Below are 66,000 nucleotides of genomic sequence, written 5' to 3'. Positions count from 1 at the left end.
TGATAAGAGTTAAAATTCACCAGTAAAAAAATTCATATTTCTTATTAATTTTGTTTTGAATTTTTTTTATGAAATACTTATAAATTTTGTTATGAAAAAAAATTTACAGGAAATTGTTGTCAAATTTTTTGCAAAATATTTTGTATAAAATACTTTTCTCTACAAATTTTGTAAAAAATACTTACGAATTTTATAATTTTGTAGGAAATAATTATCCACAAAGGAGTTACCTGCCAATTAAAATTCTTAGAAAAAATAGCAGAAAAAAGTATTTTCTTGCAAATTTTTTTAAAAATTTTGCAAGAAAATTCCTATGTAATATGAAAATTTTTAGTAGTGGTAGTTTATTAGTATATATACGTGACAGTCCTTTGGTACAATCATTGTCTATAAATAAATTGTTTCCAAGAAAGTGTCCATATAGTCCAAGAAAACATGACTAAATTACACATTTTCTATCATGCTATTCAACAAAATATAAATAAAAAAACTACACATTTTTGTCATACTAATTTAGAAAAATTTGTTTATAAGACGGTTGCTTGAGTAATTTACTATAAAGATTACAGTTAAAGATTAAAGTATCAACGTAAATAATCATTAAAAAAATTATAAAAAAATTGTTGGTGGGTTAAATGGGTCAACTCACCTTCAACCCGGCTCGAACCCATTTAACCCGTGGGTTAAATGAGTCGGGTTGAGTTCAACTCACTTTTGAAAAAACTAAATTTTTCTCAACCCAACCTGGCTCAAATCCGTGGTGAACCAGGTTGACTCACGGGTTAAAACTCACTTTGACATTTCTACTTTGTATATCCATCATTCATGACCTTAAAAAATATACCAATTTAGTTTGGTTCAAATTATAAACTATTCATTTTGCATTGAAGATAAATTTTTTTTCATCTTGTATATAAGTTTTCAAAATTGTATAATGTTTTTATATAAAATAAATAAAAATTTAACAAAACATCTCATAATTCTTTTCAAAAAATTTAAAATATGGAGAATGAGTAAACAAAGTTTATACTTCCTAATATATTGTTACAAACAACCACCATATATTTCGGATAGAGAAGTTTTTTTAGATCCGTTTGATTAGCCGTGAAAAAAATTGTCAAAACAACCAAACAATATAATTTTAACTAATTTGTGACTAAAGTTGTATCAGTTCGTCAAATTTTTAATATTTAAAAACTAATGACTATAATATAAATAATAGAACAGGGACAATTTGGGCATACCAAGTTTAGTATGCATTCAATGTGCGTAAACTAACTCCCTACAATGCCATACACATGAACATTCTTTAAAATCCAATTCTAACTCTGTGTTTGTTTTATAAGTTAAAAAATAAGAAGATAGGAATAATAATTGTTAAAGCATGAAAGTGGTGGTGGAGAATTTGACAGGAACACTTTCCTACGTTGAAGTGAAGAATGATGCAACAGTAGAAGATTTAAAGAAGGAAATTGAGGCTCAGCAAAAACTACCTTGTGATCGTTTGTTACTTGTTCTTCATGCTGATAATGAATCTCTTATAATGGGTAAGGAAGAAGAAAAGTTGTCTCTATTTGATTGTGGAATTCATGATGGATCTCATATCTACCTCTTCTTCTCTTCGGTTGATGACGAATCTACCGATAATTTTAGATTTACTTGTTCAGATCTTTAGAGTTAAACCAAATTAACATGAATATCTCTCATAGATAGTACCGATGGAAGTTTCTATTTTCTAAGTAACATTGTTCAAGGTGATTACCTCGAACAATATTACCTTACTAAAGATAAGGTATTTTTATCTAATACATTATATTTCGGTTGCTTTAAATTTAAATTAGAAAGATAATAAAAATAACAACTAATAATTAAAAGAATAAAAAAAAATCAAATGATACGATTCTGAATAGAAAATATGCAAATATTTAGAGATTTAAATCGATTAAAAATCCAAAATTGAAAATTTTAAATAAAATAGAGAAAAATTAGATAAGGAAATAAGAATTGAGAAATTTGAAATTCTTGATAAGATTGCACGACTTAGGGAAGACATTAACAAAGATAACTTATAGTTATTATAGTTATTTTTGATAAAAGTGTTTTTCCTATTATGAATTTTCAAAGGATTATAAATACAAAATAAGTTAGCATTTTTGGGTTCAAATCCCCACTACAATCATAGTGTTAATATTTATATTTTAATACTTGAGTCATGTAATATATGTAACCAATTTTGTGTCATCAAGGTGTGAGATCTTCAAGTGGGTCTCTAAAGATGAGTTACTTTGTGTTGCAATGTCTCTTTGAACCTTCTAGTCTTTCCTCTCATCATCATGGGTCACCTAAGGGGCTTTTTTCCTGTGCCTCTAAGTATTTATTATGGACCTCCAAAATTTTTAAAAATTTTAAAAATATCCTTTGACTATTTGAGCGAAGTCATATAGATCACACCTTCAAAATTGTTTTCGGATGTCGACTACCAGTGAAGAATACTTTCGGTGAAGAATACTTCCAGAAGTCAAAATACATAACCGGAAGTTGACTTGTGGAAAACAAAATATAATCGGAAGTCAAAATATATAACTGGAAGTCGACTTCCAATAAAGAATACTTCCGGTGAAGAATACTTCTGGAAGTCAAAATACATAATCGGAAGTTGACTTCCGGAAATCAAAATATAAGCGAAAGTCGACTTTCGGAAGTCAAAATATATAACTGGAAATTGACTTCCGCAAGTTAAAATATATAACCAGAAGTCGACTTCCGGAAATCAAAATATAAGCAAAAGTCGACTTCCGGAAGTCAAAATATATAACTGGAAGTCAACTTCCGGAAGTTAAAATATATAACCAGAAGTCGACTTCCGGAAGTCAAAATATATTACCGAAAGTCAACTTTCGGAAGTCGAAATATATTACGAAAGTCAACTTCCGAAAGTCAAAATATATCACTAGAAATCGACTTTCGGAAGTCAAAATATACTATCGTCGACTTCCAGCAGTCAAAATATATTACCGGAAGTCGACTTCCAATAGTGAAAAACACGTGGCAATTATTATTCATGACTTAATGATTTAAAAGGTGTTAGCAAAAAATGATCAAATTGAACAAAATTGACGAAAATTGGAATTTATTTCAGGACAAAATCAAAATTAGGACTGATTTGACAAAACTTGACGAAAATTGGAACCAAAAAGGTAGTTAAACCATATTTTATCTATTTGCACCTAATTTAAATGATTTTTTCTAAATACTTTAAATATAAACTTAAATAGTCTTCTGGTCCCTATTTTCGTTGTGTTTTTCAATTTGGTCCTTATCTTTGTTTTGCATTCAATTAGGTTATTTTGTATTCAATTAAGTCCTAATTTTCGTCAATTTAATCCTTTCTACAAATGGTGTTTAAAAAGTTAACGCGTGTGAAAAGTGTATGCCATGTGTCAATTTTTTTTCTAATTATAAAAACTTGTCCACATGTCAAGTAAACATCATGACACGTGTCAATGTCAGTGTCATGTGTCAATTTGTAGTTGAGTTATTGTTTGTTGTTCAATTTAGTCCATATAGTTGTTATTTTTGTTCAATTCAATCCTTATATTCGTTATTTTTTTACAATTTAGCCATAATTTTGGTCAAAATGGAGCAATTTGTCTCTTTCAAATTGATACCAAATTTAATTTTTTTTAAATATTATACTAATATTTTTTTTAAAATATAATTTTTTTACTAATTGTTTTTGAAATTTGATTATAAATTAATTATAAATGAAATATAATTCTTAAAGTCAATTCTTAAATATAATTTAAAATATTATTAGAATATAATTATTAAATATTTCCTTCTAATACTTATATTCTAAAATATTAGTATTTATAAAATTGACATTTAAAATATTATAAATAATTTATAAAAATATACTAATATTTCTAAAATTGATATTTAAATATTAAATATTTTAGAATTTAATATCTAAAACACAATAAAAATATTAAATGTTTTACATTTGAATGTCAATTTTAAAAATGTTCGTATATATTCTTAAAACATTTAATTATTATATGATAATAATATTTTAAATGAATATATTTTATTTAACCATTGAATTGAAGAATTATATTTAATTTGTATCTAAATTTAATAATTTATAATTAAATTTAAAAAATAATTAATAAAAATGTCAATTTTATAAAAAATATTATTATAATATTTATAAAAATTAAATTTGGTCTTAACTTGGAAGGAAGAAAATACCTTTATTTTAATAAACAAATGGAACTAAATTGAATAAAATAATGAATATAGGAACTAAATTGAACAAAGAGAAATAACACAACCACAACTGAACATGTGACACTGACATTGACACATGACACGATGTTGACTTGACACGTGAACAATTTTTTTTAAAATTAAAAAAGTCAAGAGTTGACACATGGCATGTTTTTTTTTTATCAGCTGACACATGACATGTATTGTTTACATATGTTAACTATCTAAACATCGTTAGAAAAAAAGACCAAATTGATGAAAATTATGACATAATTGAACCCAAAATGAAAATGAGGATTAAATTGAATACAACGAAAATATGAACTAAAAGAGTATTTAAGTCTTAAATAGTCTTAAGTGCTTGGCAGTAGAGGTTTCTTCCTATGTAGAGTTTTCTTGTGGTTCAAGCTTTTATTTTAGTGTTTCAACCTTGAGGTTTTCTTCCTAAGAAGGTTTTCTTTGGGCTTAGCTCTTCAGATTTAATCTATTTAGGTTTCATTCACCAAAGGGTTTCCTCCTAGGTTTAGTGCCTTTCTTTGATGCTCAGTTATGTAAAACATATTTGAATTTTTATTAATCATCTTCCAACGCTCAACCTCAATCATGGAGCTCAATTGTACAACTCTTTTATTCTTGCAAAAAGTGTTGCATTTTAATAAAAAATATACATTAGTTTCATACTTAACCAATTCTCCAAATAACATTTTGCATTCTAAGCTTAAACTTATTTACTCGAATATATATATATATATATATATATATATATATATATATATATATATATATATATATATATAATTCATGCAATTTAAGTGTCAAAAATATGTAATTGAGACACTTATCAACCATTAACTAGATTTGTGACCTCATGTAAAATACTAAACTCTTGTATTATTTTTCGTATTTTTCTTATGGTTAAATAAGCTTTGCAATCATTATATTAAGATTTTGTTAGGAGGATATATCAGTTAGATTTGATACCAATGTGTCATGAATCAATTTATATAAGAGATTATAAGTCATTTTTTCTATAACACTTTTCACTCTTGGAATGTACCCTCATCATTGTTCCACCGCTTCCTCCTTTATGTTCGACTTTTTGAGAAGAATATATCGGGGAGATTTGACACCAATGTGTCATGAGCCTACTCATATAAGAGGTTGCAACATTACCTTTAATCCAAATTCTTATTATAATGAATTTATGTTACTCAACTTATTCCTTTCTACTCAATGTGAAACTCAAACTTACACTTACATTCCTAACACTCTTGACGAACTTTGACCCTTTTCTCTACGACACCACATTTGTGCACCTCCTCCACACCCTCGCCCTCCTCCTCACCAACTCTCCCCTACTCGTCAACCTTGCCTTTGTCCTCTCATTTTTGTTTATGCTGCGTTATAGACTTCTATAATTGAGGCCAAGTTCCTTTTTATCTTTGGTAATCTTTCAGCCCTCTTTTGCCTCTTTCCAGTCACCCTTGCCTGCCAACATTGCCTTTATCACCACCTTCTACTCTCATAACCTCTAGTACCTAAATATTTTCTTTGATGGCTATCATCGTCTTCTTGATGTCAAGAGCATCATTAAGGAATTTATATAGTACGATTTCAACGATTGTGTCATTTTAATATTTTTTATTTGTTATGCTTGTCATAGATACTTAGTATGTAATAAATACTTATGATGTCACATTGTTACTCTGTCAATAACATAAAAATAAATTTAATATAAAAAACCATGTTAAATTATTTTAAATAAATTGGATTCATATTAAAAAATTTAAAAGCTGTGAAACTACATTAAAAAAAATACCCAAGAAACCAAAAGATCGATTAACATTTTCTTATACATTTCTCATTGCTTCCCTCTTTTTTCTAAACACAAACACTATTACACGACGTCACAAAATGTCTTGAAACCTAAGATGAGTCCAAATTTTCTACTGTTTTTTTAGTATTGTCTTCTACTAGATATTAAAAATACACTATACTGATATTTTAAATATTTTTCTAATATATTTTAAAATGTTGTAATTAGTGGTAATCAGTGTATTATGCAAGAACAATAGAGAAACAACACAGAAAAAATCAGCAGAAAATCCAAATTCGATCTAAAATCAAGTTAGAGAGCATGAATACAACTCTTCCTTATTTCACAATATTTTAATATATTAATAATAAATTACAATACGATTTTTTTTAATTCCTTAAGACCGGTTAGTATTTATTTTCTTTAAAGCGGAAAGAGAGTGTCCTTTTTTTTTGTTTTTTTCATGTCCTTTTTGTGAACTTATTACTGAACAATCAAAGAATACGAATATCAAATACAATGGTTGAGCTGTACAATAAGTTATTGAGAGGTGTGTTTAAAAGTGTAAGGTGTCAATCTGGAAAAAGAAGAGAAGCCATATGAAAGGATTTGAGTATTAATATAGAAATTAATTAATTGAGCTTATATATGTTTATTTAGCATAACTTGTAGATCAACAATGCAAGTAAGAAAAAAAAAAATCATTTGCATGGTATGGTCAAAACATGCATGTGACATGATCCACATGATTTGATGAATCTTTAGAAAAGAAAATATATCACATGAATAACTTTCTTTATTTATATGGTGGTGGTAATTGATAAAATAAACCATATGTTGACAATTATATAAAATTGTCTTTTCTTTCGACTTAAATTCAAAGCGAACGTTTCGGATATAATATAATAATATTCAACCATATATCGGAAGCTAGCAAACAAAATTACTATGCTGGACCAATTGTTTTTCTTTACCTAATACCATTGTACGTCGATTTAACAATAAATAAAAGGAATTTTATATAATTTATAATATATATATATATATATATATATATATATTAAATCGAATAAAAAAAAAGTAATTAAAGGCTAATGAATATGTTTAGAAATTTTTTATATATAATCTGTTTATTTTAAGTGAATAATGTTTTTAATAAATAAAATATAATTATTCATTACTAAAAATTTTTATATTACGTGGGATTTTTTTTTGCAAATTTGCTAAAAAAGTTTGTAAAAATTTTTTTATGCTATTTTCTTTTAAATTTTAATTGGCAGATAATTTCTTCGTGAGTAATTATTTTTTACAAAATTATAAAATTCGCAAGTATTTCTTACAAAATTGTTGCAAGAAGTGTTTTATTTAAAATATTTTGCAAAAAAATTGGCAGCAATTTCGTTTTTTTTATAACAAAATTTATAAGTATTTCCTAAAAAAAATTTCAAAACAAAATTGACAAGAAATATGAGTTTTTTTAGTAGTGATTTAATTAATAAATTATTATTTTAAAATTAATTTTTTTCAAAAATAATTATTTAAAGTTTACCAAAAACTTGTCCAATTCGAAACACTTATTTTCAATGACGGAATTCTTAGGTAATCTTTGAATTAGGGAGTAGTGTGAGGGAGAATAAATGAATGGATATGAGGGGATGAAGAGAGGATTGGGGTGATGTTTGAATTAAGAGATTTAAAGGGATGAATGTAGGAGAAGTTTGTGAATAATGTGATGTATGTGCTAAATTAAAAAAAGAAAATTAATTGATAAAAATAAATATTACTCATTTATCACTTATAGAAATATGAATAAATTTAAACTTAAGTAATGAGAATTATATTAAAATTAAATTAAATTTCTTAATTGTACTGAAAAAACATTTAAAATGGAAAGATATAAAAATAAAATTAATAAAAAAATTGGAAAAAATTTAAAATCATTTTCTAAAATAATTTATTTTATATTATTATTATTATATTATATGTAGTAAACAATAAGAATGATATATATATATATATATATATATATATATATATATATATATAAGAATTGAATAAATTCTTGTAAAAGAAATAAAGGATGATTAATGTCTGCACTTGTGCGTGGATGCACTTTCCTTTCATAAATTGTTCTTTCACATACTTTCAAATCTATGGAAACAAACAACATATATACTTTCACACAAACATTAACAGCACATCCATCGATACAAAGACAAGGAGCAGTTGGATGCCACGGTACTCCAAACTTTTTCAATTTCTTTTTAATTTTTTCATTTTTTTAAATTATATGTTTTTAAAATCTTTTAAATTATATAATTTTTAAATATTTTAAATTATATGTATCTTTTAAATTAGGTAATAATATATTAAAAAATTAATAAAAATTAAATTAAGTTTTTTTTATAAAGTAAAATATTTAACGTTAATAAATAGTAAAATATAAAATTAAATATAATAAAAAAAATTATTAAGATAATTTTTATTTTTTTTCTATTATCTTTGAGTTTTTTATATATTATATTCATCTCTACCCCTTATTTAATTTTTTTTGTTATCAAAGAAAAAAATAAATTAAACAGAAACTTATTATTTTGTATCTTTTCTTCCATTTTTAAGAAAAAAAAAATTTCTCTTGTTTTAGTAATAAAATACTTGTTTAATATTTAATACTATTTTTTATATCATGACATTTTGTATATTATTTTTTATGAATATAGAAGAGTAAGTAATGTATTGTGTGATTTTTTTATAGACAATTTTTTAGTGGACTGATTATCATAGTTTTTTTAGTAGTTATGTCTCTCAATTTTTTATTAGATTATGATAAATTATTTTTTAGTTTTAAATTTGATTTTTAAATAGGTATATTGATGAAAAAAAAAGAATAAATTCATTTTTTAAAATTAATAAAATAAAAGTGAAGATCAAAACAAGACAATTCTTATCACATAAATGAAATGTTTGTCATGACTTTTAAATCGACATGTGCAAATTAGTAAAATAGAAAATAAATATTTTGTAGATAATATGGTTATTTATATTGAACAAAAAATTGCTTAAAAATTTAGTTATGATTGAATTATTTGATAAGTTCAAAGATATGAAAAAATGATGGACAATCCTTTATATATGTGTAGTTTCTTTTATAGTTATAATTATATTAAATTATGTATTCATTTTTATTAAATGAGTGAGAGTAAAGTTAAATATATAAATTTTAAATATATTATTTTAGCTCTTCCACACATTTTGGTCAAGATCCGTCACTCCTTATTTTGAAAATAAAAACCTAATTTGGTAACCTAAATTTTCTCTTTTCTATTTATTTTTTAAAATTCCATGTTTGATGCACTCCATAAGTCAAGGCTATTCTTTATGGATGAAAATTAGTTATTGGTTAATATGAATTACGAGCTAATGCAGGAATTATGGTAGATGCAATGCAAGAGATGGGGTTTTAATTATAAACTTTATTTACCTATTTGACTTAAAATATACACTTCTTTCTTTTGACACAGTATTGAGAGAGATTATTTATTAGGGTTTAATTTGAGCACTCCTTACTTATCAAGTTGACATTCTACCTACCCTGTTGTGGGGCAAATTTAGAACACGTCCGGTTAAACATTGGGACAAATTTAAAATTGGTTCTTCAATTTGGGGTCAAAGTATACATTCATATTCTCTTCGAGTGTACGTCGTCACTAGTAAAGTTACATTTTATTTAATTACTTTAGTACCATATGAAAATAATTGGCTAATTTTAAGATATAGTTTATGTATATATATATATATATATATATATATATATATATATATATATATATATATAAAATACAAACAAGGAACGAAAGAGGAAGATTAGTTTTAACCACTAAAAGTGTCGGTGGATTGGATTGGAGTAAGCAAAATTAGCTCTATTGAACTTGTCTTTTTCATCAATTTTATTATGTATTACGAAATTTAATTTTTATTCTAAAGATTACAAACTAAATAATAATTATTCACCTGATTTTTTTTTTTCAAAACCATGCTATAAAAAAAGTGTAAGTTGAGTTGAATGAGTTAATTGTGTGAAAATAAAAATTATTAGTATAAAATGTTTAATAACAATTTATTATTAGTATGTTAGTTAAGTAATATATTATGACTTTTTTTTTTTTAATAATGAGTATAATAAGTAACGACATTTTTTGTTTTGTTTTTAGTTCTGTAACAATAAAGAAAACCATCAATTTAATTATTTTTATTTTAATTCTATTGATAATTAAGATAGTGGAACGATTAATCTTGAATAACAAGCAATTAATTTTGAAGTAAATTATTAAAGATTTTAAATTTACAAAAAAAAATATTAATTAAATTTTAATTTTAATTTTTTTCAATAAATACATGTATAATTAGTAAAGAATAAACACATTTAATTATCTCAATATTCGCGAAATTTACACAAAAAGTAATGGAATGAAAATTTTATACTCTTGTTAATGAATGAAAGTGTAAATGTTTGGTCTTTAAATACCTAATTGTATACTTTTCTTAATATTGAATTATTATCATGATCAATATGGGAAATATGTATATATATATATATATATATATATATATATATATATATATATATATATATATATATATATATATATATATATATATTACTGACATTTGTAGAAATATATGTACTATGCGTATACGTGCCTTTTTTTTATTGTAGCAAAATTTTTATTAAACTAAATAATAATTTTTAATTATTAAAATAAAAATATCAATAAAAAAATAAAATGATTTGTGTGAAATGATAATTGTAAAAATAAATATTTTTTATAATTTTATTATAGGTAATATTTTTAGTGTTAAACTGATTTTTTATCATAAGTAATTATTTGAATGTAAAAAAATAATTTTAAAAAGGTAAAACTAATAATTTTTTATTATGAATAATTACTTAAATTATAAAAAGTAATTACTAAAAGTTAAAATTGAAAATAATTTGTGTAAAACAAAGGGCGAATACTAAACAAATTTGTGTACACCAAAATAGTATAGATAAAAAAAATAATTTTTCTACACAAATTATCAAAAATTGAGATTTTTCATCTAATTCAAAACCTATTAATCAAAAAGACTAAAAAACCAAAGTAAGCATAGTATGTCTAAGTATTTCAAACAATTTTAAGTACTAAAATGTCTGTTTTAATACAAAGTACCAAATACTGAAAAAAGAAAAGAAAAAACTAAAACTGAGCTTTGAAATAGTGAATCAAATTTTGAAACAACTAAATTATTTAAAATATATTAATATTTAATCATCATAAAAATTAAATTATCTAAAATTTATTAATAAAATTTATTGAAAAAAAATATATAACAAATGTTCTTATAAAAAAATTATAATAGAATGCATTCTTATAAATATTTAATAAATTTTTATTTCAATAGATTCGTGCATTGCACGGGTCAAAATCATAGTATATTAATATTTAATTATCATAAAAAGTAAATTATTTAAAATATATTAACATTTAATAATGATAAAAAGTGTTAATTTATATATTTATAGTTATTTTTCAATAATATTTTCCTTGTTCTCACAAATGATAGATGGACTTTGAGGTGTCAATACACAATATCAATTAGAAAAAAACCGATATAGATAAAGAAGGTATAGAAAGTTTCCACTTTCTATGTGGATTAAGCTACAACCGACATAAAAAGTTTCATTTTCATTTCATGCTCACCGTTGCTACCATCCACTCCCTATTCTGCTTCCTCTACCTCTTTGTTCACATCCCTAAGATCTGCATTCTCACCGCCCCTTTTTTGTCTCAAATACCACTTTTGTCGCGACATATATAAAAAAGTTATATAAAGTTTCCACTTTCTTTGTCGTTTATGGTACAACCAACATAAAAAGTTCTACTTTCATTTCATTCCCAAATTCTCCATGAATTCTTAATTCCACCATAGGCGACATACTTTACCTCGACTTAGCTTCATATTTATTGTTGCTACCATCCACTCCCTACTATGCTTCCTCTGCCTCTTCGTTCACATCCGTGAGGTTTGCGTTCTCAGCACCCTTTCTTCACCTCCAATACCACTCTTGTCGTGCACTTATTCGCCAAGGAGGTTTGAGACTCCGGTGTCGGCATAGCAAACACAATAAACACATTGTGAGATTGTCCCAATAAACACAATAACAAATTAGGTTTCAAGGTTGATTGGAGCGAGAGCGACCTCTACGAGAACGAAAGGAGCCACAAGCGAAAGGGAGAAGATAGGAGTGACAACCAAGTGTAGCAAAAGGGTGAATTATAACAAATAATAAAAAATAAAAAAATAAAGGAATATGCTTCATTTCTTTAAAACAATTGAAGCTTATTCGACTATAGGCTTCACTTCCTTGGGTAACTGAAGCATATTGAACTAAAGCCTATTGTGGTTTCTAAAAATAAATATTTTCATTTAGTAACTCCCATGCTATATTAAAGAACTTAAAAAATTAAACCAAAATTTAATACCACCAGATGAACCAAAAATAAGCTACATATGTAAAAATGATTCACGGTGAAAAAACACCTAAGCATGAAAGCTCTTTAAATGGTGAACAAACAAACAAATACAATAAACCTGAATAATGAACATAAAAACCTCTTTAAACATAGCGATGAGAAGTTGCGAATGAAGGAAGCAAACGAGAGTGAGAAATCAAGAAAAGAATGCAAAAATAAAAACCGAAAGAGAAGAGAAAACTTGGGAACAAAGGGTTATGAGCAATGAGAGTCTAAAAATGTTGTGGCATAAAAGTAATTTTTCTAAAAATTTAACCCTAGGTAGAATAATATGTTTTGGTTCTACAAATATTTTTAAAAATGCCACTAGTGACATTTTTGACATTATATGTGCAAAAACTATAGGCTTCGTCCGAAGCTTATAATTGTGCAAATAATTTCATAAATGCCAAAATATTTTGAAAAACTTCGTTTTTTATGAAACTAAACCTATTTGACGATTTTGAATGCATTGTCTACACTAATGGATAAAAATTAAATCAAATAAAATTATTAAAATAAATAGTTTATATATATATATATATATATATATAAATTTAGTCAAAAGACTAATATACATAATTTTTTTTGTTTAATTATGTCTTTGGTCCCCATTTTGGAGTCAAAATCTCAAAATGGTACCCAAATTTTTAAAAATCTCAAATTAGTCTCCTTTTTTGTTAAAACGTCTCAAGTTTGCCATTTCTTTTAAGTTTGGCTAGACGGTGTTAAATGTGGTGACACGTGTCAGTTCCTCGATTTTTTCAATTTTTTTTCAATTTTTTTAAAAAAATATAAAAAATGCCATGTGTAAAAAAAACATTCAATTAAAAAATATTTATTTTTAGGAATTAAAATATTTATTCATTGCCTTGTAAATCTTCTTAAATGATCTTAATTTGTGTTTTTAAGAGTAGTTTGTTCTATACCTTGTCATGTGTCACAGTAGGGATCGAACACGTGGCAACAAATTTTTTTTCAAAAATAAAAAAAAATTAAAATTAAAAGAGAAAAGAGAGTGATACATGGCATGTCTTTAACGATGTTAATAATTTATTTTTTATTTAAAGGGACCTACTTTATTCTCTTTTATAAAAGTTGGAACGCAATTGACACATTCAAACGAGAATGAGTAAGATTGACTAATTAAACCTCAAATTATTTATTTTAATTAATTTTAATCACGACACATTATCAAACTAGTTGATATCTAAATAAACATAAACAATTGCTTTCATTGGTTGCTTCCTCCTGGATGATACCGTTGAGAGTTTGAAAATTTCCAAGTCACTATTCTCAAAAGGATATATATTTTACTCACTTTTAGCTTTGGATCCTAATATGTAGGTAAACGAATTTTTATATAAGTGTGTGGTTTAGATTAATGGTTTAATCATGTTGCTATTTAATTTTCTATTGTATAAAAAATAATTAATACAAAATAAAAATACATCCATTTTAAGAAATTTAATCAAAATGTTTATTGAAAAAACTCAAAACTCGCAAGTTCTTTCTAAGACTACTTTAAACAGCCTTTTAATAAATAGATGATATATATAATGTTTTGAAATTCGAATTCCCTAATCATAAAGGAAGGTAACTCTCCTATAGTTATCCATATCCATTAGGGTTGCGTGAGTTGCTCAGTGCTTATTAAAACACATTAACTTAATTAAGCTATAATGTGTTGATTTTGGTCATGTCCACGCTGCGATATTCTCTGCACAACATTAGCCATAACAATCTCCTTTTACATATACTTTTGACTTTAAATTTTAAAATTTATCATTCTAATGCTTAGTTGCTTATGGACATGGTCAACTTAGTCTCCACCTGTTTCATAACATGACATCCCAGCAAAGCAATATCAAGTTTTCAACGTTTCATAACATGCACCCATTTTTTATTTTTTTTCCATGCATATATATAAATTAAGTATATATTATTTCATTCAATTTATTTTGAAGAAGCTTTCGTTATTTTTACCAATTACAAAAGCACTGATTATCTCTTCAACACAATGTTTTTATACATATTTTTCCCACTATGCATAGTCTGTTTATAACCTATAGATTTTTTTAAGATACAAGCACTTCTTAAGTGTTTGAAAGAACTTATGACATGACTATAATCGTTTTTTTTTTTGGTGTATTCATTAAGTTTACTTAATAAAATATATTACGGTTTATTTAGATGAAAACAGTTTAACTTTATAGTTTCATCTCTCTCGTTGTAAAAACCATTCATGTATAAGTGCTTATAGAAAAGCAAAAAAAAATTATTTTTTCCTCCATAAGTTAAAACCAGTGTATTAGGCTAATTTTGAAAGTTTTATACGAAATACATTAAAAAAAAATTAACTGCACATGTTATTATTTATATTTATAAAAGGGATGACTTTAATTTATGTTTCTTTTACAGGTATTCATAAAAAAGTTGGTGGAAATTACAGATATTGAATAAACCCTAAATTATGTTATTGTATCACCCAAACAAACCCTTACTCTATCTTTGTTTGCCAAAAGAAAGGACGATTGTTTGTCTCTATCTTTGTCGTTTTCGAGTGTTTTATTTATATTATAACGATAATGATTGTAGAAACCATGCAAGTATTCTTCACCCACTCTATAATTCATGTGCCACGTTCTCATTTCTTATATATCCTAAGAATTTGTCCAAAGATGGCTGCCACAAGCTACCCAATTTACTTTGAATCATGGACAGCTCAAGTTTGCTACAGGATAATAATGCATGTAGCCTCACACATATATGCTAACCAAGTCAACTTTTTCATTCTTAATTTCCTCCATAAAACCAGCATTCTAAACAGTAATTTTATTTGCTGTTAGCAAGTTCACATCACTTTCTTGTACATATATGCGTTAACCACCCCAAGAATCTGCTTAAGATGTTACCACTATATATAAACTAAAGATATTCGTGTATATGATATGAAAAGTTTAAAAAAGAGACATACCCAACTAACTAATTATTTAGCGTTGTGTTTTTATATAATTTCTCTCTTTCTTTCTCCCATTAATTATATATATTATCTCATATTTTTATCTTCTTATCTCTCTCTTTATTGTTAGAAGATAGACTGTATATGAATTCATTGCTTAAACATGTCCTTTTTTATTAGAGTGCTAACATTATTAAATGGAAGGATGTGGTATAAAGTAACATGTACGTAACATGCTGCATGGACCATCCGAATTTGCCTTAATATATTGTAACAAGGTGAGTACTATAAATAACTAGAAACTTTCTGAGTTCAACCAGGGACATGAAGTTATTGCTTCTTGCAAGAAGTACCTGAGTTTTTATACAGTTTCTCTGGTAATTAAGGTCTCAACCAAGTAAGTGGAAAATGGGAAGCCAGAGTTTCAAGGCTTTGATTATTTGTCTCATAGCAGTAATCGGGTCAACTCAAGCTCAATTGCAACTTGGTTTCTATGCCAAAAGTTGTCCAAATGCTGAGAAGATCATTTTGAAATATGTTGCTGAGCACATCCGAAATGTTCCATCTCTGGCAGCTGCTCTCATAAGACTTCACTTCCATGATTGTTTTGTCAATGTATGCACATGTCTTTGTTTCATTTTCTGGTTAGCTTGAAACTTTGAGGTCGAACTTTATCTATCGACAATGCTAGTTGTTAGTATTTGTTGGTTGGAAAAATTGAACTCAAAGACTTCTTTGTTCTTCCTTTCAAACCAACTTTATATTTCTAAATTGTCGTGAAAAATTGAATGCACAATATCTCTTACCCTCAAGTTGAAGGTGATCTTAAGAAACATGTTTTATCTGTTAACTAATTTCAGGGTTGTGACGGATCAGTGCTTGTGAACTCAACACCAAACAATCAAGCTGAAAAGGACTCTATTCCAAATCTTACACTCCGAGGCTTTAGCTTCATTGACGCAATAAAGAGCCTTGTTGAAGCTGAATGCCCTGGAGTTGTCTCTTGTGCTGATATTTTGGCTTTGACTGCTAGAGATTCTATTCATGCCATTGTAAGTATACTAAACGTTTTCATCCTCCTCTCCAAGGAAACAAACATGGGCTCTTACAATAACATAATTTTGTCTCCTTGTGGAAAAAAAAAACATATTGCATTACTTGTATTGGAAATGTGCCTACATTCTTCACTAATAATTTGAGCATTATTGGTGTTGTTGCTTCTAATTATTTGTATTAGTTCACAATATTAAAGTAGATAAACGCTCAAATATACTTTTGTTTCTATAAATATAGTAGTTTTCGCTTTTAATATTTGTAACTATTTTTTTTTAGTCAATAGAACAGAAATAATAAGCAAAAATCAGGATAGTTCTTTAAACCAAGATAAATTATAACATTCTTTTAAACATCAAATTTCTCTTTTAGCAATATTTCTATTTTTTTTAATATTAAATATGGTATAATGTAGTCGTCTTACAGTATTTGAACTTAACCTATATTTTAAATACCATCATTTAACAATTCTCTCTATTGATATAATAATAACTAATATGACTAAGCGTTAAAATTTAAATATTTTATTATTTTTACATTAATAAAAATAGCTGTGTTGTATTTTCATAATGATACATTTTTACACATTTTTTACATCTATTATTTTTCCTTCTTTTACGGATATGAAAATTAACTTTGTTAATGATCAAAATACTAAAAGTGAATTGTCAACAAGTGATGTCACTCTGTGTTCTAAATTCTTGGGGCTTTCTCATAGAATGGAAATGACGAATTTGTTTGCTATGCCATGCTTGACATGGGTTTGCAGGGAGGACCCTTCTGGAATGTTCCAACAGGTCGAAGGGATGGACTCATCTCTAGGGCAGCAGATCCTTTAGCTAGTCTCCCTGCTCCATTTCACAACCTCACTGTACAGCTAACACTCTTTGACAACGTTGGACTTGATGCAAACGACCTTGTAGTGCTTTCTGGTATGTCCAATACTAAGTTATAAACACATCAAGTGAGTCTAAGTCTTAGGTTGAATAAAAATGAGAAAGTTAAACACCATATAAGAATGAAGATCTATAAATCTATTGTCTTAAGATTTTGGATTAAAATGGTATCAATTTTTATATGTAAATCATGTCTTATTGGGATTGTATCCTCCTAGTGATCTTTTCCGTCGAAGACTCGACACCCATATTTAACTTTTGTTTGATATTTAAGGTTTTGTGTTTCTAACGACCAAATATTTAACTTCATCAGGTGCTCACACGATCGGTGTTGCTCACTGCACATCAATTTCAACTCGTTTATACAATTTCACCGGCAAGGGTGACACTGACCCAACTCTAGACAGTGACTATGCAACAAATCTGAAGACATTGAAGTGCAAGAACATCAATGATAACACCACACTTCTTGAGATGGACCCTGGAAGTCGTGATACGTTTGATCTTGGCTATTACAAACAAGTGGTTAAGAGAAGAGGTTTGTTCCATTCAGATGCTGCATTGCTCAGTAGCTCTACCACAACCTCCATTATCACTAAGCAGCTTCAATCAACTCAAGGATTCTTTGCAGAATTTGCCAAGTCCATGGAGAAAATGGGACGAATTAATCTTAAACTTGGAACCCAAGGAGAGATAAGGAAACATTGTGCACGAGTTAATAACTAAGAAACATTGTGCAATTTCTATGTCTTCTTTTCAACATTATTTGTTTTTGGTCTATTTTATGTTTTACGCCAATGGTATGTTAATATATAAGATATCATATGGTCTAGTTGTTTTTCCGAGTGATGTGAGAAGGGTTGGAGAGTGATTCCTAGGTTTAGAGATTCCTAGGTTTGAAGGGAAGTAATGCTTGTGTTCGTCTAATAAGTAGTAAAGAGAGAGAGAATTTGTTGTAATTACACAATTGCTCAATAAAATCTCCCCTTCCAATGTTGAAAATGTATTATTCAATAAATTTTTCAAGATTCTCAATATAACTTAAATAAAGACAATAATAATTTAGTGTAGATCATTAATTAAATAAAGTATCATTATCTTTTTATTTAGAAAAATCAATGATTCATATCGATCCACATCATCAAAAAATAAATAATGAGTCAAAAAGTGAGAGTTGAAATATAATTTTTATTTAAATTTAATAAGTGGATGTACTCCTTTAAATAAGCAAAATTAACTCAGTAATGACTTCTTGTAATTACAATGAAATGCAAACAAATGTCACTATGTGATATATGTTTGTGACATCCACAATTGTTTAACACATTTGAAACTTTTAAGTTAACACTTTAGACATTAATTATTAAAAGATAATATTTATCTTTTAGAAAAGTTTCCATAAAATTATATAATTTAAGATATTAACAAATTGTATGTTATAATTTGGCATAATTATTTATTTCTCTAATTTGTTTTATTATTTTGATACTTCTTAAGATATTCAATTAGGTTTTCATATTTAAAAATAAAACCATTCCATCAAGTGGGAAACAAGAACGTTAATTTAAGATTGTACGTGACAATACGCGACAAGCATTATAACATTGGACAAGTTCGGTTGTTTTCTCTCAAGTTGCATAATTAAGGATTTATTGTATTCCCAAACGTCACATGGATGATATTTTATTTTACACCAGCCGAAGATATTTGCTCCTTTTTTTTTTGTCAGTTTAGGAAGGTTCCTACTCTTCAAACAATATTAATGTAATAAAAATCAAGAGAGTTTCAAATGCCTATTATAATAGGTATAAATCTCGATTAGAATAATTTTTTATAACTTTGATATCATATATATTAAGATAGTAATGTGATAGTAATGGGATCACGGTTGATATGATATGTTTAAATTTTTATTACGATAAATTCTTATATATAGCTTTGATGTCATACTAAGGTAGTAGATTTAAACTTAATTTATTCTATAAAATCGGTTCAATTGAGAATTGTCTTGTATTATAATTTGATCCGACGTAATATTTTAAATAAATAATAATTTTGACATGTGAAAATAAATTTTGAGATTGTCAAACTACACCTACACCCCATATGTGATGCATAATCTTTCAATGTAAGTACATCAGAGTATTGAAGATAAAAATACTGAGTGCAATTTATTTTACTCACTTGTAGGTTGATGATGGAGATATTTTTATTTATAATGTTGAAATTAACTTTTTCTTACTATGTGGATTTTAACTTAATTATTTCTAATTTGAAGTTTTGTGAACTTCTATTCACAACTAAAAAGAGAAGATTAGGTTAATGTTACAAACTTGGGGCATATAATCCTAGTTGTTATGGAATTTTGCATAAATAAAAGTTAAACTATGAAGGTGAAGAGACAGAAAAAATTGATAAAGACATGAGAAAAAAAGTGTTACGAAGAAAATCAATGTCTTAAATATAAAAAATTATCTTATCAATAGAAAAATAAAATAAAAACAATTAACACAAAAATAATATGAAAACTCTAAAATATAAAAATAACCAACACTATAATATAACATAAAAATTTCAAAACCGAAGAAAAATCATTCCCGTTGTTTAATGACAATTAGAGAAAAATATTATGTCAGAACTTTTACAATACATAGACAATTCTCCTATCATAGACAATACATAGGAGTTCTATGTTATTTGATCAAAGTAGACTCACACTTTTCAAAATAAGAATTTAACCAAAATCTCACAAAAATACACAAAAATACATTACAAGGGTATATGAAAAGTAAATACAAACTTTAAAATATCTTTGACTTGGGATGGAAGAACACCATAAACCTTAAGATAAAGAAATTATATAACCATAAACCTTATGTAAGACTTTTCAAATTTTATTATTCTTAAATACTCAACATAAACATGAAAACAATACTCAATTTATCCAACAAATATAAATTTAATGAGGGATTTTGGAATGGAAAATTTTGAATGTCACCGAAAAAAAATTTCCCATGAATCTCAATCTAGTAAACATACATTGGAGGCAAAGAAAACACTTTTAAGGTGGTCAAACAATATAATCAACATAATAATATAACATGAAATTTTAAAATCAAAGAGAAATTATCATTGTTGTCTAATTATAACTAGAGAATAATATTATGTCAAAAATTTTATAATATGCCATTTGACCAAAGTACACTCATATTTTTCAAAACAAAAATTTAACCAAAACCTCACAAAAATACATTACAAGAGTATATAAAAAGTAAATACAAACTTAAAATATCTTTAACTTGGGATGAAATAACACCATTAACATTAAGATAAGAAAATTATATAAACATAAGATTTTCCAAAGTGTATTATTCTTAAGTACTCAACGTAGACATAAAAAAAAAGGACTCGATTTGTTCAAAATGCGCGATTTTGGAATGAACAATTTTGAATGTCACGGGAAAAAAAAATCCGTGAATCTCAATCTAGTAAATGAATGTTGAAGCAAAGAAAACACTTTTGGTCAAACAAATATAATCAACGCCGTAGATATGTCGCACATCAGTGTCCGTATAAATAATTAGAATCTATAAATAGATTTTTGGTGGCAGAAAAAGAAAATTATTTTTCCGTTGGACCAGGTTTTGACCAAAGTAAAATAAAGATTTTCTATGTTATACCTATTCAAGAAAAGTCTTTAATAATAACTAAAAAAGTCGCTATTGAAAATTAACTGATTGCAAAATAGTGTGTTTTTGGAGAAATATAAATCCTTTTTCATTTACTTAAAATCTGTAACGTATGCTAATTATGTTATTTGTCTACTTTAAGGATGATTAATTACTTTCTTTATCAAAATAATCTATCATGTTGCTATCAGTGTTTAATGAATAAAAATAAATCCAACCTTTATAATTACATCTCTTTTCAAATTTACCTTTATAAAAAGTTTTCATAAACGTATTTCTAATTTATTTATTAATTTTTAATTTAAAAATGTAATTTTAGTTTTTCTAACATTATTTAATGAATGAACTGAATATTCATCAATAAAGAAATTGTTAAAAATGAATTGACTTTCTTTTTTAAAATATGTTTTTAGTTAATTTTTAAATTGGTTAATATTTTTTTATTGATTCATTATAATTTGAAATAAAATTTATTCAATTTGTCACCCTAATTAAAAATAACCTACGGGTGTAACATCCCAATTTCAGCAGCTTAAAATTAATAAAAATAGGGAGTTTCATCATAGTTTCAAAATAGATAATCTAGTATACACAATATATTAATACAATCTTACAAAAGGTATGACTATAAAAATATATCACTTATACACTTAAACTAAACTAATAAACTCTGTACTACTGACCACTGCTAAAGCTCCCACTGAAAACCTCCTCTTCAACACTAACATGATGGCTCTTCATCCTCCAGAAGTGCCTTTGACACTGCAACCACATCTGCTCCCACCGAATAGGTGATCATTGCAAAAGGAAACATACAACACAAGACAGGAACACAAAAAGCAAGGGTAAGCTAATCTGATTAAGGAATCATGCAGTTCAATTATTAACAGAAACCATGCAATCTTTCTCATTATCACCAGAATCATATAGACCACCACATCATATATACATGACTCTAGACTCAATATCCGGATTATGTAAGCGACATCGGATCTCTTGGTGGCTTACAACTGTGACGGTTCCCAAACTCTGCAGAGTCTGGACACATGGAGTATTCACCCGACCGTTCCCAGGGTAAGTCCCCTCCACGTCTAGACTGGATCAAGTCCAACGACGAGGACCTCCTGCTACTCCTCACGACATAATCCATTATGCTCTATCTGAGCTTGAATGATTATTGGAGTTTCAGGATACCAACCATTATAGATTCCTTACATCCTTACACACACTACAATTCCACTTGGATTTCCCTTGAAATTCCATTTCAACCTCATCTTCTCATAATTTGTATTCATCCAATTTAATCATACAATACATCAATGGTAGCATTCCAACCATACAGGGCCTAAGTTGCACAAGGATACATTAAAACATACATTTCCACCAAAGAAAACAGAATTAGAGCACTACTATTGTCGTAGCTCTCGCTCAGGCTAAAAAGTCTAGCCTAGGCGAGAGGTCATCTCGCTCAGGCGAACCAGTCTCGCCTGGGCGAGACACTAACAGTGGCAAAAAGAGAAAACTTGGGCGAACTCTCGCTCAGGCTACGCTGGTTCGCCTAGGCGAGATCGTCTCTCGCTCAGGCTAGGCGAGACTTCGCGCAAGAACAGAGGTGCGTCTCCTGGTGTTTTCGCTCAGGCGAGCGTCACTCGCCTAGGCGAAAATACTAGGTCACAAACCTGTTCCCACATGCAGTGGATCAGTTTGCCTCGAGCACAAATCAATTATTCACCAAATCATGTAATTCAAACACTAATTCATCTATCAAACACGTAATTCAGGCTCATCTACGGATTTTCTATTCAAATTAAGAATAGTGGTTAGCTTCCCTTACCTGTTATCCTGTTTAGACAGTTTTATAAACGTCAACGTCTTTAACTCCACAGGATGCTCTATCTACCCATAGAAACATCACAAGATCGATCAGGACATACCGTTATGATCACTGACCAACATAGACTCATACTGATGATTAAAACGTCGCATGCAAGCGGAAGAGGGCTTGCATGCAACAAAAAACAGAAAAAGACTAAAAAGAGAGCAGAAACTCAACTTACGCGAACGGAGAAACTGATCGGTCCAATTTGAAGAGCTTGCCGAGAGGATCAATCATACGGTCTCGGTTCTTCAATCAGACGACCAGAGAGACAAAACCTCTAGAGAGAAGTCAGAGAACTCTAGAAAAGTGGTTTCTAGAGAGATGATGTGTTTTAAAATAATGAAACTCGTTTATAACAATTTTATTTATACTAAAACCTTTTAATATTAAAATAATCGAGTCTCACTATTTTTGAACCACTATCACTTTTAAAACACCATTTTCTAGGATCTTACAACGGGTATAAATTGCTTATCATAATCTAAAATGTAATTTATATGTTTAAAAAGATCTATTTATTAACTTTTTTAATTGAAATATAATATATGCTTTAAAATTTATTTATAAAAAAATGCTAATTATTTAAAATAAATATCTATTGTGGATGTTGCATAAGGTAAAATATAGATGAAATATGTATTAAAATTATTATAAAAATTTAAAAATTATTAGATTTTTTGAGTATAAATCCATGAGATTAATTATTAAGCTCGTTTGTTTAAACTTAAAATTAAAGTTACTTATTATAAAAGGCTATAATTTATTTTATCACAAATTAGGGATTTGTTCATTATGTATTTGGGCTTTAAGTTCAAGCCCAGTCCAGATTTCTCGCATTTGTGCTCGGTCCAACACCAATAAACCCTAATTTAGTCTTTGACACTTTCATTCTTCACTGCCTATTTAACCGAACCTATTGCCCCATTTCTTTTCATCTTCCTCTTCGTCACTCATTTCCGCATTCTTTTAGCAGTTTAGAGTTAATCATGTTCTCTGCAATCGGGTCGGAATGTTTCTGAAGTTCAGGCTTTTGTGCAATTGATTTTCTGTATTTTGATGATGTATGATTCCTCTTCTTAATCTTGTTTTACAAAATGAAGTTTTAGGTTTTGTTTGTGTGCAGTGACGAGACAATTTTGTGGACTAGAGTTTCTGATCTGGGTACTTACTCAGAAGTTGATTATCAAACCCTTGGCTGTCTGAGCACATCAAAGTTTCGAAAATTAAGTATTTTTTGAACTTTTTTCATGTGGATCTCATCCTTTTTCATATATCATTGATTTGTTGTATTCAAAGTATGCTGAATTGGCTTGAGAAAATAATTTGGCTTATGATGATAATTTAATTATCTTAGCGGATTTCAGTGAGATTTTTATCAATGATCTGATTGTTACACACACTGAAGCCATTGTTTGATTGTTTTAACATTTGTTTCAAGAATTGATGGGTTTTGTTAAATAGGTAATGCATGATAGTGATTGAGTACTAATGGGCATGTTAATGGTGCTATGATGAGATGAAACACTTTAGTGTTTTTGGGCAGTGGACGTAACCGAAAGGTTTCGCCGTGAGCCTTCAATTTAACGACTTCTCCTTCCACTGAGTACCATAATTAGATATTATTTTTATACATTAGGAACATCATTTGAGTGAATGCAGATCCTTTAGTATTAGGGACAGTTAGGATCATTGTTTTGCGGTTTTGTATTGCGTCCATTACCAATTCCGGGGGATATGTGGTTCCTTCTGGTATAATGGCTCGGACGCTAGATTAATGATGTGGTCATCCTGATTGATGGTTTCATCGTCGTACCATTTGGTCTTGGAAACGCCACCAACATTGTTACTTCAAATCAAATCAGAAGAAAATTTAGTTTAATAATGATTGAAGTTGATTGTATAGGTACTTTAGATCAGAAAATGGTAATTTAATTATGATAGTATTTGATTATATAGGTAAATTTTACTTTTAATTGGATGATTGTGATTGCAGTTGATCATATTTCAAATCATCAGTATACACAAATTTTGTGTTTGTGAAATTGACATTTGATTTTGTAATTTGAATTGTGTGCTATGAAGAGACAATTTTGTGGACTAGAGTTTCTGATCTGGGAATATACTCAGAAATTGATTATCAAACCCTTGGCTGTCTGAGCATACCAAGTTCACAACTTTTTACTTAATGATATTTTAGTCTTTATATTTTCATTAGTTTTCTGTATACTGAGACCTTTTTTGGCTTGTGATGATAATTTCAATATCTTAGCGGATTTCAGTGAGATTTGTATCAATGATCTGATTGTTACACACACTGAGGCCATGGATTTTATTTTGTGTAGATTATTTTTTGTTTGTTTATTGTTTGTTTATTATCGTGTTGCTTGAAATCTATGATAACATTCTGAAATTTTTGTCTAGATTGTTTGATAATCTATTATAAACCTTCTCCTGTTTTTGAAGTTTGTTCGATGAGTGAATGTTCACTAGCAATTTGATATTGATTTTGTCAAACATTCTATAACATTTCCGGTGGAACTAGATATGTAAGATCAAATTCAAGATGATGTTGGTGTTGAAATGTAGAAAATATTTGTAGAATTACAGAGGCAGTTCTATTTCAAAACTAAACTCTACACGGATAATATCTCTTTTTAACCCAGTATTTTACCAACATTTCATTATTTAAAGTTTTCCTTAAGTAAGAAAATATAAAGAATTAGTATGCAGATTACTAACTGAGAACTCGATTAATAATTCCATTTATTTTCCATCAATACGTTGGTTTAACTTACAAAACACTAAAATTAAAATCAACAATTATACCTTGTACAGTAAAATATCAATCACTCACATACGTTCTGTACTAAGTAAAGTACTAAATTTAAGTTATGCACAGGTAATATTTCTTTTAAGCATTCACTTTATGAACAGATCTATAATTAATGTTTTGGTAAGAGTAAGAAGATAAAGAAATAGAAAGGAATTTTCTAACAGAAGTTTTTAGAATTAATTTAAGAATGTATGTATTCAACCTTATCACTAGTCTAAAGGATTATGATATTTACCAATCTGTTAAAATCACCATGGAAAAGTGAACCGTATAACTTTCCTTTTCTAAGAAGAGTATTCTGACTTACAAATTTCTTAGCAAAATCAGGCATGGAACTTCACAACATACAAAATGCCCCTGTTTGGAAATAGAGTTAGTTTAAAGTCACTGAATATTCTAGGATGCCTTCTAGCCATGATGCAACATGAATATACTCTCAAGAACACCAGAAGTCCAACATATTCCAACGAATAATACATTACTATATACATGCAATACTCTGTCAATTTAACTTCAAGGGAAAAGCGTAAATAATATTCCTCTCTTGAACACACTAGCTTAATGTAGAGAATAAGGTATTATGTGAACAACACATTTTACATCAACAGAGAGTTGAAATATTCATCCACATTCAACATTCAACTTATCTTCAATGTGAGTTCTTGTATGTGGAAAAAGCAATAAAAAAAAAATACAAACAACTGAAATATTTAAATTACAAATTTGGCTGTTAAAGGTTTAATTTCAATCATTTGATACTTTATCTTTCAAACAATCTCCTCATCTAATATGGAACAAAAGAATGCCGGCACATCCTACAAATTGGAAATTGGAATAGCCAAATATTTCCTCTGACTTTACAACTTATGTATTTAAATTATAAATTGGGCTGGTAAAAGGGTAAGGTTGATAGTCTTAGAAATTGGACTTAGGGTTTCACTCAACCAAACCATGTGGAATTAGACCACAAAATTTCCAAGTTAAAATTATGGGAACTACCAAAAGAGGTCACAGTTGGCAAGCTAAGCGTGACACAATTTAACCGACCAAACTACAAAGGAAACGATACAATAGTTACAAAGCAATAATTTAAAGGACAGAGGCGGGTAATACAAGAGCCATGTCAATTTAATCTATCATCTATGTAGTTTCACTTAGGAATGAAAAATAAAACTGGATCCGGAGGTATCCGCATGTAAAATCCGTGGTAGATAATTGATATATGTGAATAACTGGTAGTGGATATTTTAAAAATTCATTTATAAATAGGTTGGATGTGGGTATTATATTATTCATACTTGCGGGTATCCGTTATTAAGTTAAATTTAATTAAAATTAAAATTCAATTTATATTTTATTAGATTAAATCTAACTTAAATTTAAATTTAATTTATATTTTATTATATTAAATCTAATTTAATTATATATATATTTTTAATTTTATTTAAATTTTATTTTAAAAATTTATAAAACATCTTTTTTTAGATATTTGTGGGTATTTACGGATACTCGTGAGTTTTTAAATACTCGCAGATATTTTTTAAATGGGTACCTGACAGATAAATGGACAGGTAGTAGGTGGATTCTTTTCTTTTTGTGCGAAGGGTTGCATATACATACTATTTGTGCCTGACCCGACCTGACTGTTTATTCCTAGTGTCACTGGTAAGCACATAGACAGTAATAGTAAAAGTACAAAAGAAAAAAACCTAAGAAGGAAGAAGGGTATTATGATAAATTTAAAAACAGAAAAGGGAATGACAAGAAAACCATAAAAACGCACAATTATCAAAAATATAAGTAAGGGTATTTATGGATTTTTCTTAGTATTTGTTTTCCTAATCATATAGTAGATTAGTGGGCATGGGCAACTTTTATTTCTCAATTTCTTTATTGTTGTGTAAAGTTATTTATGTCATGTTTGTTCTTTCAATAAAACATAGGGTGAGAATTCCTTCTTAGGTTAGGTTATGTTCGTTTCTTCATATTTACTATAGACGCGGATGGGACTACGAGTGATACTATGTTCGTTTCTGCAGATTATTGTTGATGTGCTGCGATGAATTTGGAGAAGAGATCCAAATTTTCATCCCTCTTGGTTGAACAGATTTAAAGAGAAACATCTTGCATTTACTAAATTAACCTTTATAATTTTTTATATTTCTCACTTTACTGTATATTGGAAGTACCAAAGATTACGGAATTCAAAAGGGGATGTTTGAAGAGTACTCAGGTGTATTGCAAAGCTGATAATCCATGAGGTATGTTACCATTAGAAGGGATTCAATCCCATATTTGTTGGAATCGATCCATGTATGTAAATTGGAGAGGGATTTGATCCCACTTTTATGAATATTCAATCTCCATTGTTTCATTGTTTCGAAACATTATTAAAATATATCATCAAAAAACATATTATTTTATTAACTTTTATAATTTATTTTTTCAATTTTAATAGTAAAAAAATAACAAAATAATTATAACTTATACAAATACCAATTTATATTACTTATTATATAAAGGACAATATGGTAATCTATCTATTATTTCTATTAAAATATTTATTTTTTAATTTATAACATCACTCAAATCACTCACAAAATCTCACAAATTTTACTTTCAAATTTACTCGGTATCACCTCTAAATACCTTAAAAAAGATAACAGACAATTTATTCTCAAATCCACTCAAACTCATTCACTCCCTCTCCCTGAAATCCATCTACCAAGTGACCACTACATTTGATCTTTTACGCATATTCTGGGAGAGTCCAACGAAGTCACAGGTTTCATTTACCATATAAGTGGTTTCTCATTTATACAACAATATATGAATCGATCACATTTTGTATAACCAAGATATATAATGCATATAAGAGATATTAATTATCATCTGGGTCCTTCAAACTTTAGCATCTTAGATGTTGCTTCCTGCACCCATACAAATTTCTTCATCCACACCATCAGAACAATTAAACCCTAGTAGCATCTTTTATATGAGCATTATACGAGAGGTTTTACCATTGTCATTGTATTCTCCCAAAATCGTATCTTATTCTCACCAACCAACTTCACCAATTGTTTGTCTCTCGTAATCAATTTTCAATGCCTAATTAAGCTTCACTTTAGAAAACAATCTCAAATACTTAATTAATATCCATCATAGATAACAATGTCCAATACTTAAATAATACCCTCCTGAAAACAAAATAAAACTGAGTCATGACTCACTCTCCCATTAAAAACCAGTAACATTAAGAAAAACGGCCACATCAAGTATTTTTTAATAAATTTATTCCCATATTAATATTTTCCATGATATTAGAAATAAATTGAAGAAAATGGACAAATAAAAAACCATTAAACCTTTTTATTTCTAAATTGGAAATTTGAAAACTCGTTTTTCTGCTCACATTAGATTTGGTTAACAATTTGAGAGATAAGTTTAACTCGAATTTTTGAAATAATACTCCAACTATTTCCATTTCTCTCTCTCTCTTTGCATAACTCATGAGTTTTTCGATGAATGAAAAGAAATAAATATTTAATACTTGTTCTATACATATACTTTTGTATTCTTCGTATTATTTTTATTCCCAATATTTATATGCGCAAGAATAAAAAATTGTAATTTCTATCTCCTTGGAAACTATCTAACGAAGTATGTATTAGCGTTGTAATTAACATAATTTCTAAATAAAATTTAGGTTTAATTACACATTTTATTTATATTTTTGTCAAAAATATACTCAAATCTTCTTTTTAGTCTCAATTTAGTTCAAATTTCTAAAAATTTATGCAATTCATTCCAATCTTTTTAAAAATTGATGCAATTTTATTATTTTTGTTAAATTTATTGAAACGATTTTTCACTAAATTTAATATTAGGATTATATTAATTGCATTAACAAAACAAATCATCATTATTAAGGTCTTCAACTTTGATTAAAAATTCTTGATTAGTGTCATGAAATTTAACGAAAAACACGAAATTGCATCATTTTTTCACAGATTAAGACCAACTTGCATCAATTTTCGCAAATCGAAACCAAATTGAGACTGAAAAAAATGAAGAACCAAGTTGACTTTTTTGGATGAAAACATGAGATCAAATAAATAATTAAATCTAAAAATTAAAAAATAAATGTTATTTTTGATACGAGAAAGGATGATTGATGGTTGACTCAAGTGTTGCATGTTTATATTCCTACATCAAGTTGTTGTAGATGACAAGATTCTTATTGCAAAAACTAATAGATAACACGATTCTTATTGCAAACACAGTTGGTTCAACATATGGAACTGTCATAAGATCCTTCATATATGAAAAAAAGAACCAAAACATTGTATGAATTTCAGATGATTAGGGTGAGAAGAATATGCATGTCAATAACAAAACCAAGACACCCTCCAGCAAGAACCCATGGGAAGCAGGTGATAGGTAAATAGAAGCAATATATGAATTAATAAAATTGATAATAAGTATAATAGGACTTACTGATCTCGTTCATGCAACATGATTATGTGACAATTTTATAATAATTGAAATGAGAGTCCTTTTGCTTAATTTAGACTTTGTTTGGATTGAAGAGAGGATAGAAACGATGTATTGTACAATATTTTATTTTGGATTGAGGAAATGGTAGGAAAAAAAAAAAGAAAATAAAAAGTGAGATCGTTTTAGTTGAGAAAAAGTAAATGAAAAAGTTTGTAATTTATTTGATTGATTTATTGGAATAATTAAAGTATATATTTAGGAAAGAAGAAAGTTATAATTATTTAAATAAATTTAAATTTTTACCTAAAACAAATATTTAAAATATAAACTCAGATAAAACTTAATTTTAAAGTAAAGTTCAAATAAAAATTGTATAATAAAATATTGATGTGAAGTAATTTAGTGTTTCTAAAAGAATATTAAATGAATTGCGTATAAATTCTTAAAAAGTAATTTTAATTTCATAGATTTAAATAAAAATATTAACCTATACAAAATCAAATTTTAAATAATTCTTTAATAATTAATATTTTCTCAAGATATTATTTTTTATTAGTTGAATTTCATCTTTAATACTTAAATATACTACCTATAATTATCGGATAGTAGGTAACTAATACTTAAATGTATATTAGTTATTGGTAAAGATTTTTGTTAAGTGTGTTTTACAAGTTTTATTGGTATATTGTAAAACCTATTTCTTTTTTAATATATGTGCTAGTAAAAAGAAGGTAAAGTCAGTCCAATCTTCCAAAACCCTCTCAACTTCCTCACCACCTTTTCTCTCAACTTTTCTCCCCTTCCTAGCTATTGTTCTCCTTTCTCACTCAACCATTTCATGAGCAGAGACAATTTTTGGAAGTGCTGAGGAGATATCTGCCTTGCGCATCGATAAAAAAACGTGGATAGGGTAAACTACTCTTATCTCAACTCAAAAAGGGGAAAACTAGGTTGTTTTTTGTTTAGGACTCTTTCTCGGCAAGTTTAGTATCGTTGAGGTAAGGGAAGCTACGGTTCTTACAGATTTCGAAATATTTTTTACTTGTTTTAGTCTTGAATCGTATTTTAAAATGTTGATTGATGTTTATATTGTATGGGGAATGAACTACGTGTTGTTTGGATATTTTTTATTTTTATTTTTTTTACATGTGTGAGCAGGTGAGAATCTGTTATTTTTGCCTAGGTGAAAAATCTTTAGCCTAAACGAGAATAGTAGAAGACTCACCTTTATTTCTATTCGAGTTATTGCTTAAGCGAGAATTCTCGTCCAAGAGAGAACAGTCTCGCCTAAGCGAGAAAGTCTAGCTTAGGCAAGAACTCGCAGATTTACGCTATGCTTTTTGTTTGAGTTCTTGTTCAGGCAAGAAGTTTCTAGTTTGAGCGAGAAGACCCTATCGATTGAACGAGAACTTCTAGTCTAAGCAAGAATGGTGTAGATTTGTTTTAATCCTCTGACTGAATTTGTGTTGATTGAATTCCCTTCTAAAACAGCACGAAGTGAGGCTATGCATGTATAATGCAATACTTTTGAGGCTGGACTCGATGTGTGGCATGAGATAACATGTGAATCATGTGAGGGTTTCATGGAGAACTTTCTTTAGTAGTAATATAGTGTCTGTAGTGACTTATGGATTTAAGTAAGGTTACATCCTAACACTCTAATGATCATTCAAAATAATATAGAGTAGAATGGTTTATGTAGTGAGAGTAGCAGGAGGTCCTAAGGCAAGATAATGGCCTTAGATGATCATGGATTTATCTTGTGTGTGGTAGGGTGAAACTTATTGGCAATGACTCTGCAGAGCAGTAAAGACCACCACAAGTGCATGTAATGTATATGGATAATCGAGTTAGAAAGTCTTCTATTGTTTACTATCACATGTTACTTGTGTTTCCTAACTTGTTTATTTATCTGTTAAATTATTTTCACTAGCTTACCCTTCTTTTGTGTTATACTTTCTTGTTGTGTTTTCTTTTTGCAATGATCACCAATGTTGGTGTGAGTAGATGAGGAGATATCTGTTGATCATCGGGATGGTAAAGACGTTGCTGTCTAGAGTAGACGATTTAGATATATGCTTTTTTTTCTGAGCATCTTTTAAAGAACTTGTCTTATGTCTTCTATGCTCTGTTAAGCAATCTTTTACAAAACTTTTATGTCTTAGTATGTTTATTGGATTGTTATGCATCCATGGTCCTTATGTTTATCTAGTATATTTTGAATAACTCTAATGGTTGATTCTAGTATACTTCTTGTCTTTTGCTCTATTATATTATATCATGTGATATTTTATTTATTAGAAGTTTTTTATTAAATGGAATGTCACATATATTGTTCTTCAGCAACAATAAATGTACATGTTAAATCAAATAGTCTATTGAAATTATTTATTTGATAATTTTACAATAATTGAAATGAGTCTTTTTGCTTAGTTTTTAGACTTTGTTTGGATGGGAGTGAGGATAGAAACGATATGTTGTACGTGTAGAAAAAAGAAAACAAAAAAAAAAATGAAAAGTAATTGATTTAACCGATTAATAAAATAAATCTAACTATATATTAATATTTTTAGAAAAGTTTATCAAATAATTCAAGTTCAAATAAAATTGTATGATAAAATATTGATTAAATTTAATCTTTCTAAAATAAATTTGTATTAATCGCATATACATTAAAAAGAAAAACAATTTTTTAAATATTATTTTAATTCCATAGATTTAATGGTTAATATTTTAAATATGTATAAAATCAATTTTTAAATAATTTTTCAATAGTTAATATTTCTGTCGCTAAAGATATTATTTTTTATTACTTGATTCTTTTCTTTAACACTCAAGAAAAAAAAATACTATCAATAAATATTAATTAAAGGATTATAGATATGAGCATGTTAAAAATATCATGATATTAATACCCACTTTATCAACTAGTAAATAATAAAAAAATATTTGTATTTATTATCTGCAAACGTTCATTAAAAGTATTTACCTAATATTCGTTGCAAAATTTACGTACATTTATAATCCTAATCTATCTTTTCACTCACTTTACCGCTGTTGCATGACCTCTTTCTTAGCATGCTTGGGTGGAGGAAAAATATTGGTTGATATCAATAACTACCAATTCACAACCTAGAAGTAAAATGGCCATAATTAAAATGAACTTTTGTATTTATAAAAAAAAAGAAAAAAAAAATTAAAAGATAGTGAAGTATCCATGAATGGAAGTGAGGATGTGTTGATGAATTTAGTGTTAACAGTTTTATCATCTCCATTCATCTAATTACATCAAAAGCTTAAATGAAAACCATCCTTTCCCATCGGTAATCGCATTGAGCTTGGAATTTGATTTTCTAGGCAAAGCTTAAAGAAAATAGTTATTCTTGATACGAAAATAGGATTAAATAGCATACGTGAACTGTAACACATTTCAATTCCTAAACCCACGTTCAGTTCAGGATGACAGCATCTCCTACGAAAGTTATTTTATGGATGAAGATAGATGCATGATGTCAGATTCTTATTGTAGATATAGCTCATGGCACTGTCATAAGATCCTCCATCTGAAAAGAAAAACGAGGTGAATTGAAGAAAATTTGACAATGAATAATAAAAGCATAATTGGATGACTTTGGAAAGATATTGCAAAATACAGGAAGAAAATCCATTTCAGACCACTTATACATTTATGTGATAAAAATACTTCTAAATAGCCGATTACTATATATCATACAAATAACTAAATGTTCACCCACCACTACAGGTTGCTTCCAATGCTTCTTTATTCCCTGTAGATGAGCCTCTCCAACAACAGCAACAACTGAGCTATTTTCCCTCGCCACTTTTAATAATGTGGAGGACATGTACCTGGATGTACTCAAATCATGTAAAATTTATAAACTCAATTATAAATAAACTTTTGACGCAGAAAATGGTCAATTGAACGTGTAGTCACCCTCGATGCTACCCTTTGTAGTACTACAAAGTTTAAAATTCATTTGCAGTCTCTCCACACCACATGGTCTAATTTTAACCAAATATCCTCCACACCACCCGTGAGCAGAGTATACCACTATTTCAGACAATTATGGCCAAGTTTCATTTTATTCAAGTTGGATAACGTTCTTCTTTATCATACATATAGTTCCGATTTCTGAGCACAAGAGATAGAGGAAAGTTGTTTGCACTAATTTCTTCACTAATATGCATATAGTCTATAATCATAGATAATGACAACATTTTTTTTGGAAAATAGTTTTATCCCCTTGTGATGCTAAGGACTAAAATATACTGTAGATGGTATCTGTTAAGAGGCATATCATTTAGCTCACCAGAAAGCTCCGGTGCTACATAGCCCCCCTGTAAAATTTCTTGAAAATATAAAATATTTTATAATTTTGTTTTTTAAATTTCACTTCTAATGCATGGCCTCCCTTAAACATTAATAATATTCTTCTCTCATCTAAATCCACCATTCCCTGGTTTACTACTTGAAAGGCATATATAGATAGTATTCCCAGAAAATAATCTCCAAAATATGATTGACTAGAAGGTTTCCCATATCCTACGATCTGAGACAAAAAAAGGCACTTGGGGTAAAAGGTCCATGCCTCCATCGTATTGAATTTCAGATCATTTGGGTGACTAGAATATGCACAAGATGTCAATACCAGAACCATATCCAAGACACCCTCCACCAAGAACCCTGTGTTAAATGGTAACATAATGGTGTGAGTCGTGTGACAAGTGTTAACTGAAGCATTCTCGAAAGTGTATGGGAAGCAGGTGACATGTAATAGAAGCAATAAGTGAAACAGTAAATTGATATTAAGTGCAACGCAACTTACTGATCCCGTTCATGCACAAGAGTCTCCATTAAAGTTGGAAACTCCTTATTCATTTCCTGTATAATCAGAGTTAGCATGTCAGCTGAAGAAAGCAAACCCAAGTTAGGATATAGACAAGAAATTCAAAGCACAAACACTATTAGATCTATAACTCGTACATGAGGATTATGAAATTTACCTTTTTCTTAAAACCACCAGAGATGGGAAAATGTTGTCGACAGAAAAGTTTAAAATATAACAATTTAAGTATATACCAAAGTGGCATCTTACTCCATGTTCTCCTGAGTGTAATCTGTCTCCATCGAAATCATAACCCATTAATACAAAAGGCTCTTCAATCCAGTTAAACCAAGTTGAAAGCTCACATCATAAAATAGTACATGATGAACATATTGACCTAATTTAGAACAGGCCCAAAGTTCTCCCATGCATATAGAAACAATTTAAAAGAGTAATTAATATGCATTAAACCTTTTACAGTAAGTATTTTTAATTGATCAAGGACTCCAGCCAGAAAAAAAAAAAAGTTTTATCACATAGAATAGATGACTTAGAGGTAAGTTTGAGGAATGTTGTTATGTTACATAGTTGTCATGGGTTCTAGTCACTATAACAACAAATTTACTTTTCTTTCCTTTTCTAAGGAGTATTCTGACTTGCAAATTTGCTAGCAAAATGAGATATGGAACTTCTTCATAACATACAGAATGCCCCTGTTTGGAAATTGAGTTATTTTCCAGACACTGAATATTCTACAAGGCCTTTTAGCCATGATACAACATGAATATACTCTCAAGAACTGCAAAAGTCCAAGATATTCTAATGAATAATGCATTACTATATACTTGCAATACTAAAAATTTAACTTCAAGAGAAAAGCATACAAAATATTCCTCTGTTTAACACACTGGCTTAATGTAATGAATAATACTATTATGCGAGCAACACATTCAAGTACATTCTTTATTGTTCAGAGGAATATTTTACATCATAGAGTTGAAATTTTCTCCGCATTCAACATATTAGAATGAAAACTCATCTCACATGTATAGGGCGATCACCAAGTATCACTTTGGCGCCATACTTGATGGCTTCTTGATATGCCACACGAAACTCATTTCCAGGAAGGACATCAAGCTCACTAGCTCTCTGTCAGAAACTTAAGGAGTAAATTACAAGATATTTATTGAACGTTCAGAGAGTGATAATTGAAAACCTATTAAAGGATGAGACATGATTGTCAATAAACCTGCCTTGGCACAGCACCAGCCATAAAGTACTTCAAACATGTGATGTTTTCTCTTCAACATTGTAACCATTTCTTCGTCAGTGGGTACGTGTATCTGAAAGAATAAAAAAATAATAATCATACAAACAAACAACTGAATGAGAACCAGATTAATATGATGGAATCGAAGAAGTTAGTTACTAGATTTGAATAAGACAAGTGGAAAATTAAACAACAACAATTACAATTATCATTTCATTGCTTTAACAGATGATTATTTTCTCCTAAGAAAAAGGAAAATAAACTAAGCTATTCACAAGTTGAAAGCAAAAAAGGTTGAAATCATCAAGGTAAAATGAACTTCTATGCGTGTTTCGTCCTTCAGTGAAACATCACGTAAGCCATTCAATTATTCAGCCATCTGATACTTTATCTTTCAAACAATCTCCTCATCTAATATGGAACAAAAGAATGCCGGCACTCCTTGCAAATTGGAATTTGGAATAGAGAAATATTTCCTCTGACTTTGCAACTTATGTATTTAAATTACAAATTGGGCTGGTAACGGGGTAAGGCTGATAGTCTTAGAAATTGGACTTAGGGTCTCACTCAACCAAACCATGTGGAATTAAACCACAAAACTTCTAAGTTAAAATTACGGTAACTACCAAAAGATGTCAAAGTTGGTAGGCTAGGCGTGACAAGGCAATAATTTAACAGACCAAACTACAAAGGAAATGATACAATAATTACAAAACAATAATTTTAAAGGATAAAAACCTTGAGATTTTTACGGGTAAGAATTGAAGCACGACTGGAGCACAACTCTAGGAAGACAACCTGCAACAAACAAAAATGCCGACCACAGGGTTTCATCATTGAAAATCCAAAATGTCAGGAAGGGACATCATGAAACTAAGAGCCACCAATTAAGCAAGTCAATGATCAATCAATCAGCCAAGCATTAGTAAGTTCAAAAGAGAAGCAGAACCTGCGGTTTCAGAAATTTCACTATAGCCTGAGCTTCTCTGCTTGATTCCTGCAATAAAATTAGGCATACATTTTACAATCTCAGCACTTCACCAACTAACTGTACTTATTATTAAAAAGCAACTAGAATTGATAGATGAAGTAAAAACACGGTCATACATCTCTTACAAAATGACACTAACAGTTCCGATAGAAACAAATACAGAATAGAATAAAATAAAATAAAATAAAACCTGATTCCGAACGACCAGAACCAATACCTTAGAGACATGAGAGGTTCCGAGCAAGTAAACGTGGCAGACGCCGCCTTCGGCTGAAGACTCACACGAGAGGACGGTCACGTTTCTGGATAGATCCTCCGGGAGCCTGATCGGGTGGTGGGAGAAGGCGGAGGTATCGGTGGAGAATTGGAGGGAAGATAGGGTTTGGGAACAAGAAATTGGGGGCGCGAGGAGAGATTTAGGGCGATGAATGAAGGGCGTGACTCGGACGAGTTGACTGCGAGTGCGAGTGATGAAGTGAGTCATAAGGTGTTGAAACATGATGCAGAGAATTTGATGTTGAAATGAGAGGTATGGAACGATCAATGAAGGGTGCGTGGGTGGCAGTACGAGTGCGAGTGCGATTGCGGAAGAGAGCCATTAGCAGTGCAGGTGAGACGCAAGTTATTAGATATTTTGAATAAAACTCTAGCTGTTGCTACTATAGAGGGGAGGTTGTTAGTTTGAATAAGTTTTTAGTCTCTTTCCGTAATGTCTGACATAATAAGAAAGATAGAGAGATGTCTTTCTATTTATACACGGATCCCTCCAAAGACTTGTTACTAACTAATTATTTTTTCTTCGATACAATACAAAGCATAATTGCAGTAGGATCAAAGCACAGTACCAAAAGCGTGTTAGTGAGTTACATGGTTCCTTAGTGAGTTATATGTTTCTTATTTTTGTGAACAGTGATAATTTGAACAAGTTATATGTTATTAGGAAGTAGTTGGCCAAGGCAGTTTTTATTTTTCAGTTTCTTTATTGTTGTGTAAGGTTATATATTTGTCACGTTTGTTCATTCAATAAAACAGAGAGTGATAATTCCTTCTTTTCACATTTTATGTTTTACGCAATATTCTGTGAGAGTACAACAAAAACACAGGTTTCATTTACCAATCATATTAATCAATCTCACCTTGTATAACCAGATTATAAGAGAGATTATTTATCATCTCGGTCCTCAAAACTTTTAGTATCTTTTATACGAGAATTATACGAGAGGCTAAATATCTCACCGATCAACTTCACCGATTGTTTGTCTCTCATAATTAATTTTCGGTGCCTAATTAATTCTCTCTTCAGAAAACAATCTCAAATTGTTAAGTAATATCCATTACAAAGAACAATGTCCAATTCTCAAATAATATCCTTCTCAAAACAATATCAAATAGATTAGAAATAAGGTAACAATAAGAAAAAGGACCACATTCATTATTTTTTTCATAAATTTAGTGCGAAATTGATATTTTCAATGAAGTTAGAAATAAATTGAAAAAGAAAATATTAAACCTTTTTTATAAATTAGAAATTCGAAAATTCGAGATTTTGCCCGCAATAAATTTGGTTATAATCTGTGAGATAAGTTTAACTCAAATTTTGGAAAGATTACTCCACCTATTTTCATTTATCTATCTCTCTCCTTTCATAATTTGAGTTCTCTAATGAATGAAAAGAAATAAATATATTATATAATATTTCAATTCTCTGTTTCCATTTTACTTGACGTTCTTGACAATAAAATTGTTAATCATTTAATACTTGTTCGGTACATATACTTTTGTATTCTACGAAATATTATTTAGAATCACTATTGTTTATTACCAACAGTTATATGCGCATGAATAAAAATTTGTAATTAGACCATTTTCTATCTCCCTTGGATTCCTGTTAAAATGGAACTATCTGACTGAGTATATGTATTAGTGTTGTAATTAACATGATTTCTATGTAAAAGTTCAACAAGAATTGTTATTCTTCATCCGAAAAAAGGGCTAAATAGCTTCTGCATCAACTTTGTTGATGGTTGACTCAACTGTTGCATGTTTCAATTCCTACATCAACATTGTTGTGGATGCGGCATCTCTTATAGGAAAGTTATTTCTTGCATGAAAGATAGATTCCTGATATAATGGCCACGCCAGCCACGGCAACACCAACCGATGCCACGATTCTTATTGCAGATACAGCTGGTTCAACAGATGGAACTGTCATGAGATCCTTCATCTGCTAACAGAAAACGTTGTGAATTGAAGTAAGAAAATCTGACAATGAATAACAAAAGCATAACTATATGATTTTGGAAAGATATTGCAATATAAGGGGAAAAATCCGGTTCATATGACTGGTTATACAATTTTGTGATAAAAATACTTATAAATTGCCGATTATACCACACAAATAATTAAATGTTCACCCACCACGACAGGTTGCTTCCAATGCTTCTTTATTCCCTGTAAATGACCCTTTCCAACAACAGCAACAACTGAGCTATTTTCACTCGCCACTTTTAATAATGTGGAGGACATGTACCTGGATGGATGAAAGTCAAATCATGTAAAACTTACAGCAAACGGTCTATTGAACGGGCAGTCACCCTCGATGCAACCGTTTACTCAGTCAGTCTCTCCTCACCACATGGTCTAGTTTTAACTAAATATTGGGGGAAGCGACTGCACGTTTGTAGAGATTACAAGTACATTCTAGTTATCAAAAACATGAAAGGCATACCAAAGTTTTTATATTAACACCACCAGAGGACAGAGCATAGAATTATGGCCATGTCTTATTTTATTCAAGTTGGATCATGTTCTTACTAAAACATGTAATTCCGACTTCTGAGAATGAGATAAAAGAAAGTCATATGCACTAATTCTTCAATGATATGCATATTGTCCATAATCATAGATAATGAGAATATTTCTCCCGAGAATGGTTGATCCCTGACGATGCTAGGGACGATAATATACTGTAGATCATATCTGTTAAGAGGCATATCATTTAGCTCAACAGAATGCTCTGGTGCCAAATAGCCCCCACTAGAATTTCTTCAAAATATAAAATATTGCAAAAAAATTGTTTCGTAATTTTCACTTCTAATGCATGGCCTCACACAAACATTAATGATATTATACTCTCATCTAGCTCCACCACTGCCAGTTGTACTACTACTTGAAAGGCATATAGATAGTATCCCCTGAAAAGAATCTCCAAAATATGATTCATTAAAAGGTTTCTCATATTCTAGGCAAAAAAAGCACTCAGGGTAAAAGGTCCATGCCTCCATGGTATTGAATTTCAGATCATCAGGGTGACAAGAATATGCATGTCAATAACAGAACCAAGACACCCTCCAATAAGAACCCCTGTGCTAAATGGTAACATAGTGGGGCGAAAAGTGTTAACCAAAGCATCTCTATAGAGTACGGGAAGCAGGTGACAAGTAATAGAAGCAATAAATGAATGAATAAATTGATATTAAGTGCAATGCTACTTACTGATCTCGTTCATGCACAAGAGTCTCCATTAAAGTTGGGAACTCCTTACTCATTTCCTGTATAACCAGAGTTAGCATGTCACTGTCATCCATTTCCTTCAGCTGAAGAAAGCAAACCCAAGTTAGGATATAGACAAGAACTAAATAGAACAAACACTAACATTCAAACTTATCACTAGTACATGAGGATTATAAAATTTACCATCTTGTTAAGATCATCAGAGCTGGGTAAAAAAACTGCCTGGAAAAGTAAAGAGTATAACAGTTTTGTTTTATGCCAAAGTGGCATCTTACTCCATGTTCTCCTTAATGTAATCTGTATCAATGAAAATCAGAATCCATTAATACACAAAAAAGAGGCTCTTCATGCCAATTAAACCAAGTTGAAAGCTCACATAATAAAATAGTACATGTTGAACATATTAATCTAATTTAGAACATGCCAGTATTTCTCCCATGCTTATAGAAATAATTTGAAAGTGTAATGAATAGCCATTGAACCTTTTCCAGCAAGTATTTTTAATAGATTCAGGACTCCAGAAAAAATAAAGGTTTTTCTCCAATATAATGAACATGTTAGCGGTAAGCTTGGAGAATGCTGCTGTGTTACATAGTGGTCATGGGTTCTAGGCATTGGAAGAAGGGTATTCTAATTTACAAATATGCTGGAAAAATGAGATAAGGAACTTCTTTATAACACAGAATCTCCCCTGTTTGGACAAAATGAATACAGAGTTACTTTCCAGTCACTCAATATACTACAAGGCTTTCTAGTGATTATGCAACATGAATTTATTCTCAAGAACACCAGAGTCCAAGATATTGTAATGAATAATTCATTACAATATAATTGCAATTCTATAAATTTAACTTTTAGAAATAAGTGTAAAAAACATGACTCTTTATTATTCAGAGATATTTTACATCAATAGAGTATAAAGTTTCTCTGCCTCCAACATATTAAAATGAAAAACTCATCCCACCTGTACAGGCCGATCACCAAGTATCACTCTGCCACCATACTTGATGGCTTCTTCATATGCCACACGAAACTCAGAGCCAGGAAAGACCTCAAGTTTACTAGCAATCTGTCCAAAACTTAATAGCAGGATATATGAGAAACATAGCATTATTGGATAATGAAAGATAGACGATTGAAAGCCTATAAAAGGATGATAGATATGGTTGCCTAGAAACCTGCCTTGGCAAGGAACCAGCCATAAAGCACTTCAAACATGTTATGTTTTTTCTTCAACATTGTAACCATTTCTCCCACAGTGGGTACCTGGAAGAAGCAAAGTCAATAATCATACAAACAACTGAAGGAGAACCAGATTAATATGATAGAATCAACCAAATTAGTTGACGGTATGTTTGGAGAAGGCATGTGGAAAATTGAACAACAATAATTACAATTATAAGTTTATTTCTTTAAGAGATGATTGTTTTCTACTTTAAGAAAAAGGAAAAACAAACTAAACTATTCGTAAGTTGACAGCTAAAAGGTTTAAATCATCAAGGTAAAATGAGTTTCTATGTGTGTTTCGTCCTTCAGTGAAACACCAAGTAAGCCATACAATTACACAGCCAGATACTTTATCTTTCGAGCAATCCACTCATCTAATATGGAACTAAAGAATGCCGCCACACCCTACAAATTGGAACATCAAATACATCACATCACTTGCAACTTCCGCACATAAGTTACCAATTATAGTGGTCAGAGGGACAGGTTGATACTCTTAGAAATTGGATTTAGGGTCTCACTAAACCCTACCATGCGGGATTAAACCATAAAACCTTCCAAGTTAAAATTACGACAACTCCCAAAAGTGGTCAAAGTTGGGAGGCTAGCCGTGACAACAATTAAGCCACTTTCCAACAATTAACGGACTAAAGGACAAAGGGAATGTACAAAACAACAATTTAAAAGGATAGAAACCTTGAGATTTTGAAGGGTAAGCACAGCAACACGACTGGAGCACAACTCTAGGAAGACAGCCTGTAACAAAACAAAGGTCGGCCACAGGTTTACATCACTAAAAATCAAAAAATTCAAGGGGCATCATGAAATCAAGAGCAAGCAATCATGCAACTGAAGGATCAATCCATCAGCCAAGTATTAGTAAGTTCAAAAGAGAAACAAAACCTGCGGTTTAAGAAAATTCACTATAGCTTGAACTTCTCTGCTTGATTCCTACACAAAATTCAGCGTCAATTTTAAACTCCGAGCAATTCAACAACTGTACTTCTTATTACAACTACTAGAATTGATACGATGAAGTAAAATACGGTCACGCATCCTCTGTAAAAATGACTAACAGTTCCGATTGAAACAAATAGAGAATAAAATAAAATAAAACAATCCCTAATCATTCGCTCTCGTTGAACATAGTGACAATGTACAGCATAACGAAACCTAAAACCTGATTCTGAACGACCCGAACCAATACCTCAGAGACATGAGCGGTTCCGACCAAGTAAACGTCGCAGACACCGCCTTCGGCGGCAGACTCACACGAGAGGACGAGAACGTTTCTGGATAGTTCCTCTGGGAGAGTGACCTGACGGCGATCGGAATCCGGCGCGTCATCCGACGCAGAGGGAGCAGCGTCGGCGTCGGAAGGCTCGTCAATTCGAACCATGCTCTCAGACAGACTCTCCATCTTCAGATCCGGGACGTGGACGAAGTCCTCGCCCGAGGCGGCGGATTCCGGCGGTTGCGCGTCCATCGCCGGGCGAAGTGGAGAGTGCGTTCGGCAGTGGGCGAGGGCGGAGGTTTTGGTAGAGAATTGGGGGAAAGAGAGGGTTTGGAAACAAGAAATTGATGTTGCGAGGAGATGTTTGGAGTGATGAATGAAGGGCGTGACTCGGACGAGTTGAGGAGTGACGAAGTGAGTCATAAGCTGTTGAAACGTTATTGCGGTTTGTGTGTAGAGTGTCAGAAATGAGAATAGTGTGTGCGTTACAGTGTGGGCCCCTTTCTCCCTGCAGGTTATTCCAAAAGCAATTTAATTACTCATTTTTAGTTTAATTAAACAAATTTTAATTTTTTACTCCGAAGAAAATTATTTATAAATTAAAAAAAGTTTGCTATTTTTTTCATCAGATATTTTCTAGTGTAAAAAATTGTGTACACAGAATAAATGTTAACTTAAAATTTTGGAGACATTTTCTCTCTCTAATATAATCAACTTTATAATTCAGATTTTTATTCTATTTTTGTCTGCCAGTTGCCTATAAATCAAAAGTGATAACAAGGCAAAGGTAGTTTGGATTGCGAACTAATCAGATTTGAACATAAAAAAGTAATCAATTGTTTCCAAATTTATTAAAGGCTTAACCCTACGTACATGTAAGTGTGAGATGATTAGATTTTGTCATCGTGAGTCATGACACTGTCTTTAATTGTTTTTATGCCGAAAGTTATAATTATTAGAGTGTGGATTTTTATTGTTTTTTTTTTATGTTATTAAAAAAACTCAACAGAAAAACTCAACTCCAGTTATTATATATTTTAAATTTAAATTTTTACATGAAACATCTATACTTTGTTTACCAGTTTTCTCGTGTTAAAAGTTGTGTAGTATTCCTACAATTTTATTATTTAATTTACTAAATAATTCCAAGATGAATCGAGTTTTATTTTTTTTAAGTAATATTGAGTGAGTATAAAAAGTATAAAGATGAAATTTTTTTAATTAAAAGAAATATAATAAAAATTAAAATTACTTTATTTTTTATTAGTAATTGTATTTTCTATTTTTAATTATTTGTTATTATAAAAAATATCTAATTAATAAATGTGGAATAATTATGCAAATCATATTTTAGAACATATAATATTTTCACAACGTAATTGTATATGTACAACATAATTGATTAGGTTACAACAAATTTCATTTTAGTTTCTCGAGGATAAAAATAGAAATTAGTTAAATTTGAGACTTTTTCTTTAAATATTAGTACATCTCTTCATCCTACTTCTCCTTCCTTCTTTGTAACGATAGGCCCTAATATAATTACAACATAATTAAAGATTAATATATATATATATATATATATATATATATACCGATGTATAATTATATATAAAGAGAATTTAACTTTTTTTTATACTTATATATAGATGATTCTTTCTCTAGTGTATATATTTCATAATTTTAGTTTTGCTCTTTATAATATTGTTAACTGAATTGTTAATAGTAACGATTATATTGAATTATTTTTTTAAAAACTATTGTAATGTACAAATGCTTATCGATCTACTCCTACAAAAGTTTGAGCTAGGAAAGGGGGTGGGCCTAGTTGCAGCACTCCCAACCTCTCCTACTAAGCTCGAGCCGACATCGAGGAGAAGGTAGTTATTAGGTGGGTATTTTTCTTTTCCGTTATGGAATATTTTTGAGGTCCCAATTTAGGGGGAAATATCTCTCTATAATCAAAGATTCGTTGCGCTTTGTATATGTTTTTTAATATAAATAAATAGTAGGCCCCTTTGGCCAAAGGAAGATGACCTTTTTAGCCTTAGTACTTTTTTGTTATTCAGGTTATAAGGAAAAGTTGAATCATTATTCATTATGGAAGGGGATCTTCATCTCCAGTCTAGAACAATTGGCGTCCATTGTGGGGTCTTCGTGAAACCTGATCCCAAAGCATCTCTTACAAAGATCTCATGGCCATAAGGTCTACCTAGGACATGAGCATGGATGGAACTGCTATCCAACAGGTCATGCAGGGCATAAAGAACCTAAGGAAAGAGAATGAGGCTATCCACCAAAGGACGAAGGAAGATAATGCTAAGGTCGAGGCCGACTAGGCACAACTGCAAAGGGAGATTGAGGCGGGAAATCAAAAAGGAGAGAGCTTAGGTTAGGGTTGAACGTGAACAACTCCAGCAACAAGTCAAGCAAGAGTTCGAGCAGTTAAGAAAGGAAGTAAAGGAATCTCGCCAACGCTTGGGCGAGGCTCTTCGCCAACAAGAGCTGCTCCAAAAAACCAACAAGGAGATAAGGTGGTGAATGCACGATCATCAAGGGGAAAGGGTGAACTCATGACCCACACATAAGTTGCAACGAAAGTCATCCATTCTCGCCTAGGTCATGGAAAAAGCCACATAACTTCGTATTGCCAAAGGTCTCCTCCTTCTCAGGGGAGTCAGACCCTAAGATACACTTGAAGCCTTTCCGGGCCCAAATGTTGATCGCAGGAGGAAGTGATGTTGTCTATTGCAAAAATGTTTGCATAGTCTTTAGCAGACTCAAATGTTCCTATAATGGTTTGCGACAATCCGGGCAAAGTCCTTAGAGATGGCAGATATGTTCAACGTCAAGCAGAGAATTGACGAGCCACTCAAAATCTTTCTGAATCGATTATGCAATCTTAGCATGAGATTAGTAGAACCAAACGAGGGAATGTTGGTGAGAGCATTCGTGAAGGGACTACGGGCGAATTCTTTTAGTGAATCTCTTCTCAAATCCCCGACTCGGACTCTAGCCAAGCTATGAAGGAGGAAACTGCAGCGGAAAAGGGTATAAGAGAAGTGCATGATAGCAGAGGTGAGAAACCACAAGGAAACCAGAAGTCATAGGCTAGACAACGCCAAGAAGGATTGAACGAAGGTACACTCCTTATATTGCACAAAAGAAGGAGGGGGAAAGGAAGCCTAGGTTAAAGTGCCCCACCTTCATATCCTCAAGGGCAGCGTTCTTGGACGAGGAGGAGGTCACAAGACTTTTGCATTTTCCCCAGCCGACGAACAAGATTCTTGTGGAAAGTCAAAAACCACTTCACTAAAGGCTCGTCATAAATCTAAGCTACAATAGTGAGGGCTTGTGAAAATTCGAAAACCACCTCATTAAGGGCTCGTCATAAATCCAAGTTATAATAGTGAAGGCTCGTGAAAAGTGAAAAACCACCTCACTGAGGACTCGTCATAAATCTAAGCTACCATAATGAGTGAGGGCTCGTGGAAAGTCAAAAACCATGTCATTGAGGGCTCATCATAAATACGAGCTACCAGAGTGAATGAGGGCTCGTGGAAAGTCAAAAACCTCCTCATTGAGAACTTGTCATAAATCTGAGCAACGATAATGATAGCTTGTGGAAAGCCAAAAACCACCTCATTAAGGGCTTATCATAAATCTAAGCTACCATAGGGAGGGATCATTCAAAGGACCCATCATAAAACTAGGCTACCATGACAACCTCTCATAGTAGCTTTCTGCAAGCTCGAGCTTGGAGGATTGTATATTGCACAAATGATCACCGACCTATCCCTACAAAAGTTTGGGTCAGGGGCCTAGTTGCAACATTTCTAACCTCTCCCACTAAGCTCGGGCTAATGTGGAGGAAAAGGTAGTTATTAGGGGAAGATTTTTCTTTTCCGTTGTGGGATATTTTCGAAGTCCCAGTACAGGAGGAAGTTTCCCACTATATGTTTTTTTTTGCCGTAATACCTTTTTGTTATGCAGGTTAAAAAGAAAAGTTGAATCATTATTTATTTTGGAAGAAGGACTCCGATCTCTGATTCGGAACAACTACCATGAATTTCATTTTTTTTTTCTTTATCATATAGTTTCTACACTAATTCATGTACTTTCTACTATTACTCCCAAACTCTTTTTTTAACTAAGAAAACTCAAATACAAAGGTACCATAATTGTGTTTCTGCTAATATATAGAAAATAAATTCTTATATTTAGGCCAAAAAAAATTCCATTGGTCATTTTTTTCTATCTCATGAAAATAAATAATTTTATATAGAGAGGAAAACAAAATTGACTAAAAAGCGTTTCTTTTTTCATCACGGTCCGTCCAAAAAAGGTTCAACATGCTTTCCGTTACAGAATCAAAGTATTTATTTATTTTTTAATTTAAAACGCATTTTTCTAATTTACAATGTTCACCTTTTGGTTGAATGGTAACGACGAATAATAATAAATGAGAATGCTACTAAAAATAATAATGATAATAAAAAGCTATGTACATTATCTATAACGATATATCAAAATATATAAATAGATTTTTTTTACACATTTTAAAATTTTAATTTTATTTTTTAAAATATAATTATTTATTAAATTTTTAAAAATTAATTGTTATTTTTACAACTTTTTTATAAAATCGTTCATCGTTATCTTTTTTTTTATTTATCAACCGTTATTCTCTCATTTTTTTAATATATTTCACTTTATTTTTAATAAATATAATTTTATTTTATATATTTAAAAAATACGTACACACAAATATAATAGTACCTGTGTCTATATCAATAATTATAATAATTATAATAGTAAAAATGTTGACCAGGAAAAGAATGAAGATAAGCATGGTAAAAAAAGTGATTATGATATAACTATAATAAAATTAATAATATTGTCATAATAATTACAATAAAATAATAATAATATTTATTATTTAACATATTTAAAACATAATTTATATATTAAAAGTATTTACCGGAAATTCTAACCATATAAAAATAAAAATAAATTATCTACGGCAATACCAAGATAAAATAGTAATTACATAAAATAATTTAAACTAAAATAAAAGTAGAAAACAGTTGAAAAACTAGTTATAACCTTAGGACTTTTAAACTAGTTTAGTAAAATTAAATGTTAACATAAATGACAAAATACAAAATGTAGAAATAGATTTACTTATATGTGTCTTTTTTGAATGGAAGTTTTATATTATTGATACAAATATATTCTATCTTAAAACATTTTAAATCAAATTAAGAAAATAGAATAACCTATTTTAAATCGGCATCACCTTGTGATTATGTTAATTGATACCGTCGTTAAAAAACAACGTAATATAAAAAAAAAAACATACCTTCTATCAATAAATTAAAGCATAATTAAAAATAATTAAATAATGACTGCAAATAGTATAATAATTAAAATAAATAACATAATATACAATATGCAAAACTAATAATAAAATAAAATAAACTTATTTATAAATACATTATAAAAAGTAGCATTCAAAAATTCTTACAAATTAGTAAGAGTTGTTTACTTAATAATAATAGTACTAATAATACCCACCTAGTATTTTACCTCGTGAAAGGATTTAAATAAACTGAACTAGTGTATCTTTGTTGTTACATTGTATTGAATTTTTATAATTAAAAGACATCATAGTTTTTTACCCAACTTTTTCCCTCATTTTATCCAGCAACAGATAATTAATTTCGATATTGAAACTACAAATAACTTGACCTTTTTTTGTAAATCTACCATGAAAATAAATTATTTAAGGCTTTCCATTTTAAATAATTATCCTAAAATTATATTTGAGCTTATATATTATATATAAACAATAACATTATGTTTGGATGTTGGAAAATTAAAATATATTGTATTTGAATTGTTTTCAATTAAATTTCATTCATTTTCTAAATAACTTATTTGGATAAAAAAATAAAAATACCTTATATTTCAATATCATGTTTGGATAAAATAATTAAATATCTTGTTAGATAAAATTTTATTTTAACAATATTTATTTTAGGCTTAATCGTTCTTTAATAAATTTGAAAATGTACAATGTCTCTAATAAATTTTGTGTTTTATGGAATCTTTAAAATTTTGAAACTTTTCAATTGAAATCCTATCATTAAGTGTAACAGTTAACTTTGTGAAGTGGCTTACACGGTTATTCTCCACAAATGTTGTCTGTCACATAATAATTTGTCACGAAGAAGATATCATTTCCATATATTTATTGTATTTAACGAAAATAATTTTTAAATTTAATTAAAATTATAAATTAAAAAATAAAAAAATTACAAAGATATAAAACATCTAACCATAAAATTATGAAAACAAAATTATAAAATATAAATTACAATAATTATAAAATTATAAATATATATATATATATATATATATTGCAATTTTACAGTTTAATAATTATAAAATTATAAAATTATAAAATTATAAAATTATAAAATTATAAAATTATAAAATTATAAAATTATAAAATTATAAAATTATAAAATTATAAAATTATAAAATTATAAAATTATAAAATTATAAAATTATAAAATTATAAAATTATAAAATTATAAAATTATAAAATTATAAAATTATAAAATTATAAAATTATAAAATTATAAAATTATAAAATTATAAAATTATAAAATTATAAAATTATAAAATTATAAAATTATAAAATTATAAAATTATAAAATTATAAAATTATAAAATTATAAAATTATAAAATTATAAAATTATAAAATTATAAAATTATAAAATTATAAAATTATAAAATTATAAAATTATAAAATTATAAAATTATAAAATTATAAAATTATAAAATTATAAAATTATAAAATTATAAAACTGTGAAATTATAAAATAAAAATTATATGTGATATTTTATAATTTTGTAATTATGAATTTATATATTTTTATAACTTTTGTAATTTGTTAATTTTTCTAATTTTTTATTTTTTATTTTTTATTTTTTAATTTTTGTTTTTATAATTTCAGTTACATATTTTTTACTTTTGTAATTATTTATTTATTTTCAATTTTATAATTTTATAATTTTAATTAAATTTAAAATCTATTTTGTTAAATATTTAGGAAAGTTCTAATCATTACTGTCTTTTGCAACAAATATTATGTAACATTATTTATAGAAAGTCATAATACAAAGATAACTAACACATTACATATACAAGGACAAATTGAAAAGTTTTAAAATTTTAAAAATAAACTACAAAAATTTATTAAAAATTTTCAAATTTATCAAAAACTTAAAATATAATTAAGTATTTATTTTAATATATATATATATATATATATATATATACAAATTTTAAATTAAATTTTAAAAGTATTACCAAACTTAAAATATTTAAATAATTTATATGGTTAAAGGTCCAAAAGAGTCCTTGATGTAAGATTGTTAGTAAAAAAATTTTAAATTCCACCTTTTATAAGAATGTTTGAATTTTTGCTAATATAACAATTAAAATACTTTTAAAAAAAATACTTATATTTTAGATACTTTTTAATTTCTCTATTCAAAATTTTTTTTTATTATAAAGAATTTCAAATTAATCATGAATCATCCTCTTAAATTACCCCATCCAAACATATTATATACATATTTTCCAAATGGATCATCCACTTAATTACCTCATCCAAACATATTATATGCATATTTCCCAAAATCCTCACTCATTTACTTTGGGAACTAGGACGTAGTCAACGAAGTTAATAGAGAAACCTCATGAATTTCATCATTTTAAATTCTCAACAGTCTTGGATATGGAGAACCAAAAAGATGCAGAATATTGCATATGATAGATACGGTAATTTCAGTTCAATGATTAGATCTGGAAAACCAAAAAATATCATAGATAACAGAGAATTACATTTATAACCACATCAAGAAGTCCAACAGAAAATAGATAATCAAGTAGATCCACAAATCTTTCGTTTCTTGTTCCCAATCTTGCATCCTATCCACTATTTTCAAATTCTACTGTTCTAGGCATTGACATTCGAGCCACCAAAAGAAAGTTAGAAACTGCCAATATTGATTAGACTAAACCACACGTGACCCTGCTGCTTATTCATCAACCATCCACATCAACATTCTCGTCGTTACCCTCGTACTGCACATGAAATTGGACTACTTTTACAAATGTTTCTTAGAAGTGCTTTAAGGATGTACAATTTGGCACCCAAGAAGAACTAACCTGCGAATAATTGCTACGAGGTACCAAAGCAGGGGGAAGCATTAGTGGTGCAGCCTTCACCTTGTTTGCCACACCATTCTCATTTTCTGTATTTGCAGTTTCATTGATATCATTTCCGTTGTAAAGTTCAATATCAACGTCCTCATCAGCCACATGAGCTGCCATGCTAGTTGATGGCACTTCAATCCTAGGTTGCTTCAACTGCATATTCGTAGTGGAAAATGGGAAAGATCATTTTCAATGACAATAGTCAACTTCAAAAATATTATTCAAAATGCTTGATAAGCTGTTTGATGTATGAATGGAACAAAAAAAAGGGACCACAGAGGACAAAACCATGAAGAATGCAACACACTAAAACAACCTGTACTTTTTTAAGTGTGAAGGTAGAGGCAGAACAACAATGGAATTTGTTTGTTCCAGTTACAGCTTCAGGGATGATCTCAGTAATCCTAGCCAGTGCATTCAATATTCGCTATGATCTTTATTCCCTCGATTGCTATTTAAGGAAGATATGACGAGTGAATCCCTCGACAACATCCCCGTGCTGGAGTTTCTCTCCTCTTTTGCCTCACTTTTTTGGTACGTCCCTGCTTGACAGGAACACTCTCTCTCCACATGCTCCCTTAATAAGTCACAACTACCTACAGTTACATTATATCCACTAAATGCCAAAATGATTAAGTATAATGTCATAGTACTATGTCTGTTGACCCCATAACAGATAACTCGGACATATGCCCACCCATGATACTGGCATAACACCTTTTCGAAGCAATGTACGGGGTTGAGGCTAAATAAAGATGAGCATTCCACACTTTGTCATTTCCATATTCAAGCTCAATATACCAGCTTATCATCCATGCTACCTAGATCGTTCTAACCTATGACTATGAGGACACATAATTAATAAAGGCTGTTAGAAGAATTCCTTACTCCTCTCTTGTGCCTGCCTTCAAGATCTAGAGCTCTAATAACTTCAGTTCCATTTTCTGGGCCCCTGAGAGACTCGTCATTCAATTGATCTGATGTATTCCACCGAGATCGCTTCTTAGTTCTACCGGTCTCAACCGAATGGCCATCTTTTGATCTATCTGCTTGTCCATTACAAGAAAGTAGCATGAATAACAAAACGCTAATAAAACAACCAACTCGTGAACAGATTAAAATAAAAACTAATGAAAATGATTGGCAGAATGCAGAGCAAAACACAACAATGAAATCACAAGTATTGACAGCAGATGTCCCTTGCCTCCAAATGAATTATAAGAATGTCATTCGCAGCTTGCAGTTTTTATTTTGAACCTCCTAATGTTTCGTTTAGCGAATGTAGTATTTCAGGAATTCAGGAAGAGTGAAACAAAACCAAATCATTACTACTACTACCTTGTTTTAAATCTTCCAAAGCCTCTCGTTCAATATGCAGCCTTTTTCTGTGGGATGATGCATCATTATGCTCCACATTATGTTTGACAATTGGAAGAAGACCAGTATTTTCACCATTGCTGACAATATCAATGCTTAAATCTTCTTCATTGGCACCAATCTTAGAAATGTCTGAGACAAGCTGATCTCCAAACCGTTGAAGTCGGACTTGAGATCTATGCATAAAATGGTGAAAGAAACATGAATACAATGGTATGCAGCTAGACAAACACACAAAGAAAATGAAACATCAAAAGACATTAATGCGTAGTAGAAGTCTACAAAGCAAAGTAAATTGTAAAAAAGAAACTTGCCTCTTCAATTCATCTTGTAACTGTGACATATGATTGTGGACTCTAACAAATTTCCTTATTCTTGAAGTAATTCTGAAGTTTCAGAGAGAACAAATAAATGCCAGGAAAGGCAACATCATTATCAATAAATGCCAAATTAAAGGAGAAGTGTAACGGTTAACAAAAATTATCAACATACGGATATTGAAACATTCCAGTACCTTTTGCACTCCTCATCCTCTTTGCATAATTGAGCTTCAAGCTCCTGAATTCTAGAATTAAGGCTATCCACTTCTTGAATACTCTCATCAAGGTAGACCTTCAAAAATAGGAATTAATACAAAACAGTTAACAAATAAAAAGGCTCGATTTAAATTCAACTGCAACTCCAACAGGATAATTAGCATTAGCTCAAGAAACATTTTTTTTTTCAAATTAAATTTAGGGAAGCTAACTGGAAGGTTGATTTCATCAGTATTCCCAGGACATCATATGAAACAACATTTCAATATCAGTACCACAATCAAACCTCAAAACAAAGATTTGTCAGACAAATCATATTTCGTATATATTGTATGGTTCTGAAGATAGAAGCAGGACAACTGCTACAATACATAAAAGACTGATTCCAATAATCATTTCAAAACTATTCACGTAATTACAGTCTGCACATAAATTTACACTACAGGAATCAAGAGAAAAAACAAAAGTTAATATGCTTAATAACACACGAAACAGAGTGATTGATAGAGGATATATCAAAAGCAACTCTTAAGATCATTAGTTAACAGATGATAGGACAAGAAATAACAAGCTGCAATGGCTTGTGATAGTAAAGTAAACAACACAGCATGTTAATAACTTAAACCTAATCAATTCCTTAAAAAGAGAGGAAGCATCATTATGCAACCAAATCAAGGAATAAGTTTCAGTAGAACCCCATCCGTGAATGATTGGAGTCCAAGAACACTCATTAAAAATCTAGGTGTTAAACATTAGAGAACCAAGTTAACCAAGACAACCACCAGGATGATGTGAGGAAATGCAACTATAAGAGATAAAACTAACCTCTAGCTGGAATTTTCGGTTCTGTAGAGCACTGATACCTGAATCTACTTTCTTCAGCTGCAAAAGTTCCAAAAATATAAAAACACATGCAGTTTTCCTTAACAAACTAGGGAATCTTCCACGAATTATTTGCAATAGAAAGATTCAAGAGAGTTTCCAAACCTGCTCCTCGAGAGTATTCCTAGAACCAGAGGAAAGCATTTTTCTTTCTTTAGCTTGATCTTGAACTCTATCTGAGGCTTTCAAATTTCCGGAAGTATCACTTTGACCAGTAATACCCTGTTTTCTCCTATGTCTTCTGTCACTGCAAGAGCAATTAATGATATTTATTTTAGACTAAAAACATGAATAAGAATCTGAAACAAAAATGAAATAACATATGCTCCAAGAAAGGCATATTCCACAGTCAAGATAGGAAATTCTCTCAACAAGTTCTTAAATATCAAATGTTAAACTTGGGAAGCCCTATAATTCTAATTCCAGAAAACACCTTTGAACAATTAGGCTGTCATGCACACAGCATGTGACTACTACGAAAGATAATTGTGGAGATTAATAACAAACTCCGACAAAAGAATGGAAACTTCATATTCATCAGCTCTCAAATAAATACATAGTAGTAAATTTCATGGCACACAATGTACATATACTATGCATAATGCATGTTTCTTTGAACTCGGTAATCTCTTATCTATTATTCACAAGGCATCAAGTCACCCGCACCTTTCTCTATTCCCCTACCCTTTTCAAAGGTTGCCTTCCAATCAATGTCAATTCCTTCTTTATAACTGAAATTACAAATCTCACATTTCTATCCCTTAGATATAGCATATTTTAATTTTAACATGTATACATGGAAGAAGAACAATAATAGACAATTAGTTCCCACAAAAAATTAAATGATGTACGCAAAAGTATCCATAATGATTCATGGTTGATTTACCTTTTATTCTCCAAAGACCTTGGAGGACTGTATTCTGCAATATTTAACACATGGAACATTAGGAAGAGAACAGACATAAAATCATTGGGTAAAGCAGCATGTGCACATTTCTCTCTTTGGTGCATGTATGTATCAACCAACATAAAAAGGTATGATCTTTTGAGCATGAAGAAATGAAAACCACATTTACAATACAAAATGCATACTCCAATTTGTGTCCAGTTAAATTCATAGTGAAGTAATGAACATTCTTCATAGCTTGTAGAAAATTGGAAACACAAAAGAGAATGATTTTCAGTGCAAGTCTCATGTTGAAAATCTATGAAAATATGGAAAATGGTAGCATCAGACACTAATAGAGTATATGTGATTGTGCTTTTGAGCTTCTGTTGTAAGCAATAGATTAGCCTCTACCAACTGTGGTTAGTTATGCCAGCAGTAATTTGTTATGCTGGCTGTAATTTCTGTTATCATAACTGCCAATTCTGTTACTTGCTGTTACCCTAAATGCTTGTAATCTCTATGCTAAAAATACCAGAACTCTATTGAGAGATTCAGAAAATCAATAACAGGAAAACTCTTTCTTTAGTTGTTAATTCTTAGTTTCTATTTTACCCACCATTCAAGGTTTGAAGAATGAAGACATCAGCCTAAGAACATGAATCATAAAATTGCCAGTGGAGAAATAGAAATAAATATTTAATTGACAGAAAAGATGAAACTCTAAGGTACAACCAATTAAGAAATGACACTAAAATTAAGAAGCAAGAAGAAATATAAAGTTCTTGTGTCTGACCCCGGATGCTCTGGCGGCCTCTTGCATCTTGAGCTGGTGAGTACCTTCGAGGAGATAAATGCCTTCTTTCAAGTTTATCCCTCAAGTCATTACCTAAGTAGTCTCGCCTACCTGAAATAAAAAACAAATCTCCAATATTGCAAACTAACAAAAAAACAGCAAACATTCCAGAAGATACAAACAGAATGCAATAAATATGAAAATGAAACCAAGCTTACCATTAACAGGAATAACAAGAGAAACATAATAATGTATAGTAATAGTGCCTCCCACGTAAGAGCTTAAAGTGGATAGAAACTAGCACCCTCATATTATCATAGATATAGTAAACCCACGCATGTAGCATATACCTTGAAGTGTAATCAAGGTAGCAATGGATTAAGAACATTTCACATCCCCAACTTGATGAGAGAAGTAAGATATAAAATATAATCTCAAAGGTAGGGATATATCCAAGATGCTTAAGAAATAAAAATCCATCAACAAGATATCTGATGCGATTTCTCCTGACATCATCTCCACTAATAATTCCCTTTTGCCAATGTCCATGTAGCCATAATATTTCAAGAAGTATCAGCCAAAAGGAATAGCATAAGCTCCATACAATCAGGAAGTAGAATTTTTAATGAAATGATTGGAAATTTCTTGAACTTGCTTCTGATCAAAACATGATGTTAGCAGGCAATCCATGCAAGCCTAAGAAAGATCTGAGGTAACACTGTAGTTCCATAGATTCAAGGAATGAAGCATAAAAAACATTGCCAAGAAATTACAATTTCATGAACAACACCAGCATCGCCTTTAAGATAAACCAATCAGTAGAATGCCTTCTGAAGATCTCTCATCTAAATGAAATATCCATACTCCTGGAAATGCAATAGTCTCAACAAGATAATGTGATCGTCCTATCAGTGAATAAATTAATCTGACATTAATCCCATATGCCATTTGTTATTGCATATCTAATCTTCTGTATCTGCTTACATAGAATCAATGGACATATGGACCAGTCCTATTAGATAAGTAACTATTATGAAGAATACGACATTCAGCTGAACAAATGGAATAACAGAGTGTCAATAAAACATGCTGGGGGTACAAAAGTATAAGTTTCAGGATGTGTTGTGATAGTGGCACTGGCAACTCATCCCCTATATAATTTACAAATTTATTTTCTCACATATTTATTTCTCTTTCAGTATATTTTTTCACTAGTTTCTTGTAATTAATCAAATTTTCCATGTAATTTCACCATGTTAGCACAATTATGGGACTAACTTCAGACTCCCATTTAAACAGCTCCACCTCACATGGATAATAATTATATATAAAACAAAGAAAGATATAGGATTAGTGTGGACTACAAATAATCCAAGGACAACTCTACAAGTCACCTATATCTGGAAGAAGAAACACGGTGAACTCTTCCAATTTGTGTCAAATTCTCATTCTACAACATCGTTTTGAAAACAGCAATTTAGAAAAGAAATAGCTAATAGTGGCATGCGAAGGAATTATTCAAAAACAAGTTCAAGGGCGAAGTTATAAAATTACATGAAATGAGATATAGACAATAAATTATAACAAAAACGAAAGAAGACAGCTTTGATGGACATGAAATTAGCTAGCAAATAAATATCAAATGCTATGTTCTGATTCATTGCCTTGCACTCAAGGTTGGGGTCATCAGAGGAAAATTCCAAGGAGGAAAAACAAGACTGGAAAGTTGCTGACATACAATAAATACAGCAGAAATACTTCAAATTTCAGTGAATAATTGCAAGTGCAAATTAAGCACTGAATTACAGTGGTGATGCATATTAAATTAAACTAATGAAACTATTCTTTAAATGATTTAATTTAGAGGGAAAAGGCAACACCCAAAAGATAAAAATGTTTTACCTCATAATGCTACAAAAAGAAAAAAAACGGATTATTACTGCGATAAAGAGTAGCCCAAAAAGCCAAAGACAGGTAATTATCACTCCTATGCATCTCATTCTATCTTTCCAATGCCAATACAAATTACTCTACTGTAATCTCTACTCCTAAAAATAAACAAGAATAAAATCCGACAAGAAAACAACGGTGGACTGATATAAAAAAGCATCTCCAATATTTTTCCCCATTTTTATCCAGGGAATAAGAACTTCTGAGCCCCTTAATGTATTGGGTGTGAATTTGCAGTTATAGATCTTGTCATACAGAAGCTTACACTAGCAAGCAGAAATGATGGTAGAAAGAGACACACAAGTGGAAGGAGGTCTTGGCTGTTGATGGAATAAAATTGATAGATGACATATATTAGTATTACCACTTTGGCAGGATAGGTCAATTAAACAGTGGAGAAGAGATTATTTATAAATAGAATAACTACTATAAACTTTATTAACATATCAAAAAAATGATGACCAAGGATGAGGAAAATGATTATAATATGAAGGACATAATAATTACAAAAAACACCATTAACATTCTCTAAATTTCTGCATTGCATTATCATCCACACTGTCATTAAGACTTACTTATTTTCAAGCAGACTCCAAGCACATATACTGCGACCAAAAGCCTTTAGTTTAAAAAGCTCTATGACATCAAACAATAAACTAAAATGAACTGATTTGTCCATCATCTATTTCTTTTCTATGCAGTTTCCTTGTCCATAAAGTTATACTCAAATAAAAGATCTCAACACCTTCAAACACAAACAAGCTTCCTCCTTCAATCATAATTCTTTTTACCACACATAACCAGGCATGAACTTGTCCAAGGGTGTGTTTCGAAGTTAAATTTCAGAGGAAAGGGGAAAAATAAAACATTTTTGATAAATATTTTTAATTCCATAAGTCTTTTAACAGTGAAAGAAATAATATGATAGTTTAGTGCCCGAACTCCTAATATTTTTTTTTACAAAATATAATTTTCTTAATCCAATAATTAAAAAAAAAAAAAAAAATCCCCCATTCCATTTCTCTCCAAAACCACACTCCCAATCAGACCCTGAGGAACTGTTACTCGAAACCCCATGCAGCAAATGTCGCAATACTCATCAAATATCCCTCAACTAGCATCAACACAGATAGTCTACAATCCAACTAACCTCAATTCACAAGATATAGACTCAACCAATTGCAAAAACATAATAATAAAACAATTGCACTATGTATGAGCAACGCAAACTAGAAAACTATACCACTAAACGTGCCAGGGAATCGTCGAAGCTCGGCACTCCCATGCGCGAAAGAGCAATTATGGCGATTGCAGCGACCTCTCTGATACAGAACACATAACTTGGTCTTGAACTGCTTTCGCTCAACCATCGTCAACTATGTTTTGAGAAATGATTCGATAAATAATATTCAATTGGATTCAACTGCGCGAAGAAGACGTAACCCTAATCCTTATTCCCCAACATTTTTCGCCAACGGCGTGGATGCTGAGAAAACGAGAACGGAATAATAAGGTAAAAAAATGGAAAAGAAAATAGATGATAAAAAATTAAAAAGTACTTGTTCTGGTTCGTTCCGTGCGATTTGGTGAGAGTTACCTTGAAGTCGAAGATTGAGAGAGAAAAATTGCGAGAAGATGCACTTTTACACTGAAAACAGTTCCGTAAGCTTCACCACAAATGGTTTTTCTTCATCGACGACTTGACTTTGTTACTTGCCTCCACTCGCCTATTTTCTCAATTCAGATGTACGGCTCTTGTTAGGGCTTTCGAAAATTGGGATGAGAGGAAAAAAAAAAGAATTAATATATAAATTATTATAAGTAAATGTTTTTAATGTATAGATTGTAATTTAAATATATGATAAATAATCTATTGTTATTTTAATTATTATTTTTTAAAGTCTGTTTTGAATTATAAATGATAGATTAAAAGATATACGAGGTTTAAAGTATTTCTAAAGAAGCATTTATTGAAAAGTATAATTGAAAACGTTCTAGAACATTTTTATGTTAGATAAATTCAAGAATTTTAATTTGTTAAAAATATGTTAATAATATTGCGTGTCATAGGAGACTGATTGGGAAAATAGCATTGTCTTGTTTAGTTATGCAATAGTTTCTCATTATTCCACTTAATTACAGTTGAGATGAAATAAATAATCAGCGTTAACTATGAATTATTGACATTATTGTATTTATTAATTTGGATTGTACATTTAATTGTTTTTGAAAAACAATCTTACAAATTACACTAATTGAATGAGAGTTTAGTGGACAAATAATTTAAAAGTTCTGGTAACATTACCATTCCAAAAAATAATTAAATAAAACATTAATTAATGCGTGTCTTTTTTTATAAAACTTTATGCAGATGTAAAAGTTGTAAGAAAATATTAAAATTAATCGAAAAATCGAAATTCACAGTAACTAAGTTAAGACATTCTCTTACAATAATCACGACTTTACCTTAAAGCACATTGCCTTCTTTTCATTGAACAATTACTTATTTTAGATTGAGTATTTCAACGATGCTTAGAAATTGAAATATTTTGTATTTGAATTGTTTGTAATTAAATTTCATTTATTTTTAAAATAACTTGTTTGGATAAGAAAATTAAAATACCTTACATTTCAATTTCTTGTTTGAAAAAAAAATTGAATTTATTGTGAAATAAAATTTAATTTTAACAATATTTATTTTACGCTTAATTATGTTTTGAGTTCATGATAAATTTGGAAACATGCTCGACAACCTAGATGGGTCGGGCAGACCCAACTACACAACCAGATTGGTTAGACCCGACGACCCACCCGAGCTGGATTGACTGGGAAGCCCAGACAGGCTGGGTGGCCCGATGATCTAGAGGCCTGACAACCCATACTGCACGATTGTGCCGTCAAGTTCGTCAATATGGCCCACTCCAACCCGTCTAGGTCATTGGCCTAATTCTCCAGACGGGTCCGACGAATCGAACGGGCCTGACGAGCTGGACGAGCCCGACAATCCGAACAGGGCTGAATACCCGGACGGGCCCGACGACTAGGATGGGCCCGACAACTCGAATGGGCCCAACGACTTGGACATGTCGGATGAACCAGACAGGCCCAACGACCTAGACGGGCCCGACAACTCGTACGAGCCCATTCAAACTGTTAGGTCTGTCCGGGTCGTTGGGAACGTCCGAATAGTCTGGCCCGTACGAGTCGTCGGGCCCGTCCGGGTCATCTTTCCCGTCCGGGTCGCGGGGCCCGTTTAGGTCATCGAGCCCGTCCGGGTCGTCGGGCCCATTCGTGTCGTCGGGCCTCTCCACGTTGTCCCGCACTTCTGGGTCGTCGGGCTCGTCCGGGTTGTCGGGCCCAATGATTTGGAAGGGCTAGTTTGGGTCGTCAGGCTCGTTTGGGTAGTCGGGTCCGTCCAGGTCGTCGGGCTCGTCCGGGTTGTCTGACCCATCTAGGTCAAGCTCGTCCGGGTCATCAGGCTCGCCCAGGTCATCAGGCCCGTCTGGATCGTCGGGCCCGTTTAGGTCGTCAGACCTGTCTGGTTCATCGGGCCCGTTTCGGTCATCGGGCATGTCCGGGTTGTCGGGCCCGTCCGGGTCGTCGGGCACGTTCGGGTCGTCGGGTACATCTGAGTCATCGAGCTTGTCCGGGTCGTCGAGTACGTCTGAGTCGTCGTGTCCATCCGCATTGTCTAGAATGTGAGGTTGAGTGAGAAGAATTTCAAATTTCACCTATTTTGGGATATTTGAATTTCTACTAATTTAGCTAATTGAAATCCTTCAAAAAAAATGCTAGTATTTGAAATGCTTTTTAATTTCTCTATCCAAAGAAATCTAAATTCTTCAAAAAAATGAATTGCTTCATTAAAATACTTTATCCAAACACACTCTTAGGTTCAGTATATTTTTTCTTTTTATTTTACTATTTAAATATATGAGTATAGCCTTTAAATTAAGAATAAGTATATAAGAAATTAAAACTAAATAAATCCATCTAAACATGGGTTTAATAAATGAAAGGGTGTTTGTCTTTTTTTAATAATTATAAGTCAATGTATTTAGTATTTGAAAATGTGGCTTTGGTTGTAGGCTTTGCAAAACAAGATATTATTTTTAGATTTTGACACTTTTTAGTTTTTCCTTTTTCTCTGTCTTTGCCACTAGCCATAATTAGTTCAAAATGAACATGAAAAATATTAATTAAAGTAATAAAAAATAATTGAAATTAATATCATTAATTTACTTTCAGATGATGCCTGATAAAAAAAATAGATTACTTTCGTATACATTATTCTCCTATAGTACCTTTATTTAGGGTCGACACAAATTAAATTAATATTAAGAGAATTATTTAGTGTTATTAAGTTAACGGTAAATTATATAAATTTTAGAATAAAAATACATTAACAATGATTTAGTTTACGTTAAACTTGTTTTAATTAAAAATTAGGAGCCAACACTACTTAGAATCAGGCTTTAAAAGTTTATTGTTACCTAAAGCCGGTCTTTAAAAGCCGACAATAACAAAATAGATTCTATAAAGTAATATAATTAATCTGTAAAGTAATTTAAAACAAGTTTATACAATTGTCCGAGCTCAACGGTCTTAGAATTGTTCCAAGTATAGATCAACATCACATTAATGATTAGGGTTTGTTTGAAGATATATTACATCTATTATAAAACAATTGCCTTAAGAGAAAATATCATCTCAGGTTTCCAATTTCTTAGTTATATTAAATAAATTCAAGCTAAAATACTCATTCACGTTAGTCATAAATTGATTCAATTTCATAAATATATAAGTATATATACTATTATTGTATGGTTTCAGTTTCAGAAAAGTAGGTCAACTTTTCAATCACGCGTTGTACTAATAATTTCATAAAACACTTTATTATATTATTTAAAAATATAATATTGTTATACATTATATATAAATATATATATATATATATATATATATATATATAAAGTTTGAAAAATGATATTCTAATCTGATATTTTTAACCTGTTTTTGATCTGCCTACGTGGCAATGAAATGTGGATTTACTATAAATGTTTTTGAAAAAGAAATGAAGGACGAAGTGACGAATCTGAGCAACTGTCAAAGTGGGTAATGTTCTGCGGCCCCGCATGCGTGTGAGGAAAGACCACGTGCTCACCATCTCACAAACCGAAAGATTTGATTTTTTTTTTTCACTCTTGCGCGAACCAACTCTCAACCCACTCGAAGCAACCAAGCGGTGCCTTCAGCTTTTCTATAAGCGGTGATCTTTTCACTCAACCGACTCTGAATCTTGTACAAAAATGCGAAGTTGATAATGGAAGGAGAAAGAAAACCACTTGGGCAGCGGAGGAAGCGGTAGAACGAGGAGGCTTCGTAAGCCCTATGAAGCTCAATGGCACATAAGGAATGTCATACTTGATCACAACATGACCTAAGCCCTATGAAGTCAAAAATGATTCGCGACAACAAAAAATTGAACATGCAAGTGAAGCAAACACTAGATATGAATGATGAAGCAGTTGTGCGCATTAACAAAAGCTTCTAATCACTGGTTTGTAATGTTGGTGGATTTGAAAACGTTCCCTTTGTCGAGCGTGACGTCAGAAATTATATCAGACGACAAAGAAGGGCACTAAGGAAGGAAGGTGATGACCAAGAATTGATGGCACACTTCTCTCACATGAGGCAAATGAACAACGACTTCTTCTTTGAAATTGACTTCAATGATAACAATAGAATATCAATTTTTTTTTTGGATTGACACACGTAGTAGGACAACATGTGAGGAATTTGGAGATGTTGTCTCATTTGACACAACATATCTAACCAACAAATATGATATGCCATTTGCACCATTTGTTAGAGTCAATTACCATGGTCAGTCTATATTATTAGGATGCGGGTTGTTGTCAGCTGAAGATACATCAGCGTTTGTGTGGCTTTTTAACTATTGGTGTAGGTGCATGTCAGATAAGTCACCGGATGACATTCTAACTGACTAGTGCAGGGCCATGCAAAATGCAATTGAAATTATTTTTCCAAATACTCGTCATCGATGGTCCTTATGGCATATAATGAAAAAGATTCCTGAAAAGTTACAAGGATATACTCATTACAAAACAATTAAAACCCAGTTGAAGACATTGGTGTATGAGTCCCTAAGTGTCCAACAATTTGAGAGCAGGTGACGACAATTAATGAATGATCACGACTAGGATAACAATGACTAGTTGGCCACACTATACGAAGAGAGAAAACGGTGAGTGCCTTGCTATTTGAAAGGAAATTTTTGGGCTGGTATGTCCATAACACAACGCAGTGAGGGACTCAATGCCTTTTTTGATGGATTTATCAATTCAACAACAACGTTACAACAGTTTGTAGTACAGTACGAAAATGCGCTACGACACAAAGCTGAAAAGGAATGTGAGGCGGACTTTGCATCTTTAAACACTACAATCCCATGTGCCACCCAATCCCTTATTGAACGACAATATCAACAAGCCTACACTAGGGATGGCAAAATTGGCTAGGCTCGCCAGCCCAGCCCGACCCGTTTTTGGCGGGCCGGGTCAAAATGGGCTGGGCTAACTCGTTTTGCCACCCCTAGCCTACACACATGCCAAGTTTGCAGAAATACAAACGAAATTCCGAGCAAAGATGAATTGTGCAATCAAAATGGTGGATGCTACACCTTCGGGATGCAACTACGTGATCCTACAAGAGTTATTATGGGATGGTAAATGTGCAAACAAATATTATGATGTCCATTATGATGCTAAAACGACCACAATAACATGTTCATGTCTACTTTTTGAGTTATGTGGTATTGTTTGTAGACACTGTTTGATTGTCCTTGGTCAAGAGGAAGCAATAACAATATCCACCAAGTATATCATTTCTCGGTGGAGCAAACTTATACGAAGGAGATATACTTCCATGAGAACAGCTTACAACACCCACAGTAAGGACCCAACAAGAGTGAAAAAAAATCAAATCTTTCGGTTTGTGAGATGGTGAGCGCGTGGTCTTTCCTCACGCGCACGAGGGGCCGCAAAACATTACCCACTTTGATAGTTGCTTAGAACCATTACTTCGTCCTTCATTTTTTTTTTCAAAAATATTTACAATAAATCCACGTTTCATTGCTACATAGGCGGGTCAAAAACAGGTTAAAAAAATCAGGTTAGAGTATCATTTTCCATAAAGTTCAAAGAGCTCACATAATAAAATAGTACATGTTGAACATATTAATCTAATTTAGAACATGCCAGTATTTCTCCCATGCTTATAGAAATAATTTGAAAGTGTAATGAATAGCCATTGAACCTTTTCCAGCAAGTATTTTTAATAGATTCAGGACTCCAGAAAAAATAAAGGTTTTTCTCCAATATAATGAACATGTTAGCGGTAAGCTTGGAGAATGCTGCTGTGTTACATAGTGGTCATGGGTTCTAGGCATTGGAAGAAGGGTATTCTAATTTACAAATATGCTGGAAAAATGAGATAAGGAACTTCTTTATAACACAGAATCTCCCCTGTTTGGACAAAATGAATACAGAGTTACTTTCCAGTCACTCAATATACTACAAGGCTTTCTAGTGATTATGCAACATGAATTTATTCTCAAGAACACCAGAGTCCAAGATATTGTAATGAATAATTCATTACAATATAATTGCAATTCTATAAATTTAACTTTTAGAAATAAGTGTAAAAAACATGACTCTTTATTATTCA

General features: G+C 30.4%; 5 protein-coding genes and 6 non-coding genes across 14 annotated transcripts in view; 7 read left to right on the top strand and 4 right to left on the bottom strand.

Annotated features, from left to right (window-relative positions):
- The first annotated feature begins 15,908 nt into the window (after positions 1 to 15,908).
- On the top strand, positions 15,909 to 18,552 carry LOC114168855 (peroxidase 3-like). The gene is made up of 4 exons (XM_028053823.2): positions 15,909 to 16,216; positions 16,462 to 16,653; positions 17,424 to 17,586; positions 17,864 to 18,552. The coding sequence occupies exons 1-4, from the start codon at positions 16,010 to 16,012 to the stop codon at positions 18,274 to 18,276; spliced, it is 975 nt and encodes a 324-aa protein (XP_027909624.2). The 5' UTR covers positions 15,909 to 16,009; the 3' UTR covers positions 18,277 to 18,552.
- A 5,679-nt stretch (positions 18,553 to 24,231) lies between these two features.
- Positions 24,232 to 24,329, top strand: LOC114170946 (small nucleolar RNA Z157/R69/R10). Its single transcript, XR_003601297.1, has one exon. It is a non-coding gene; the product is annotated as a small nucleolar RNA Z157/R69/R10 (small nucleolar RNA).
- A 113-nt stretch (positions 24,330 to 24,442) lies between these two features.
- Positions 24,443 to 24,526, top strand: LOC114170950 (small nucleolar RNA R11/Z151). The gene has a single exon (XR_003601301.1). It is a non-coding gene; the product is annotated as a small nucleolar RNA R11/Z151 (small nucleolar RNA).
- Positions 24,527 to 24,620: 94 nt separating this feature from the next.
- LOC114170955 (small nucleolar RNA Z152/R70/R12) lies at positions 24,621 to 24,726 on the top strand. The gene has a single exon (XR_003601306.1). It is a non-coding gene; the product is annotated as a small nucleolar RNA Z152/R70/R12 (small nucleolar RNA).
- A 110-nt stretch (positions 24,727 to 24,836) lies between these two features.
- Positions 24,837 to 24,961, top strand: LOC114170959 (small nucleolar RNA snoR80). The gene has a single exon (XR_003601309.2). It is a non-coding gene; the product is annotated as a small nucleolar RNA snoR80 (small nucleolar RNA).
- A 224-nt stretch (positions 24,962 to 25,185) lies between these two features.
- LOC114170948 (small nucleolar RNA Z157/R69/R10) lies at positions 25,186 to 25,283 on the top strand. The gene has a single exon (XR_003601299.1). It is a non-coding gene; the product is annotated as a small nucleolar RNA Z157/R69/R10 (small nucleolar RNA).
- Positions 25,284 to 25,357: 74 nt separating this feature from the next.
- LOC114170953 (small nucleolar RNA R11/Z151) lies at positions 25,358 to 25,441 on the top strand. Its single transcript, XR_003601304.1, has one exon. It is a non-coding gene; the product is annotated as a small nucleolar RNA R11/Z151 (small nucleolar RNA).
- Positions 25,442 to 33,592: 8,151 nt separating this feature from the next.
- On the bottom strand, positions 33,593 to 38,283 carry LOC114169804 (uncharacterized). Of its 3 annotated transcripts, XR_014986640.1 has the most exons (10): positions 37,774 to 38,283; positions 37,515 to 37,562; positions 37,304 to 37,363; positions 36,545 to 36,638; positions 36,340 to 36,440; positions 35,474 to 35,587; positions 35,296 to 35,351; positions 35,059 to 35,153; positions 34,204 to 34,315; positions 33,984 to 34,011 (listed from the first exon to the last, which is right to left on the bottom strand). XR_014986640.1 is itself a non-coding variant. In XM_085669432.1 (9 exons), exons 1-9 carry the CDS (start codon positions 38,053 to 38,055, stop codon positions 33,985 to 33,987), a joined length of 894 nt encoding a protein of 297 aa, XP_085525558.1. In that variant the 5' UTR covers positions 38,056 to 38,281; the 3' UTR covers positions 33,593 to 33,984. The 3 variants fall into 3 exon arrangements, 1 of the variants encoding a protein (XP_085525558.1); XR_014986639.1 differs by having other exon boundaries at positions 33,593 to 34,011; positions 34,204 to 35,153; XM_085669432.1 differs by lacking the exon at positions 35,059 to 35,153 and having other exon boundaries at positions 33,593 to 34,011; positions 37,774 to 38,281.
- A 1,118-nt stretch (positions 38,284 to 39,401) lies between these two features.
- Positions 39,402 to 43,973, bottom strand: LOC114169882 (uncharacterized). The gene is made up of 9 exons (XM_028055261.2): positions 43,504 to 43,973; positions 43,200 to 43,247; positions 42,993 to 43,052; positions 42,252 to 42,335; positions 42,034 to 42,138; positions 41,253 to 41,366; positions 41,052 to 41,152; positions 39,975 to 40,086; positions 39,402 to 39,780 (listed from the first exon to the last, which is right to left on the bottom strand). Exons 1-9 carry the CDS (start codon positions 43,951 to 43,953, stop codon positions 39,652 to 39,654), a joined length of 1,203 nt encoding a protein of 400 aa, XP_027911062.1. The 5' UTR covers positions 43,954 to 43,973; the 3' UTR covers positions 39,402 to 39,651.
- Positions 43,974 to 51,404: 7,431 nt separating this feature from the next.
- Positions 51,405 to 60,039, bottom strand: LOC114169243 (zinc finger CCCH domain-containing protein 13). Of its 2 annotated transcripts, none has more exons than XM_028054293.2 (12): positions 59,849 to 60,039; positions 59,495 to 59,737; positions 56,302 to 56,412; positions 55,506 to 55,539; positions 54,725 to 54,866; positions 54,563 to 54,619; positions 53,716 to 53,813; positions 53,516 to 53,587; positions 53,160 to 53,377; positions 52,713 to 52,870; positions 51,777 to 51,977; positions 51,405 to 51,692 (listed from the first exon to the last, which is right to left on the bottom strand). In XM_028054293.2, the coding sequence occupies exons 2-12, from the start codon at positions 59,619 to 59,621 to the stop codon at positions 51,654 to 51,656; spliced, it is 1,257 nt and encodes a 418-aa protein (XP_027910094.1). In that variant the 5' UTR covers positions 59,622 to 59,737; positions 59,849 to 60,039; the 3' UTR covers positions 51,405 to 51,653. The 2 variants fall into 2 exon arrangements, with proteins under 2 accessions (XP_027910094.1, XP_027910095.1); XM_028054294.2 differs by having other exon boundaries at positions 53,163 to 53,377.
- Positions 60,040 to 65,762: 5,723 nt separating this feature from the next.
- Positions 65,763 to 66,000, bottom strand: part of LOC146881886 (uncharacterized) — a 2,255-nt gene continuing 2,017 nt past the window's right edge. Inside the window, exon 5 of the mRNA XM_085668730.1 lies at positions 65,763 to 66,000. This exon is cut by the window's right edge and continues 176 nt beyond it. The gene's annotated coding sequence lies outside the window, so the exon portion shown is untranslated.

The sequence above is a fragment of the Vigna unguiculata genome, chromosome 11 (genome assembly GCF_037176805.1).
Source record: "Vigna unguiculata cultivar grain cowpea cultivar isolate G323 ecotype 2 chromosome 11, ASM3717680v1, whole genome shotgun sequence".
NCBI lineage: Eukaryota > Viridiplantae > Streptophyta > Magnoliopsida > Fabales > Fabaceae > Vigna > Vigna unguiculata.
The sequence above is the reverse complement of the archived record's forward strand: the minus strand, read 5'-3'. Positions and strand labels throughout refer to the sequence as shown.

Bases quoted from the DNA above. Each gene is read 5' to 3' on its own strand.
- LOC114169804 (XM_085669432.1), bottom strand. From the start codon at position 38,055: ATGTTTCAACACCTTATGACTCACTTCATCACTCGCACTCGCAGTCAA. The intron at 37,563-37,773 runs GTATTGGTTCTG...ATTTTATTGCAG, and splicing joins GAACCTCTCATGTCTCTAAG to GAATCAAGCAGAGAAGCTCA. The intron at 35,588-36,339 runs GTGAGATGAGTT...CGATGGAGACAG, and splicing joins TTGGTGATCGCCCTATACAT to ATTACACTCAGGAGAACATG.
- LOC114169882 (XM_028055261.2), bottom strand. From the start codon at position 43,953: ATGACTCACTTCGTCACTCCTCAACTCGTCCGAGTCACGCCCTTCATT. The intron at 41,367-42,033 runs GTGGGATGAGTT...TCATTGATACAG, and splicing joins TTGGTGATCGGCCTGTACAG to ATTACATTAAGGAGAACATG. The intron at 39,781-39,974 runs GTGGGTGAACAT...TTCTGTTAGCAG, and splicing joins ATTGGAAGCAACCTGTCGTG to ATGAAGGATCTCATGACAGT.
- LOC114168855 (XM_028053823.2), top strand. From the start codon at position 16,010: ATGGGAAGCCAGAGTTTCAAGGCTTTGATTATTTGTCTCATAGCAGTA. The intron at 16,217-16,461 runs GTATGCACATGT...AACTAATTTCAG, and splicing joins TCCATGATTGTTTTGTCAAT to GGTTGTGACGGATCAGTGCT. The intron at 17,587-17,863 runs GTATGTCCAATA...TAACTTCATCAG, and splicing joins CGACCTTGTAGTGCTTTCTG to GTGCTCACACGATCGGTGTT.
- LOC114169243 (XM_028054293.2), bottom strand. From the start codon at position 59,621: ATGGTTGAGCGAAAGCAGTTCAAGACCAAGTTATGTGTTCTGTATCAG. The intron at 54,867-55,505 runs GTAAATCAACCA...TTGCTCTTGCAG, and splicing joins AGGTCTTTGGAGAATAAAAG to TGACAGAAGACATAGGAGAA. The intron at 52,871-53,159 runs GTAGTAGTAATG...ATGGACAAGCAG, and splicing joins GGAAGATTTAAAACAAGGTA to ATAGATCAAAAGATGGCCAT.